Here is a 54,841-nt window from a genome sequence, read left to right on the forward strand (position 1 = left end):
GGACACTCAGCTTTTTTGTTGCAGATTTTACTTCAATTTATGAACCAAAGCCAAGATGGCTATAAAAGGAAATATCTAGGAAGTTCCTATACTTCTCCCTTCTGCTCAATCCACTCCTGGCTTTAGCTAAAAAAAACACAGCAAAATCTACAACAAAAAAAGCTGCGTCTCCGCAACGTGGGGCCTAAGCCTTAAATGGGTTTTGCCTTTTTAAAATAACATATATATTGCAGTTATTACTGTAAGGCTAAGGCCCCACGTTGCGGAAATGCAGCTATTTTGTTGCAGTTTTGTGAGCCAAACTCAGTAGTGGATTGAGCAGAAGGTAGAAGTATAAGAACTTGCTATATATTTCCTATTCCTTTTGTAGCCATTGTAGCATACAAAATCTGCAACAAAAATGCTGCAGTTCCGCACTGTGGGGCTTCAGTCTAAATTGTTATTACTAGAAGAATTTACAATCTGTTTAGTTGATATATATGGTAGGTGGTCAGCATTAGCTGCTGGAAAGGGCAAGGGGGTACATATACTATAGTGTGATTTTTATTGCATCTATATAATCTGCATGATAAGTAATGTATATGTTCATTTGTACAGTCGGATGTTTTAAAAAAGTGCTGGTTGTCAGAACAACAATATTATATTTGATTGTTTTAAAATAAGTTCTCATTTACACTAGTGTATTACAGCAATATACAACCTCAGACTTGTAATACACCACCCTTAAAAGTCTGTGGGGCTTACTGTGTATCTCCACATTTATTTATATGTATTTTAGTTTTTGTATTTATGTGAGATATATACAGAAAGATCCACCACACAAAAATTTGGATATTACCTAGTGTCAGACTAGCAGTTTACAGGTCCTGTAATCTGACACTAGAGTGGGACCATGTATCTCAGAGGTGTGTTTCTGGTGGGACACTTATTGTAGTGCACCTCAGATAGCAAGAAGAAGGGAGGTCCTGCTCTCCATATTGATGCATGTCCCTTATGATTACAGGTACAGTGATTAATTGCTGCAGCCATGTTGTTGTTATATTCTCATATTGTATTGTTCAGTATATGTTGATACAGTCACTGATGTTAGGAATGACTGAGAACTTGATGCTAATGTATAACTACTAGATAGTATGTAAGGACACTTATTATAGTGCACCTCAGATAGCAAGAAGAAGGGAGGTCCTACTCTCCATATTGATGCATGTCCCTTATGATTACAGATAAGGTGAATAAAGAATATAAACCCCCCCAACCACACCAGTGTTAGTTCATTAGGTGTGCAACAAAAATGGCGACGAGGATGGGATGTAGTGACAATTCATAGAAGATACAGAGCAGAATTCACTCAATAAGAGATAGAAAAGAACCAATTGTACAGTGCAGCCATCTCAGTGATATCCTGTGAGTGTCCCCTCAGTGAGATCCTGCCCAGCAGACTGACAATGGATGTGGAGAGCTGTATTAATGACATTAGTGAGTCCTTGCTGCATCTAACATTTGATGAACTGGGTGCTGTTAGCAAATATCTTAAAGTGCCAGGGGAGCAAATCTCCAAAGCCAGAACCTGCAGGCACCTGCTGAATGCCATCAATAAACTGCTTGATGAAGTGGGAGAAACAGAGGATGAAGATGTTACCTGTCTGTTCCTCCAAAAGTGCAAACAGTTCATTACAGATCTGCATTCAGAGGCAGAGGTCGGGGCACAGGCAAAAGAGACTAAGACCCAGACTCAATTGGAAGATTTAAAGGCACAGTACCTTACTTTGCAGAAAGCATTCCAGGAATCTAGCAAACTGTTAGAAAAAGCCCTTGTTTCTGAGACATCAAGTCAAACAAAGCAAGAGGTGTCAGAGAGAGAGACGTACTGCAGGACTTCTCCACAGAACATGTGGCCAGAAATGACAATACGGAAAGACTTTAAAATTAGTGGTCAAATTGGTGAAAGAGGTCAAAAAGACAAACTGTCTTACACAAATCTCATGCACCAGATAGACATGGGACTGCAAAAGGGCTACAGTGAATTAGAAGTGATTGAGGCAGTAGTTAAAGCAATAAGCCCCGGCCTGAGTATAAGAAATATGTTAGAGATGAAAAGTGATCTAACACTGCCACAGCTGAAGACTATCCTAAAAGGACACTACAAGGAGGAGAGCAACTCAGACTTATACCACCGGCTGGTAAATATCTCGCAAGACAGCAAAGAATCTCCTCAAAATTTCCTCTTCAGGGCTATAGAACTAAAGGACAGACTTCTCTTTGCCTCTAGAGAAGTGGGAGCAGAGGAAAAATTTGAAACGGATTTGATTCAAAGGAAATTCCTGAGATCAGTAGGAACAGGACTGCTCAGTGAACACATTAAATTCCAATTGAAACCTTATTTGGATGATCCCACTGTCACTGATGACGTATTAATAAAGAAAATGAATGAAGCTGCCAGTTGGGAACAAGAGAGGGAACAGAAATTAAAGAAGTACTCTTCCAGCAAAATCAGCAAACTTGGCGAAATGCAGGCTGGTACCACACAACAAGGATTACTTACAAAAGTAGAGTCATCTACAACTCAAACCGCCCCACCTACGCTAAAATCAAAGAAAGTTCCACCTTCAGGAGATACAGAAGTGACAAACTGGGAGGAGGCTGTGAAAGAACTGAGGAATGAGATGTCAGAATTGAAAAAGTTACTTAAGACTTCTCAAGAACCAAGATTGGTTTCATCCCAAGTAACTTCCAGAAATAAGCAGAATCCAATTTGTGAGGCCTGCAAGACATCAAATCAAGGTCATACATGTCGCCACTGCTACAAATGTGGTAAAGAAGGACATTATGCTAGGGGATGTTGTGCACCCAGATCTGCACAGTTAAAAGACAGGAGGTTGCTGATGAGGGACAATCAGTAACCTGTGCCAAGCCCCAGTCCCAACCAAAGAAAGTACCATCTTCAGGTATGGAAGCCAAAGAAAATCTGCTACATACTTATTTCCAAAATGTATGTGATCGTATCCAACAACTGGAGCTTCAACAGAACAATATACAGCAAGTCACTTCTAGGAAGTGCACGACAACTAACTTACAGATGAGTGAAAGTGTGTCGAGAGGCCAAAGAAAACTCATCAATTTAATAGGAAAAAGGTGTATGGTCCTATGTAAACTAAATGGGGTTCCTCTTCAGGCATTATGGGACACTGGAGCTCAAGCAAGTATCATCAATGAAAGTTGGCGGCAGCAGTACCTTCCTCAAACAGAAGTAAGGGCAGTGGAAGAATTACTAGGCTCTGAACCATTATGCGGGAGAGCGGTAAACAAGACCGAAATTCCTTTCATTGGTTGGATAGAAGTAACCTTCCAGCTGTCCTCTGGTAATGACAACATAGAACTTCTGGTGCCTTTTCTAGTATCCAGTGACAATAATGTAGCTGAAGAGCCAATCATTGGATATAATGTGATTGAGGAAGTCATCCTGAGAAAAATCCCTTCATCATCTTTGGTGAGTACACTGGCTGCATCATTTTCACTGCCGACAAGAAGAGCAGAGATGGTGGTAAAAGCCGTCCAAGTGAGCCAAGCAGAAACATTTGTGAAGGAGGTAAGAACTGGAGTACGTCGTACCATTATTCCTGCAGGTACTATAATGGGTGTCAAGTGTGGTGTCCATGTGGGACCTCATAAGAAGAACCAGGAAAAGCTCTTTGTGCCAAGTAACACTGCACAGTTACCAGAGGGAATATATACAGATGAGACAGTTGTGATTGTACCTTATGACAACTATGCTCGGGTAACCATTCCAGTAATGAACCCCACTAAACATGATATTGTACTGGATCCAAAAACCGTGTTGGGTCACTTGGAAACAGTCAAAGCGGTATACCCAGCTTGCATAAAACCTGTTCAAGTTTCTTCTCTGACTGCAAACATACAAACAGTGGAAAATGTTGACAAAGCAGAGGGTGAAGTGTCTTCAGTTAAAGAGGAATGGGATCCTCCGGTTCCTACGGATCATCTTGATGCAGACGAACAGTGCATAGTAAGGCAGATGTTAAGAGAAGAATGTCATGCCTTCTCCAGAGATGAGTCTGATGTTGGATGTATTCCATCACTCCAATTAAAGATTAATCTAAAAGACACCACCCCCGTTAAAAAGACATATACTTCGGTGCCAAAACCGCTTCATAACGAAGTGAAGGAGTACCTACAAGACCTGATAAATAGAGGATGGATTAGAAAGTCAAAATCATCCTACTCTTCTCCTATAGTATGTGTAAGAAAACGAGATGGTAGCCTGAGACTCTGCTGTGATTATAGAGAACTAAACCAGAAGTCAGTTCCTGACCGTCATCCTATACCGAGAATCCAAGATATGCTGAATAGTTTGTCAGGAAGTTCATGGTTTTCTGTGCTTGATCAAGGGAAAGCCTATCACCAAGGATTTATGGAAGAATCCAGTAGGCCTTTGACAGCCTTTATAACACCTTGGGGATTATATGAATGGATCCGTATTCCTTTTGGGCTCAGCTCAGCTCCAGCGGAATTTCAGAGAAGCATGGAAGAATGCTTGGAAGGACTGAGAGACAGTATCTGTCAACCATATCTTGATGACAACCTGGTTCACAGTAAGTCTTTCACTGAACATGTGGAACATGTACGGACTGTGCTTCAGCGCTACCAACAGCATGGAATCAAGCTAACACCGAAGAAATGTGAGCTGTTCAAAAGACAAGTCCGGTTCCTAGGTAAGAGTGTCTCTGCTGATGGCTATACTATGGATCCAGCAGAAATTGCTCCAGTAATGGCTTTGAAAAACAAACCTCCATCTACAGTGGGGAGAGCTTAGAAAAATACTAGGTTTTCTGTCTTACTACCGGACATATATTCAAAATTTCTCCCGGATTGCCGCTCCACTGTATGATCTACTGTCGGTAGGGCCTTGTTCACCATCACCCACACAAAAGAAAGCAAAGAGAGATAGATCCAAACAGAAGGGAAAAAGTCAACTTCCTGCACATCAGCCCATCAATTGGACTGCCCATCATCAAGAAATCCTGGAGAGACTGATTGATTTGTTAGTTAAGCCACCAGTGATGGGATATCCAGACTTCAACATCCCATTCATACTGCACTGTGATGCGTCTCAGGAAGGACTTGGTGCTGTCCTATATCAAAGGCAAAATGGCAAGTTGAGAGTTATTGGTTATGGCTCAAGAACTCTTACTGCAGCAGAGAAAAACTACCATTTGCACTCGGGGAAACTTGAGTTTTTGGCAATGAAATGGGCAATATGTGACCGTTTTAGAGACTACTTGTACTATAGTCCATCATTTGTTGTATATACAGACAACAATCCACTTACCTATGTTCTCACTACAGCGAAATTAAATGCAACTGGCCATAGATGGGTGTCAGAACTTGCAGACTTCAATTTTAGCATTAAATACCGCCCAGGGAAAGCAAATGCAGACGCTGATGGATTGTCAAGAATGCCACTAGATCCTGACCAGTATATGAAGGAATGTTCCCAAGAAATCAGCATGGAAGCTATTGGTAGCACTGTCCAAGCAGTTCAGATACAAGAGGAGGAACATATGCCATGGTGGTGCCCTGTAACTGTAGAAAGTACAGCTGGAGAAGCTGAACAAAGCCTCAGAGCAAGCGTTAACCAGCTCCCAAAAGAAACTATCAGAAAAGCACAAGAAGAAGACAAGATCATTGGGAGACTGCTACACTACAAACATCAAAACAGATTTCCGGCTAAGAAGGAGAGACAAACAGAACCACCAGCTGTAACTGCCTTATTCAGAGAATGGTCTAAGTTATACCTCAATTCAGATGGTATTCTTTATAGGAAGACTAGCCATAACTTACAATTAGTCCTGCCAAAAGTCTACCATAGGACAGTATTCAAAGAACTCCATGAGCAAATGGGACACTTAGGAGTAGAAAGAACTGTCAATCTTGTTAGAGAACGCTTTTTCTGGCCATATATGCAGAAGGATATTGAGCATTATGTCACCAGAGAATGCAAGTGTCTAAAAGACAAACGTCCCAATAAACCAACCAGAGCACCATTGAACAACATTGTCTCCACCTATCCTTTTGAAATGGTATCGATTGATTTTCTGCATCTGGAAAAATGCAAAGGAGGATATGAGTACATCCTTGTTGTAATGGATCATTTTACAAGGTTTGCACAGGCATATGCTACCACAAACAAGTCTGGTAAGACTGCAGCAGACAAGATATTTAATGATTTTGCTCTAAAGTTTGGCTTTCCAACAAAATTACACCATGATCTGGGAAGAGAATTTGAAAATCAGTTATTTGCAAGACTTGGGAAATACTGCAGAATTCAGAATTCTCATACAACTCCATATCACCCAGAGGGTAATGGACAGGTTGAACGTTTTAATCGTACGTTGTTGTCAATGTTGAGAACTCTTACAGAGGAAGAAAAGCAAGACTGGAAGAATTCTTTGTCAAAAGTTGTCCACGCTTACAATTGTACTAGAAGTGAAGCAACAGGGTATTCACCTTTCTACCTATTGTATGGTCGATCACCAAGACTTCCAATTGACATAATGTTTGACACTCCAGTATCAGAGAAATACAAAACTTACGCGGATTATGTTACAGTCTGGAAAAAGAGAATGGCAGAAGCTTATAAAATAGCTTCAGAAACAGCAAAGAAGTCAGCATGTAAAAGCAAGGAATACTATGATCAAAAAAGTCATGGTGCTGAACTTACTCCAGGAAGTCGAGTTCTAGTGAAGAACTTACATGAGAAAGGAGGACCAGGAAAACTTCGCTCCTATTGGGAAGATAAGATTTATGTTGTCGTGAGAAGAAAACACGAAAACAGTCCAGTGTATGAGGTAAAACCAGAGTCAGGTGGCAACAGATCAAGGATTTTGCACCGTAATCTGTTATTATCTTGTGACTATCTTCCAGATGTACAGCAGACTGCTGAATTGTTAGGCCAAGAGAGATCCTCCAAAGCAAAGCGACCAAAACCAACATCACATGTAGGATATGAAACTGATAGTGTTGATGAAGAAGATGAAATGTGTTCATTAAGTTCACCTACAACAGATAACTATACAGCACAAGGCAGTAAACTTAATCCTGACGCAGCAGAATTTGAACCACAAAATTCATCAGAGATCTTGGCATCACCTGAAGGTCTACTGTCAGAGTCAGAAAAGTCATCAGAGGAATCTGCAACAACTCCAGAGGAAGAAGTATGGATGGAGAAATCTGAATCAACAGACCCAGAAACAGATGAAGAAACAGAAACTTCAGGACAACAGACTTTGAAAAGATCTTCTGTTGCGAGAGAAAGGCGAAGGCCGGTTACACTTACTTATGATACCATGGGAGAACCAAGTAGGGTACCAAGAAGTTTTCATGCTAAACAGGTAGTGAAAACCATTGGCCAAGAGAAACAACCTGAATGGTACCTACCACCAGCATATTTTCTGGAGAACTGTGAGCAGATATAAAGACTATTTACCTTCAAAGCAATTGCACTGTTACGTTTACAATTAGTTTGTTTATTTGGAAATGTTTCTAGTTGTTTAGCGATAGAAACTGTGAGGTTACATGGTCATGTGGTCGTATTTAATGCAAAAATTAGACCTGACCAATCTCCACCTCATAAAATGAGGTTCAGATATTGTAGTAGCATTGTTATGCATGGTGGTCCAATACTACTTAGAACCAGTGCTAACATTGGCTCTTCTAGGTCTCTTAGCTAGCAACGGACCTAGAAGTAACTTGTGACATTTTATAGGAACATATGTCACAATGAGGCATTGACCTCTATTGGAGATATCACCACCAATTGATTGTTCTCAATTACTAAAGTACCTTAAGACAATCCACATAATTGCGGAAATGCGGAATGTCGAGGACGACATTAATTTAGTGGGGAAGAATGTGAGATATATACAGAAAGATCCACCACACAAAAATTTGGATATTACCTAGTGTCAGACTAGCAGTTTACAGGTCCTGTAATCTGACACTAGAGTGGGACCATGTATCTCAGAGGTGTGTTTCTGGTGGGACACTTATTGTAGTGCACCTCAGATAGCAAGAAGAAGGGAGGTCCTACTCTCCATATTGATGCATGTCCCTTATGATTACAGGTACAGTGATTAATTGCTGCAGCCATGTTGTTGTTATATTCTCATATTGTATTGTTCAGTATATGTTGATACAGTCACTGATGTTAGGAATGACTGAGAACTTGATGCTAATGTATAACTACTAGATAGTATGTAAGGACACTTATTGTAGTGCACCTCAGATAGCAAGAAGAAGGGAGGTCCTACTCTCCATATTGATGCATGTCCCTTATGATTACAGATAAGGTGAATAAAGAATATAAACCCCCCCAACCACACCAGTGTTAGTTCATTAGGTGTGCAACATTTATTTTGTTGGATTAAGTATGAATCCCAGAGAAAAAAAAACATACAATTTTACCTGTTAGTCTACTTAGAGAAGCACTGCTTGTAGTGGAGAGGACTATGTAATGTAGCGCCCTATAGAGGCAGCACACAGTAGTGCAGGGATTGTCTACAACTTTATAGTACAAGGTTGCAGGGCCTTGCCTTCAGGTAGGCTCTGTACACACAATCCTTCTGCCAAGCATTGTTTTCCCTATTCAGCCTTATATGAGACTAGCTTCTGTCCGCGACTTCGTCTGCTAGTTGTTGTTGGCGCTCTGCTCCATCTGTGTATATGGGCAGTATACCTAGGTGTGCCTAGCTGAGCCTTGTGAGGAGCCGCATCGGGAACTACGACTGAACGTATGGCAGTCCAGAGGTAGTGCCGCTCATAGTGCAGGAGATACCGCAACAACAGCAGCTATTTCAGCTGGAAAGGGCCACGACCCAGAGTTTCTGATACAATGCTACTTTATTCACTGACATCTATATTAACTTCACTCAAGGTGGGGAAGTATGTTGTCAGATACCCTGAATAAAATGTAAGTCTGATCACTGGGAACCCACTTAAGCCTGTTTTATGGTATTTTCTAGTTACCATAATGAAGTCTGTAGGTATAATTGACATGCTGTGATTTCCAAAACCACGCCGGTTTTTGAAATTGTGGTACGTCCGCACCACGGTTTTTATCGCAAAGTGGGAATGGGATTCGCTAGAATCCCTTTCACTTTGCCATTACTGTAAAACGCCGTGAATTTCCTGCGGCATTTCCGTCACATGGGGTCCCGGTCTAAAAGTCAAAGACCACACCTTAAGCTTCTAGCGTTACACCTGTTCACAGTATGTGTGTGGTATTGCAGCTCAGCCCCTTCCAATCAATGAAAGTGACCTGCTGTCCCACATCCCTTCCTATAGACAGGTGTGGTGCCATTTCTGAAAGAAAGCAGCCAGGTTATTGTAATCCAGGAAAACCCTTATAATAAATTGTCTATTCATCCTTTGATCTATTAAGTTCTGTAAAGAATTATAGAAAGACTCAGGAACACTATTTTTTTTTTTTTTTGACTGACTTCTTTATTAACGTCAGTCAAGTTTTTGTGGGAGGAAACCGGAGTACCCGGAGAAAACCCACGCAAGCACGGGGAGAACATACAAACTCACTGCAGGTATTGCCCTTGGATGGATTCTCACCCACCCAGGACTCCAGCTCTGCAAGCAAGCAGTAAGCACTGAGCCACCGTGCTTGCCCATGTCGCAGATCAAATCCTCATATGGTGGCCTTCATGTCTTGCAGGAGAGTTTTCACCTCTAGTGGCAGCCATGATGGTGGAGCTAGTCTAAGGGATGAAGAGAAGAGGATTAACATTATCACAGAGGCAGTGTGTTATTCATAGCAGAAGTGAGCCATGCAAATCTTGCAAGACACAGGCTGCTCTGCAGATATTACAAAGATGCTGGATTTCACATTTGTGACTATAGAACCAATGAGAATCCAAGGCAGGGCTCTATTGTAATTCTGCAGGAGAATTGAGAGGACAATGGAGATATTCTGTACTCACCTTCAGACTCCGTTTCTGCCTCCTTGCGGTCCCTCTCAATAAAGTGGGCGTTGACCAAAAAGAAGGCTCCTCCAATAGCTTCCATGAATGCACATGTCAGGAGGGCGTATTTCAGGCTGCGGTACCTTGATAGAGTTGTTTCTGCCGCTGCTCCATGGATTAGGTCAGATATCTGAGGATGAGAGGTGATACATATTTGATTAATAATACATGTATAGTTAGTAAAGAGCAAAAATACAAAAAAGCATAAAGGATTTTTCCAACAGTAACTGCTATGTGCTTGTTAGGAACTCTGGTGGCCAGACAAACATGTGGTAGCAGAAGAGCTGCACCGTATATAGAGGAGGAGCTTCCATCCTACAGACTATGAGCAGCCCCAGTATTACACAATGGCTGGAGCTGGAGACGTGCGGCATCCACCTGGAGCAGATAATCTAATATATAGCACCAGAAGGTTTTGTCTTTGGTGTTCTACTGTCAGACTTGCAAGTTACAACTAGTTTGTTTCAACAATAATTTCTATGTGTGTATATTCTGTGTGGGTGTTGTATGTGGGCTGTACAGGTGCTGTGTGTATACTGTTGTTTCAATGCTGTACATGTACTATATATGTACTTTGTGAGTGCTCACTGTATACATGGAGGGAGGTAGAAAAATTCAGCTTTAGGATAAGGCGCACATTACAGAAACACAAAGCCAGGAGTGGATTGAGCAAAAGTACAAAGTACAATTACTTTCTATATTTTTGCAATTCCTTTCATTGCCAGTCTTGGCTTTGGCAAAAAAAAAGCGGCAAAATCTGCAACAAAAAAAGCTGCATTTCTCTAACCTGGGCCTCATACTTACACAGGGAACCAGTGAGGTAATAGTGATGTGTATATACAACATTCAGGAAATAATATGTAACAACTACTTACAAATCCAATGAGGTAGGGGCTCCCGACATCGCCCAGCAGGTGGGCCACAGTAACTTGCACAGCCCCTGCTGTAGCTCTTCTTGTAGGAGGAACCACTGACTGAAATAAAAGAATATTGTGAGTAGGCCGAAGGGAATCATTGAAACCAAAACAAGAGCCATTGTACAAAGTGACCACATAGTATAATGACAAAATATTAAAAACATAAAAATTAAACCTCCCAATCTACCGGGAAGGAGCATCTGATGGGTAACGGAGGGAAGACAGAAGAACGGCTAAAATATCATTTCATGGCTTGTTAGAACTCACCAGGAGGATTTCTGCTACAAGGGCCCAGTTGAATGTGAGGAATGTCTCTCCAATGAATATGAAGACCTGCAGAAGTGAAACATTTGGGGAATTAATATAGGCCACAATACAAGTGCTGGAACGTGTAAGTACAAAACTACACCTGTCCACAGCCAGTATACTGTACAAAGGAATAAATAGATCCAGAATCCAATAAGTGGATGACAACAATCTATAGCTCAGGTACTTACATAAGTGGCCACAAGACTAATGTCTGCCAGAACCAGGGCCAAGAACAGGAAAGGGGCGGAGCATAGCAGGCCACACGCACAGACCAACGGGTCTGCACGGGGATTGGTTTTTCTATATTTTTTGCTGATCTCCACCCCTGCTAGAACTCCAAGGATGCCGGAGATGACTGTAAGCACGCCAAATATCAGACTGCAAAGAAGAGTGTTTATAGAGGTTAGTAAAGAAAATTCAAGAAATTGCAAGACAACCTTGTTTAATAAGGCGCAGTATGATGAAAGCTTCATCTAATGTATCTTCAAGGAAGACACTAAACAGAAGTCATTCCACAGCGCCGGAAGAAGAAATGCATACCTGTCATTATAGGTGCACGTTCCAGTCTGACAAGGCTCCTTCTCTAGTAAGAGGCTTCGTGCACGTGTCAGAAAAGAAGGAGCCCAGAGACCTATGGCGCCGGCTACAAACGCTACAGTCGCACATCCGAGAGTGGAAAACAAGAAACTACGACTGTAGAGAGGGAAAAAAAGAAGGATTTAATAATCATAAAAAACACACGGAGGATCGCTGCCGACATCCACTACACAGAAAACACCTACTTTTTGAATAGTTTCTTCACATCCGAAATCCAGTTATTGGAGCTGACGGATTTGTTTTTGTTCTTCCCGTCTGCGGCTCCTCTTGGCGGTTCTTTCACAAAGATAAGTAGTAGCAGGACAGCAATGACGCCCAGACCAGGGGTAACCTGCGTGGTGGAGGAAGAAGACATTGTATGTTACATAGATAGATAGATAGATAGATAGATAGATAGATAGATAGATAGATAGATACGGGATATATATAGTGGGATCATCACAAAGTGGAAGCAACCAGGGACAAGTTTAGGAAATAGATTACGGCCTTTTACTTACCCGGAAGGCCCAGTGCCAGTCACCACCTGCTGCACTGACTACTTTGGAGCCGATAATATATCCGAGGCCACTGTAAGAGAAATGAAGTGGTTATAATTTCTAGATCATCTGGTCATAAGTTCTCCACAAAGTCTGTATATTTACACAGGATACTCACCAGCCTACAGGTATAGTCAGGTAGAAAATTGAAAACATGCGACTACGCTGGTCTGCCACAAAGAGGTCAGCAATAACAGAGGGGGCAACGGTGGAGAAACTTGCCTCTCCGACCCCTACCAATGCTCTCATTGCCAGGAGGAGCAGGAAATACTGTAAAAAAATGAAAATGGGACAGAAAAAAAATTTGTAAGTTTTTGTGAAATTTTTTATTTTTTTGCCTGCATGGCAAGTGTACCTGGTCATAGAGAGATATAGTAGCTGAGATTTATATCTTTACCTGATTGGGAACGAATGAGATGCTCAGGGTCATAATGGACCAGAATAAGGTTCCTGCGCACATTATGTATTTCCTATTCCAGCGGTCGCCCATATAGCCAAAGACCGGACCAAACAGCATATAGCTGGCGATGAATACTAAAGGGGAGAGAAGGAGAAGAAGTATCAGGACAATGTGTCAGCGGAACAAGTTATTGCTTAAGGACATTGTTAGTACATTAACTCCTGTATTTAATCCCTCCTGTCCAGATAACAAGAAAGATTTTCAGGCAGCCATTTTCTGAACTACACCAATAGGGATCCATATTCACATTCTTGTTCTTCTGTGATGTCATAAGAATTCCGTGAATAGATTGACCGACAACTCTGGAATATTGGTTTAGTCCTGACAATGGCGGTTTCCAGGGGATTTACAGAATATAATTCTATGGTAAAATATACCTGTATGTAACAAGCCGGATACACTGTCGCTCATATTGAAGGCTTTTTGAAGGTCCGGTAGCACCCCTGTCACATGGAAAGAGAGAGGACAATCATTATACACTATGACTGATCTGTGCTAATAGGTGGGCACAGTAACAGGCACAAAGATCATTACATTTGGTAAGAATCCCAGGCCAGGGGTGACCTATTCTAGACACCACATTGCTATGGGCCTGATAAATCTCACCACCAGAAGTAATACCGTTTATCCCCTCCCCCACTTACCTGAGGCGCTGAAGCGTTCAATGTAATGTATAAGGCTTACGAAGGACATAATCACTACGGTGATGACGGAGCGCATGTAGGAGACTCCAGTCAGCGCATGAGTGTCCTGCGGTTCAGAGCAATAGCCTTTTTCTTCATCCATTTCATGTGAATGAGTGCCTATTTGTTTTTCCTCATCCACATTCTCCATCAGTAATGGAGTTGTGGGTTCGCCATCATGGAGAGACGCCATATTTACAGGCCTGAGTCTATAAATACTAGAGAGACACAACATGGAAAAAGATTAGACGACATTTCATTCCTATTAATCTAGTTTATTTCACATAATGCAGATTCTGATAGTCCAGAGCAGAACCATGACATAACCTGGGCTATCAGAAAATCAGAAGGCGTTGCTTTATGTTACAGTTTTTGATGGAGCTGTCTTCCCAAAGGATTCCTGAAGCTACCAGGTCCTATGAATTTCACTACCTTATGATATATTTGTACCTGTGCTATTATTCACATCATGGCCCTGAGCTGCAGGAGATGACCACACAGCAGTGCTCAGAAATCTGTGGCCATTTAGTCACTATTGGACTACTGGTTCCAGTATCCCCACCCCAGCTAGATACCCTAAAACTTTTAGTTGTTCAGCATTTGGATCCCCCCAATCCCATCACTGTCTTCTGATCACTGTGACGTATCAATAGTATAGGTTGAAACTTACCGTGTTCTCCAGTAAAGGGCGTTTGAATTCTCGCACGTGTAGCTTTCTAGCAGAGTTTTGCAACACAACTAGCATTCACGATACACAAGAGAATAGAGAATGTGGTCAGGTCCTTCTCCTGTTTTACAGGCAGGAGCTGATTGTGACATCATCAGCCGGGTTCTAAGCCGTTGTGATGTCATCAATTTTTTTTTTTTTTATCAATTCTTTATTTATAACAGAGCAATTACAAAATAGAGTGACAATTCTTAATAGGCTAATTCTATGGAACCATTGCATATTGATGCGATGGCTCCACTTGTGTAACCTGTCTCTTCATTAGAAGTGGCCTTAAGAAAAAAAAAAAAGAGTTAAAATTAAAATGATACATTGGCACCTGTTCATAAATATATACATTAGTAATAGTGAACCCCTTGGCGCTGTGCACACATAGATGTGTGATCCTGTAATCTAGAGTTTACATCTCTGTGATCACAGGGCACATCTGTTGAGATTGATAATCGACACCTATATAACCATTTCACCCTTGTGAAGCCATAACAGAGTTGAAGCGGATGGGTTTAACCTCCTCCCGACCGTCCACTGTATGTAAATGTCGCCGCTTGCTGGGTTATTTGCAGCACCAATATTTATAAACAGACCCTACTAAGTTGGGGATTGGGGCTGTGTGAACACAGTGCTAATAGCTGCTGGTGTCCACAGAGACATGATCAGGACCTGATAGATTTAGGTTCCGATCATGTAGCCATCATATCAGGGAAAGTTTGTTATTGCATATCAGCAACCACTCACCCGCGGGCAGCATTTGGAGTGGGTGTTAACTGTATCTGACAGCTAACACCCGACTCCATAACCTCTGGTCGGAACTAAGTTCCAATCAGGGGTTTTAACCCCTTGGATGCCACGGCCAGTGACCCCAGGCTGCGAGTAGCCCCGAGATATGCCTGGTTGACCCTGCAGACAATCAGCCTATGCAGACTTTTACCATAGACTGTAATACACCTGAATTGCAGTCTATAGTAGTGAAACAGCGATGCTCTGATCGCTGACTCAGGTGTCCTTAAGGGAAAAATTTTAAAAAAATATTTTAAAAAAGTACAAAAAAATTTAATAAAGTCTGTGAAATAAATAAATAAATAAAGCCCCCAAATTCCCTTTATCAAATGAGTTATATAAAACAAAAACCTAAAAATTAATACAAAAACAATACATATTTGTTATGTCTGCTATGTCTGCACATAGATTTACAAGTGCCAATAAAAACAAGTCAACTCATACATTTTACATAAAAACATCAAGCATTACAGTATAAAATGGGTACATGGTGGCTTATATATTGGAGTTCCCTGACATACCACTTCTTTATTAGGGGGCAGTTCCTTTTTTTGTCAAGTAGGTAATATAAATACATTTCACTAAAACCTAAGCGTAAAACATCAGCAGTGGGTAAAACATCTTTCTTAACCGGTTAAGGACCAGGCCCAAAAGTATGTTAAAGACCAGGCCTTTTTTTTCAAAACTGACATGTGTCACTTTAAATGGCAATAACTTTGAGACGGTGTAACTTACACAAATGATTTTGAGATTGTTTTTTTCGTAACACATTATACTTCATGTTAGTGGTAAATATTAATCAATATTTTTGTATTTATTTATAAAAAAACTAGGAAATTTGATGGAAATTTTGAAAAAATTGCAATTTTCAAAATGTGAAATTCTCTGCTTTTCAGGCAGATAGTCATACCATCCAAATACATGAATAAATATTATCTCCCATATCTCTGCTTTATATCGGCATCATCTTTTGATTGTCTTTTAATTTATTTTGGACGTTACAAGGCTTACAAGTGTAACAGCGATTTTCTAGATTTGCAAGAAAATTCTCCAAACCAATTTTTTAGGGACCGCTTCAGTTCTGTAAGGAATTATAAAGGCCTATATAATAGAAACCCCCATAAATCACCCCATTTTCAAAACTACACCCCTCAAATTATTCAAAACAGCATTTGGGATGTTTGTTAACCCTTTAAGTTTTTCATAAGAATAAACATAATATGGAAGTGAAATTTAGACATTTCATTTTTTTTCATTAATACATTCATTTAGACCTAAAATTAACACATTCACAAAGGGTTAAAGGAGAAAATGCATCTCACATTTTGTTATGCAATTTCTCCCGTACACAGAAATACCCCACATGTGGGCGTAAACTGATTTTTGGGTACACAGCAGTGCATGGAAGGGAAGGAGCGACACTGGGTGTGTGAACAGCAGATTTTGCTGGAATAATTTTCAGGCACCATGCCTCATTTGCAGAGACCCTAGAGTACCAAAACAATGGAAACCCTCCAAAAGTGACCCCATTTTAGAATCTACACCCCTCACAGAATTCATCAAGGGGTATAGTCAGCATTTTGACCCTACAGTTATTCCACAGATTTTACTAACATTGGGATGTGTAAATGAAAAATTACTAAAATGTCACTTTATCCCCAAAGTTTTAATTTTCACAAGGGGATAAAGGAGTAAAAGCCCCCCACAGTTTGTTAAAAAATTTCTCCTGAACACGGCAATACCCCATGTGTGGCCATATTCTGCTGTATGGGTACATGGCGGGGCTCAGAATGGAAGGAGCGCTATTTGGCTTTTGGATGGCAGATTTTGCTGGAATAATTTTAGGTGCCATGTCGCATTAGCAGAGCCCCTAGAGAACCAATACAGTGGAAACCCCCTAAAAGTGACCCCATTTTGGAAACTACACCCCCCAAAGAACATATGAAAGGGTATAGTGAGCATTTTGACCCTACAGCTGTTTCACAGATTTTATTAACATTGGGGCATGAAAATGAAAAATTACTTTTTTTCCAATAAACTGTCAATTTAGCCCCAAATTTTTCATTTTCACAAGAGGATAAAGGGGAAAAAGCTCCATAAAGTTCGTTAAACAATTTCTCCTGAACACAGAAATGCCCCATATGTGGCCATAATCTGCTGTATGGGAACATGGTGGGGCTCAGAATGGAAAGCGCTATTTTAATTTTGAAGGACAGATTTTGCTGGAATATTTTTCAAGTCCCATGTCACATTTGCAGAGCCCCTAAAGTATCAATACAGTGGAAACCCCCTATAAGTGACCCCATTTTGGAAACTACACCACTCATAGAATTTATCTAGGGGTAGAGTGAGCATTTTGGCCTCACAGCTGTTTCACAGATTTTATTAACATTGGGGCGTAAAAATGAAAAATTACTTTTTTTTCACAATGTATCGTCCATTTAGCGCCATATTTTTAATTTTGCAAGTAGTTAAAAAATTAAAAGCCCCCCACAGTTTGTTACAAAATTTCTCCTGAACACGGCAATACCCCATATGTGGCCATAATCTGCTGTATGGGTACATGGTGAGGCTCAGAATGGAAAGAGAGGTATTTGGATTTTGGAGGGCAGATGTGGCTGGAATAGTTTTCAGGGGCCATGTCACATTTGCTGAGCCCCTAAAGTACCAATACAATGGAAACCCCTCAAAAGTGACCCCATTTTATAAACTACACCTGTCATGGAATGATTCAAGGGGTATTATCATTTTGTGCCTAAAATGCTTCCAAAAAATGAATGTCCAAAATGAAAATTGAAATTTTGAAAGAAATATGCCATTTCGGTGCCCAATACGTTGCACCCACTTTGTGTTGTCAGAGACCTGCACTCCTAAAACTATTAAGGGGCCATCCCGAGGGGCAAAAAATGATATATGTGGGTGTAAACTGCTGCTTGGGCACACAGCAGGGCTCAGAAGGGAAGGAGCACTGCGCTTTTTAGCTTTTGGGGTACAGATTTAGAGGGACTTTCTGGGGGCCATGTTCCTTTTGGAGAGACCTGGAGGTAACTGTAAACCCCATTTTGTAGGGGCAAGTTTAGGGTCTCTGCAAAAGTGTCATGGCATCCAAAAACCAAACCATCTGTGCTCCATAAACCCAATAACCCTTCTGTGTCCGTCTGTGCCCTAATATCAGTTTATAACCACTTATGACATTACGTACGTTATCCCGGGTACACCAGTGTCATACATGTGCCCTAATATCAGTTTATACCCACATATGACATTACGTCCGTTATCCCGGGTACACCAGTGTCATACATGTGGCATAAACTGTAGTTTGGGCACACAGCAGGGCGCAGAAGGGAAGGAGCGCTATTTTGGTTTCTGGAGCACAGTTTGGTTTTTGGACGTCACTTTTGCAAAGCCCCTGAATTGTCAATAAAGTGGAATCCGCAGACATGTCACCCTATTTTGGACACTAGCCCACTGATGGGATTTATCAAGTGGCGTAGCGAGAATTTTTAACCCTTGAGTGTTGCATTTATTTAGTTTCCAGAAATGAAATCGCAACTGATAATGAGAAGTTAAAAATGAAAAATTTCCAGAGATTCGCCATTTCAGTGCCCGATATGTTGTGCCCAACTTATGTCATCAGAGACACTCCAAAAACTGGTAAGCGGGTATCCCGGGCACAACAGCTTTCAGAGCGTTCATCTCTGATACAAGTCAGGCACAATATATTACGCACAGAAATGATGTATTCCTGGAAAAATGGTCATTTTCACCTCTCACAATCAGCTTCGTATTCATTTATGGATAATAAGTTATAGCAAAACTTGGGGGCTAAAAATGCTCTCTGTACCCCTGGATAAATCCTTCAGGGGTGTAGTTTCCAAAATAGGGTCTCATATCAGGGGATTCCACTTTACTGGCGTTTCAGCTGTGCAAAAGTGTCATGGCATCCAAAAACCAAACCGTCTGCGCTCCAAAAACCCAATAACCCTTCTTCCCTTCTGTGTCTGGCTGTGCCCCAATATCAGTTTATACCCACATATGACATTACGTCCGTTATCCCGGGTACACCAGTGTCATACATGTGGCATAAACTGCAGTTTGGGCGCACAGCAGGGCGCAGAAGGGAAGGAGCGCGATGAGGCTTTTGGAGTACAGATTCAGATGTTTGGTATCTGGACGCCATGTCATGTTTGTAGAGCCTGTAAGGTACCAGAAAAGTGGATTCCCCAAAGGAGTGACCCCATTTTGAAAACTGCACCCCTCAAAGAATTTATCAGGGGGTGTAGTGAGTATTAGTATCCGGACGTGACTGCACGGCGGATGGCGAAGAGGGAATATATAAGCGGTGCGGAGAACATTGCAGACACCAAATTCCCTACTATGTCCCAGTAGCTCCTATGATTGGGGGAGTCACTCTGGGGGTCACTTTGGGGGTCACTTCTGGTGTCTGTTCCCTCATAAGCTGTAAATCTGGGGTGTCCACTGATATTCGCTCACACTGCTTATACATTCCCTTCCTGACGCCGCCAGTTGTGTTCTAATAATTTGGCGATTTTGGTTTTTTTTGTCTTCACATTACTAGATGCTATATTTTCTTTATTCTTTTGGTGACGTGGCCATATAAGGGCTTGTTGTTTGCGGGATGTGATGTATTTTGTAATGACACCATTTTTGGGTGCCTACAACATACTGAATACATTTTATTAACTCTTTCTTGCTGGATTTAAAAAAAAAATAAAAAATCAATCCTGGCATTGAGTTGTACCCTTTAAATTTTGCGCCATGCAGCGTACAGTATAAGTAACATGTAGCCTTTATTCTGCGGGTCGGTACGGTTACGGCGATACCTCATTTATAGTATTTTTTTATGCGATACTAATTCTGCAGAACAAAAACACATTTGGGGACATAAATCAGTGATTTTTGCATCGCCATCTTCTGAGAGGCGTAACATTTTTATTTTTCGGTTGACAGTGTTGGTTGAGGGCTTATTTTTTGCGGGACAACCTGCGCTTTTTATTGGTACTGTTGTGGGGTGCATATGATTTTTTGATCACTTTTTATAGCATATTTTGTAAGGTGATATGGTGAAAAATCATTACTTCTGGCGGGTTTTTTCCGTTTTTTTTTTCAGCTGTACACCATATACATTAAATATAATTTCAGTTTTATTGTACAGGTTGTTACGGACGCGGCGATACCAAATTTGCATTGTTTTTATTAATTTTTAGTACTTTTTTTATATAATTCATTTTGTATAGAGAAAAAGGGATTTTTGGGCTTTATAACTTTATTACTTTTTTCATACACTTTATTTTTTTTTAACTTTTTTTTTTTTTAACTTTTTCATGTGTCCATTTAGGACACTTCAATCAGTTGATGCTTTGATGAAAGCATCAACTGAATCTGCACAATAGCAGACAGGACACGAGCAGGACACGAGCCTGCTCGTGTCCTGCAAGCTGCAGAGGAAGTGAGCTGCATCGCTCACTTCCTCCATCGGTCGGCAGCATCAACCAGGTATGTGGGGCTCCGGTAGTCTGGGGTCACTGGCCAGACCCCAGACTACCTTCTACTGACATCGGCACCCCCCGATCTCGCCGCGGGGGGTGCCGATCAGCTTCAATCTTCGGCGGATCCCTTTCGATCGCGCCGTGATGTTTCACGGCACGATCGAAAGGGTTAAAACGTTCAGTCGGAACTGAGTCCGACTGAACGTTGTTGAGGGGGTGGTTAGGTGTCAGTAACACCTAACCCCTGCCCTCCCCCCGCCCCACCCCCTGCCTAGTGAGTCTCTGAAGACCGGCCGTAAATTTACTATCGGCTGGTCTTAGAGACCAGGACTGCTGGCCGTAAATTTACGGCCAGCGGTCCTTAACCGGTTAAAAAGCAAGACGTTCCTGGCCTTCCAAAGTGCAGTTTTTACGCAGTTCATAGTCTTCCATGCCATGGCCTTCTGGGATTGCGATGTGCAGTTGAAAAGTCCAAATAAAACCACTTCAAATGACAAGTCCGTTATATCCGCCATCTTCGTTAGTAGAGGGAGTATTTTTCTCCATAGTCCTTTAGCAAAGTCACAGTCCCACAATATGTGCAGTACAGTTTTGTCAGCCTGGCAGCCCTCCCTCGGGCAGATGGCGGTTGTTGCATACCCTCTTCTATGTTGGAAGGCCCGGCATGGAAGGCATTCATGTACACAGCTCCAGGCCAGGTCCATCTGCTGGTTAGAAAGAGGGAAACAGTTAGTCATTTTCCATATCTGCTTGGTTTGCGTTTCATTAAAATTCCCAACAGGTAGCATGGTTTCCCTCTGTCTAAGGGCCCCTTCACACGGAGTAAACGCGCCGCGCATTGTGGCGCGTTTACGGCGCGTGTACGCCGCGTTTTTTTACGGTGCGCGATTATGCTGCGTTAACGCCGCGTAAACGCGGCGTTATCGCGGCATAATCGCGCACCGTAAAAAAACGCGGCGTACACGCGCCGTAAACGCGCCACAATGCGCGGCGCGTTTACTCCGTGTGAAGGGGCCCTAAGGCTTGTTATTAGCCTAGCACTCTGTTTTAGCTCGTCGGCGCTCCTAGTGTTCAGGCTAAAAAGACTCACTATCTTTTCTAAGATCATATAGTGTGGTGGGAGGTTAAAAGCCTAAGGCGAGATAAGAACAGTTCTGAACCACCCCAGCTTCCTCATAAAATCACCAGTATTATAGCGTATAAAATATGACCAGAAGTGATTCTTAAAAAGCCCATTAAAAACATAACAAAAGTATTTGATTAAAAGGAATCTGCTTATGTCAGGGAAATCTTTCCCCCCTTTGTCCTTAGATCTTACCACTAGAGATGAGCGAACGCCGTTTGATCGAATACAGATTCGATCGAATATCAGGCCGTTCGGAATATTCGATTACAATCGAATACTAGGCCGCAAACGCAGTAAAAATTCGTATCCCCTCCCACCTTCCCTGGCGTGTTTTTTGCAACAATAACAGGGGAGGTTGGACAGGAACTACGACAACGTAGGCAATGAAAAAAAATTGGAAAAAGGAATTGGCGGCCGGAAACAGATAACCTCCAATTTAGACTAATGGTAGATTTACCATTCGACTAATTTGGGACTGTGAAGTATATGACTGAGACAGGGACAGATCTACAGGCAGGGTAAGCTAGGGATTACCTTTATTTAGGGGGGAATGTTACTCACCCAGCTCTTTGGGGCTCCATCTCGTCGGGATCCCTGTCAGCTTGCGATATGCACGAGCTGACTTTTTCCCATAGGAATGCATTGACCAGAGTTGATTGGCCGAATGCCAATATCATCTGTGTTCTCTTCCGGTCATACTTCTTATGACATTACATGGTGGACAGGCCATAAGACTGTGCCATATTCTTTTTATTAATGGTTTTATTTTATGTTTTTCAATGATTTTGTGTTGCTATATATTCCTGTGTTACAAAACCAGAGAAAGCGGTTTGTGGTATGGTGTTTCGTCCAAGGCGAGCGGCACTTTCCTGATGCATCACATCAGACTAGGCTTCTACTTCTGTCCTCTTCTTCTTCTCTTGGCAGAATCCTTATTGTACATTAATGAGGTTATCGATCTAAATACAGGAATGCAGATCACACTGATCATCTGTAATGTCCTCATAGTGTTGCCAAAAGGTGTTTCTCCATACCTATATGGGCACAGATATAGGGTGATCTACAAATCTCTCAGGTTGTTCTGCAAATTCAAGCACCACAGTCACGTAGCACCAGCTGACAGATACACTTGAGGGTTAATGGAAGATAAGTGACACAATACGGTGAAAAAAATAAGGCCAAGTTGTACGGATAGTCTCACAAGATAGGAGAGCCTACCAATACATATAGATAAGTTCAGAATCAGCATTGCAACAGTGGACACTTTCTCCATCATGAAACAGCCCACCTTATCCATTTATTGTAAAGCTACATTAGTAGGATCGAGACATCACTCTTCTTCCTATCTCATCTGAACAGGGGATAAGTATCTACAGCCCTATGAAAAAGTTTGGGCACCCCTATTAATCTTAATCATTTTTAGTTCTAAATATTTTGGTGTTTGCAACAGCCATTTCAGTTTGATATATCTAATAACTGATGGACACAGTAATATTTCAGGATTGAAATAAGGTTTATTGTACTAACAGAAAATGTGCAATATGCATTAAACCAAAATTTGACCGGTACAAAAGTATGGGCACCTCAACAGAAAAGTGACATTAATATTTAGTAGATCCTCCTTTTGCAAAGATAACAGCCTCTAGTCGCCTCCTGTAGTTTTTAATCAGTTCCTGGATCCTGGATGAAGGTATTTTGGGACCATCGTCTTTACAAAATAATTCAAGTTCAGTTAAGTTTGATGGTTGCCGAGCATGGACAGCCCGCTTCAAATCATCCCACAGATGTTCAATGATATTAAGGTCTGGGGACTGGGATGGCCATTCCAGAACATTGTAATTGTTCCTCTTCATGAATGCCTGAGTCGATTTGGAGCGGTATTTTGGATAATTGTCATGCTGAAATATCCATCCCCGGCGTAACTTCAACTTCGTCACTGATTCTTGAACATTATTCTCAAGAATCTGCTGATACTGAGTGGAATCCATGCGACCCTAAACTTTAACAAGATTCCCAGTGCCGGCATTGGCCACACAGCCCCAAAGCATGATGGAACCTCCACCAAATTTTACAGTGGGTAGCAAGTGTTTTCTTGGAATGCTGTTTTTTTTGGATGCCATGCATAACGCCTTTTTATATGACCAAACAACTCAATCTTTGTTTCATCAGTCCTGTTATGTCAGTCCAGGTAGCTGCAACGGGGCTAAGGAATAGCAGTAGGGAATCTCGCCCTATCCCGGTCCCTGCCTCACGGGTGTGGGTCGGCTGTACTCAGGCTAAGCCTGACCCCGACGGCTCCTCTCTCACTGATACCGTAGGCCTAGAGGGAAGTGGGAGAAGGAATGCCCTATAAGATCTCTAGGGACTGGAGACTAAAGGGGGTCACCCCTAACGAACAAGTGAAGCTGCTACTGACAGGGACTGACAAGGGTGTGCGCTGACTAACAACACAAGCAGCACACAGGAAAAATGTGGGAAAGGATTCCCCCAACCAATATGGGAAGGAACCTTACACTAGGAAACAAACACAGGGAAACTGAGTAGAAATCAAAGGATAAGGCAATTCACTCACACAGTCAATTATACACAGAGGGAGGATTGGTGAACACAGAAGGGAAAAAACACAAACCAACTCGTTCACCCAAACCTCCCAAAAACCAACCACGGAACTTCCTCTATCCAAGATAACCACCTACTCCTCCTGCTAAGGCCTAGCTCTGTAAAAGCGACACTCAGCACAGAACCATGGGAGGCATGGGTTTAAATACAGAGTAGAGACCACTCCTCCCAGGTGCAAATGGGAGGACAGACTAATCAACCAGGAAATAAAGCTGCCTACCAGCAGTGCGCGCGTGCAAGTCAGAAGGTGTGCACCAATACCCACGACAGGACAACCCCGCAGCGCCAGGATGCCACCCCAGACACTGCGCAGCCAAAAACTCCCCAGGTAAAAAAAATAGAAAGTAATGAACCTAAATACTCCTAACAAGTCCATAAGACCTTCTTCCAAAATGAAGCTGGCTTGTCCAAATGTGCTTTTGCATACCTCAGGCGACTCTGTTTGTGGTGTGCTTGCAGAAACGGCTTCTTTCTCATCATTCTCCCATACAGCTTCTCCTTGTGCAAAGTGCGCTGTATTGTTGACCGATGCACAGTGACAACATCTGCAGCAAGATGATGCTGCAGCTCTTTGGAGGTGGTCTGTGGATTGTCCTTGACTGTTCTCACAATTCTTCTTTGCCTTTCTGATATTTTTCTTGACCTTCCACTTCTGGGCTTAACAAGAACTGTCCCTGTGGTCTTCCATTTCCTTACTATGTTCATCATAGTGGAAACTGACAGGTTAAATCTCTGAGACAACTTTTTGTATCCTTCCCTTGAACAACTATGTTGAACAATCTTTGTTTTCAGATCATTTGAGAGTTGTTTTGAGTAGCCCATGATGCCACTCTTCAGAGGAGATTCAAATAGGAGAACAACTTGCAATTGGCCACCTTAAATACCTTTTCTCATGATTGGATACACCTGGCTATGAAGTTCAAAGCTCACTGAGGTTACAAAACCAATTTTGTGCTTCAGTAAGTCAGTGAAAAGTAGTTAGGAGTATTCAAATCAATAAAATGATAAGGGTACCAAAATTTTTGCATTGGTCAAATTTTGGTTTAATGCATATTGCACATTTTCTGTTAGTACAATAAACCTCATTTCCATCCTGAAATATTACTGTGTCCATCAGGTATTAGATATATCAAACTGAAATGGCTGCTGCAAACACCAAAATATTTAGAACTAAAAATTATTAAGATTAATAGGGGTGCCCAAACTTTTTCATAGGACTGTATATCTTTAAGTATATCTATATAAATATATACTATTAATGCACATTTTCCCATACATGTATTTGATATTGTTGTATATTGTCCAATGTAAGCATATATTTGTGTACATTACCCAATATAAATCTGATACCATTGGTAAATTTCCTGACATTTTCTGTACATTACTCACTGCAAGTCTGATATCTTCTGACATAGTCGACATTACCTTTACATTATCTATAGTATGTCTGATATTCAGCTCTTGTATTTGGACACACAGTGCATATAAAGAGTCTTATACGTATCCTATTCGATGAATACATAAACTTCTTGCTGTATATTTTTTGGTATAAGTCATTTTTGCTGCACTGCATGTATAGTGGCTACTTGTGGTCCCTGAGGAACCCTGCTTTTTTTTCAGGGGACACGCGTCATAGTGGGGAGGACAAGGATAGCACTTTGGAGTATATCATGGAGGAATTTATATATACCTTCATAGGCAAATGAAAACTATATTTTAACACTGTAGATTGTATGACTTCTTTTCTTACTGTGTTTGTGTTGTGAGAAATCATTCCATTTTGGCCTTTGCATGTTGGTAGTGAATAGGCCAGTATCTACGAAGTAGAGGTTACGTGAGGTGCAGCTACATTACGTATACTATACCTATAGCGTTAGTACAGTATATTCACATGAGAGATTATATCCTACTCCTTACATGACTTATGGGATAGTCCATGGTTTAATTCACAGTATATGTTGAATACATTTGACACATGTGAAACCTGGGTTCTATAGGACTCTCAGTTTATTGCTCCTTATATAAGGTTTAATGGTACATATATACAAAGAAACTGTAGTAAGATAAAGAAGCTCTATAATAAGGAGAAAAATTGGTACTTATAGGAAAAACAGATTTGTATATGGTAGGATCGCTTTTTGTTGGTGCATGATTTGCTAAATGAAAATGTATATATTGCAAAAATATTGTCATAAAAATAAAGTATACATGACGACATGCTGAACAGATTGCAATGATAGACTTTTTAATTCCGTGATTTAAAGGGAACCTGTCAGTATATTCATTCTCTCATAACCATAAAATACCAACAGGCTCTCATATATTCTGTCTTGGCTATTATTCCTAGATTATGCTAATAGATTTTTTGAAGACCATGTATTGATGTACAGGGAGCTACCTTCCAAAAGGTGGCAATAGAGCAAGCTCCTCTTTTCCACCAAGGAGGTTTTATTTGCATTTGTTTTATTTAGCCATTTAGGCTAAAGCCCCATGTTGCAGAAACACAGATCATTGTTGTTGCGGTTTTTTAAGCCAAAGCCAGAAGTGGATTGAGCAGAAGGGAGAAGTATAAGAACTTCCTATTAGAGATGAGCGAACACTATTCGAAACAGCCGTTTCGAATAGCACGCTCCCATAGAAGTGAATGGACATAGCCAGCACGTGGGGGGGTTAAGCGGCTGGCCACCGGCAAAGTCAGCGTGCCGGCCGCTTCCATTCATTTCTATGGGAGCGTGCTATTCGGAACGGCTGTTCCGAATAGTGTTCGCTCATCTCTACTTCCTATATATTTCCCATTCCTTTTGTAGCCATTCTTGGCAATAAGCAAGCTCAGACACGCAGCCCAGCAGAGGACACATCAGATTCATGACAAGCTAAGCTTGCCTGACATGTATATATGTATAGGGAGAGGGCTGTCAATCAGGTGTCTTGTGTAAAACTATGTGTTCTCTACAATTCTGCAGAATAATAGATATTTCCTTGTAATGTCAGAGACTATATTTCATGCTGCGCAAGTTCCCGTAAGGCTAAGACCCCACGTTACGGACACTCAGCTTTTTTGTTGCAGATTTTACTTCAATTTATGAACCAAAGCCAAGATGGCTATAAAAGGAAATATCTAGGAAGTTCCTATACTTCTCCCTTCTGCTCAATCCACTCCTGGCTTTAGCTAAAAAAAACACAGCAAAATCTACAACAAAAAAAGCTGCGTCTCCGCAACGTGGGGCCTAAGCCTTAAATGGGTTTTGCCTTTTTAAAATAACATATATATTGCAGTTATTACTGTAAGGCTAAGGCCCCACGTTGCGGAAATGCAGCTATTTTGTTGCAGTTTTGTGAGCCAAACTCAGTAGTGGATTGAGCAGAAGGTAGAAGTATAAGAACTTGCTATATATTTCCTATTCCTTTTGTAGCCATTGTAGCATACAAAATCTGCAACAAAAATGCTGCAGTTCCGCACTGTGGGGCTTCAGTCTAAATTGTTATTACTAGAAGAATTTACAATCTGTTTAGTTGATATATATGGTAGGTGGTCAGCATTAGCTGCTGGAAAGGGCAAGGGGGTACATATACTATAGTGTGATTTTTATTGCATCTATATAATCTGCATGATAAGTAATGTATATGTTCATTTGTACAGTCGGATGTTTTAAAAAAGTGCTGGTTGTCAGAACAACAATATTATATTTGATTGTTTTAAAATAAGTTCTCATTTACACTAGTGTATTACAGCAATATACAACCTCAGACTTGTAATACACCACCCTTAAAAGTCTGTGGGGCTTACTGTGTATCTCCACATTTATTTATATGTATTTTAGTTTTTGTATTTATTTTGTTGGATTAAGTATGAATCCCAGAGAAAAAAAAACATACAATTTTACCTGTTAGTCTACTTAGAGAAGCACTGCTTGTAGTGGAGAGGACTATGTAATGTAGCGCCCTATAGAGGCAGCACACAGTAGTGCAGGGATTGTCTACAACTTTATAGTACAAGGTTGCAGGGCCTTGCCTTCAGGTAGGCTCTGTACACACAATCCTTCTGCCAAGCATTGTTTTCCCTATTCAGCCTTATATGAGACTAGCTTCTGTCCGCGACTTCGTCTGCTAGTTGTTGTTGGCGCTCTGCTCCATCTGTGTATATGGGCAGTATACCTAGGTGTGCCTAGCTGAGCCTTGTGAGGAGCCGCATCGGGAACTACGACTGAACGTATGGCAGTCCAGAGGTAGTGCCGCTCATAGTGCAGGAGATACCGCAACAACAGCAGCTATTTCAGCTGGAAAGGGCCACGACCCAGAGTTTCTGATACAATGCTACTTTATTCACTGACATCTATATTAACTTCACTCAAGGTGGGGAAGTATGTTGTCAGATACCCTGAATAAAATGTAAGTCTGATCACTGGGAACCCACTTAAGCCTGTTTTATGGTATTTTCTAGTTACCATAATGAAGTCTGTAGGTATAATTGACATGCTGTGATTTCCAAAACCACGCCGGTTTTTGAAATTGTGGTACGTCCGCACCACGGTTTTTATCGCAAAGTGGGAATGGGATTCGCTAGAATCCCTTTCACTTTGCCATTACTGTAAAACGCCGTGAATTTCCTGCGGCATTTCCGTCACATGGGGTCCCGTTCTAAAAGTCAAAGACCACACCTTAAGCTTCTAGCGTTACTCCTGTTCACAGTATGTGTGTGGTATTGCAGCTCAGCCCCATCCAATCAATGAAAGTGACCTGCTGTCCCACATCCCTTCCTATAGACAGGTGTGGTGCCATTTCTGAAAGAAAGCAGCCAGGTTATTGTAATCCAGGAAAACCCTTATAATAAATTGTCTATTCATCCTTTGATCTATTAAGTTCTGTAAAGAATTATAGAAAGACTCAGGAACACTATTTTTTTTTTTTTTGACTGACTTCTTTATTAACGTCAGTCAAGTTTTTGTGGGAGGAAACCGGAGTACCCGGAGAAAACCCACGCAAGCACGGGGAGAACATACAAACTCACTGCAGGTATTGCCCTTGGATGGATTCTCACCCACCCAGGACTCCAGCTCTGCAAGCAAGCAGTAAGCACTGAGCCACCGTGCTTGCCCATGTCGCAGATCAAATCCTCATATGGTGGCCTTCATGTCTTGCAGGAGAGTTTTCACCTCTAGTGGCAGCCATGATGGTGGAGCTAGTCTAAGGGATGAAGAGAAGAGGATTAACATTATCACAGAGGCAGTGTGTTATTCATAGCAGAAGTGAGCCATGCAAATCTTGCAAGACACAGACTGCTCTGCAGATATTACAAAGATGCTGGATTTCACATTTGTGACTATAGAACCAATGAGAATCCAAGGCAGGGCTCTATAGTAATTCTGCAGGAGAATTGAGAGGACAATGGAGATATTCTGTACTCACCTTCAGACTCCGTTTCTGCCTCCTTGCGGTCCCTCTCAATAAAGTGGGCGTTGACCAAAAAGAAGGCTCCTCCAATAGCTTCCATGAATGCACATGTCAGGAGGGCGTATTTCAGGCTGCGGTACCTTGATAGAGTTGTTTCCGCCGCTGCTCCATGGATTAGGTCAGATATCTGAGGATGAGAGGTGATACATATTTGATTAATAATACATGTATAGTTAGTAAAGAGCAAAAATACAAAAAAGCATAAAGGATTTTTCCAACAGTAACTGCTATGTGCTTGTTAGGAACTCTGGTGGCCAGACAAATATGTGGTAGCAGAAGCGCTGCACCGTATATAGAGGAGGAGCTTCCATCCTACAGACTATGAGCAGCCCCAGTATTACACAATGGCTGGAGCTGGAGACGTGCGGCATCCACCTGGAGCAGATAATCTAATATATAGCACCAGAAGGTTTTGTCTTTGGTGTTCTACTGTCAGACTTGCAAGTTACAACTAGTTTGTTTCAACAATAATTTCTATGTGTGTATATTCTGTGTGGGTGTTGTATGTGGGCTGTACAGGTGCTGTGTGTATACTGTTGTTTCAATGCTGTACATGTACTATATATGTACTTTGTGAGTGCTCACTGTATACATGGAGGGAGGTAGAAAAATTCAGCTTTAGGATAAGGCGCACATTACAGAAACACAAAGCCAGGAGTGGATTGAGCAAAAGTACAAAGTACAATTACTTTCTATATTTTTGCAATTCCTTTCATTGCCAGTCTTGGCTTTGGCAAAAAAAAAGCGGCAAAATCTGCAACAAAAAAAGCTGCATTTCTGCAACCTGGGCCTCATACTTACACAGGGAACCAGTGAGGTAATAGTGATGTGTATATACAACATTCAGGAAATAATATGTAACAACTACTTACAAATCCAATGAGGTAGGGGCTCCCGACATCGCCCAGCAGGTGGGCCACAGTAACTTGCACAGCCCCTGCTGTAGCTCTTCTTGTAGGAGGAACCACTGACTGAAATAAAAGAATATTGTGAGTAGGCCGAAGGGAATCATTGAAACCAAAACAAGAGCCATTGTACAAAGTGACCACATAGTATAATGACAAAATATTAAAAACATAAAAATTAAACCTCCCAATCTACCGGGAAGGAGCATCTGATGGGTAACGGAGGGAAGACAGAAGAACGGCTAAAATATCATTTCATGGCTTGTTAGAACTCACCAGGAGGATTTCTGCCACAAGGGCCCAGTTGAATGTGAGGAATGTCTCTCCAATGAATATGAAGACCTGCAGAAGTGAAACATTTGGGGAATTAATATAGGCCACAATACAAGTGCTGGAACGTGTAAGTACAAAACTACACCTGTCCACAGCCAGTATACTGTACAAAGGAATAAATAGATCCAGAATCCAATAAGTGGATGACAACAATCTATAGCTCAGGTACTTACATAAGTGGCCACAAGACTAATGTCTGCCAGAACCAGGGCCAAGAACAGGAAAGGGGCGGAGCATAGCAGGCCACACGCACAGACCAACGGGTCTGCACGGGGATTGGTTTTTCTATATTTTTTGCTGATCTCCACCCCTGCTAGAACTCCAAGGATGCCGGAGATGACTGTAAGCACGCCAAATATCAGACTGCAAAGAGAAGTGTTTATAGAGGTTAGTAAAGAAGGTTCAAGAAATTGCAAGACAACCTTGTTTAATAAGGCGCAGTATGATGAAAGCTTCATCTAATGTATCTTCAAGGAAGACACTAAACAGAAGTCATTCCACAGCGCCGGAAGAAGAAATGCATACCTGTCATTATAGGTGCACGTTCCAGTCTGACAAGGCTCCTTCTCTAGTAAGAGGCTTCGTGCACGTGTCAGAAAAGAAGGAGCCCAGAGACCTATGGCGCCGGCTACAAACGCTACAGTCGCACATCCGAGAGTGGAAAACAAGAAACTACGACTGTAGAGAGGGAAAAAAAGAAGGATTTAATAATCATAAAAAACACACGGAGGATCGCTGCCGACATCCACTACACAGAAAACACCTACTTTTTGAATAGTTTCTTCACATCCGAAATCCAGTTATTGGAGCTGACGGATTTGTTTTTGTTCTTCCCGTCTGCGGCTCCTCTTGGCGGTTCTTTCACAAAGATAAGTAGTAGCAGGACAGCAATGACGCCCAGACCAGGGGTAACCTGCGTGGTGGAGGAAGAAGACATTGTATGTTACATAGATAGATAGATAGATAGATAGATAGATAGATAGATAGATAGATAGATAGATACGGGATATATATAGTGGGATCATCACAAAGTGGAAGCAACCAGGGACAAGTTTAGGAAATAGATTATAGTCTTTTACTTACCCGGAAGGCCCAGTGCCAGTCACCACCTGCTGCACTGACTACTTTGGAGCCGATAATATATCCGAGGCCACTGTAAGAGAAATGAAGTCGTTATAATTTCTAGATCATCTGGTCATAAGTTCTCCACAAAGTCTGTATATTTACACAGGATACTCACCAGCCTACAGGTATAGTCAGGTAGAAAATTGAAAACATGCGACTACGCTGGTCTGCCACAAAGAGGTCAGCAATAACAGAGGGGGCAACGGTGGAGAAACTTGCCTCTCCGACCCCTACCAATGCTCTCATTGCCAGGAGGAGCAGGAAATACTGTAAAAAAATGAAAATGGGACAGAAAAAAAATTTGTAAGTTTTTGTGAAATTTTTTATTTTTTTGCCTGCATGGCAAGTGTACCTGGTCATAGAGAGATATAGTAGCTGAGATTTATATCTTTACCTGATTGGGAACGAATGAGATGCTCAGGGTCATAATGGACCAGAATAAGGTTCCTGCGCACATTATGTATTTCCTATTCCAGCGGTCGCCCATATAGCCAAAGACCGGACCAAACAGCATATAGCTGGCGATGAATACTAAAGGGGAGAGAAGGAGAAGAAGTATCAGGACAATGTGTCAGCGGAACAAGTTATTGCTTAAGGACATTGTTAGTACATTAACTCCTGTATTTAATCCCTCCTGTCCAGATAACAAGAAAGATTTTCAGGCAGCCATTTTCTGAACTACACCAATAGGGATCCATATTCACATTCTTATTCTTCTGTGATGTCATAAGAATTCCGTGAATAGATTGACCGACAACTCTGGAATATTGGTTTAGTCCTGACAATGGCGGTTTCCAGGGGATTTACAGAATATAATTCTATGGTAAAATATACCTGTATGTAACAAGCCGGATACACTGTCGCTCATATTGAAGGCTTTTTGAAGGTCCGGTAGCACCCCTGTCACATGGAAAGAGAGAGGACAATCATTATACACTATGACTGATCTGTGCTAATAGGTGGGCACAGTAACAGGCACAAAGATCATTACATTTGGTAAGAATCCCAGGCCAGGGGTGACCTATTCTAGACACCACATTGCTATGGGCCTGATAAATCTCACCACCAGAAGTAATACCGTTTATCCCCTCCCCCACTTACCTGAGGCGCTGAAGCGTTCAATGTAATGTATAAGGCTTACGAAGGACATAATCACTACGGTGATGACGGAGCGCATGTAGGAGACTCCAGTCAGCGCATGAGTGTCCTGCGGTTCAGAGCAATAGCCTTTTTCTTCATCCATTTCATGTGAATGAGTGCCTATTTGTTTTTCCTCATCCACATTCTCCATCAGTAATGGAGTTGTGGGTTCGCCATCATGGAGAGACGCCATATTTACAGGCCTGAGTCTATAAATACTAGAGAGACACAACATGGAAAAAGATTAGACGACATTTCATTCCTATTAATCTAGTTTATTTCACATAATGCAGATTCTGATAGTCCAGAGCAGAACCACGACATAACCTGGGCTATCAGAAAATCAGAAGGCGTTGCTTTATGTTACAGTTTTTGATGGAGCTGTCTTCCCAAAGGATTCCTGAAGCTACCAGGTCCTATGAATTTCACTACCTTATGATATATTTGTACCTGTGCTATTATTCACATCATGGCCCTGAGCTGCAGGAGATGACCACACAGCAGCGCTCAGAAATCTGTGGCCATTCAGTCAGTATTGGACTACTGGTTCCAGTATCCCCACCCCAGCTAGATACCCTAAAACTTTTAGTTGTTCAGCATTTGGATCCCCCCAATCCCATCACTGTCTTCTGATCACTGTGACGTATCAATAGTATAGGTTGAAACTTACCGTGTTCTCCAGTAAAGGGCGTTTGAATTCTCGCGCGTGTAGCTTTCTAGCAGAGTTTTGCAACACAACTAGCATTCACGATACACAAGAGAAAAGAGAATGTGGTCAGGTCCTTCTCCTGTTTTACAGGCAGGAGCTGATTGTGACATCATCAGCCGGGTTCTAAGCCGTTGTGATGTCATCAATTTTTTTTTTTTTTATCAATTCTTTATTTATAACAGAGCAATTACAAAATAGAGTGACAATTCTTAATAGGCTAATTCTATGGAACCATTGCATATTGATGCCCTGGCTCCACTTGTGTAACCTGTCTCTTCATTAGAAGTGGCCTTAAGAAAAAAAAAAAAAGAGTTAAAATTAAAATGATACATTGGCACCTGTTCATAAATATATACATTAGTAATAGTGAACCCCTTGGCGCTGTGCACACATAGATGTGTGATCCTGTAATCTAGAGTTTACATCTCTGTGATCACAGGGCACATCTGTTGAGATTGATAATCGACACCTATATAACCATTTCACCCTTGTGAAGCCATAACAGAGTTGAAGCGGATGGGTTTAACCTCCTCCCGACCGTCCACTGTATGTAAATGTCGCCGCTTGCTGGGTTATTTGCAGCACCAATATTTATAAACAGACCCTACTAAGTTGGGGATTGGGGCTGTGTGAACACAGTGCTAATAGCTGCTGGTGTCCACAGAGACATGATCAGGACCTGATAGATTTAGGTTCCAATCATGTAGCCATCATATCAGGGAAAGTTTGTTATTGCATATCAGCAACCACTCACCCGCGGGCAGCATTTGGAGTGGGTGTTAACTGTATCTGACAGCTAACACCCGACTCCATAACCTCTGGTCGGAACTAAGTTCCAATCAGGGGTTTTAACCCCTTGGATGCCACGGCCAGTGACCCCAGGCTGCGAGTAGCCCCGAGATATGCCTGGTTGACCCTGCAGACAATCAGCCTATGCAGACTTTTACCATAGACTGTAATACACCTGAATTGCAGTCTATAGTAGTGAAACAGCGATGCTCTGATCGCTGACTCAGGTGTCCTTAAGGGAAAAATTTTAAAAAAATATTTTAAAAAAGTACAAAAAAATTTAATAAAGTCTGTGAAATAAATAAATAAATAAAGCCCCCAAATTCCCTTTATCAAATGAGTTATATAAAACAAAAACCTAAAAATTAATACAAAAACAATACATATTTGTTATGTCTGCTATGTCTGCACATAGATTTACAAGTGCCAATAAAAACAAGTCAACTCATACATTTTACATAAAAACATCAAGCATTACAGTATAAAATGGGTACATGGTGGCTTATATATTGGAGTTCCCTGACATACCACTTCTTTATTAGGGGGCAGTTCCTTTTTTTGTCAAGTAGGTAATATAAATACATTTCACTAAAACCTAAGCGTAAAACATCAGCAGTGGGTAAAACATCTTTCTTAAAAAGCAAGACGTTCCTGGCCTTCCAAAGTGCAGTTTTTACGCAGTTCATAGTCTTCCATGCCATGGCCTTCTGGGATTGCGATGTGCAGTTGAAAAGTCCAAATAAAACCACTTCAAATGACAAGTCCGTTATATCCGCCATCTTCGTTAGTAGAGGGAGTATTTTTCTCCATAGTCCTTTAGCAAAGTCACAGTCCCACAATATGTGCAGTACAGTTTCGTCAGCCTGGCAGCCCTCCCTCGGGCAGATGGCGGTTGTTGCATACCCTCTTCTATGTTGGAAGGCCCGGCATGGAAGGCATTCATGTACACAGCTCCAGGCCAGGTCCATCTGCTGGTTAGAAAGAGGGAAACAGTTAGTCATTTTCCATATCTGCTTGGTTTGCGTTTCATTAAAATTCCCAACAGGTAGCATGGTTTCCCTCTGTCTAAGGGCCCCTTCACACGGAGTAAACGCGCCGCGCATTGTGGCGCGTTTACGGCGCGTGTACGCCGCGTTTTTTTACGGTGCGCGATTACGCTGCGTTAACGTCAGATTCGATCGAATATCAGGCCATTCGGAATATTCGATTACAATCGAATACTAGGCCGCAAACGCAGTAAAAATTCGTATCCCCTCCCACCTTCCCTGGCGTGTTTTTTGCAACAATAACAGGGGAGGTTGGACAGGAACTACGACAACGTAGGCAATGAAAAAAAATTGGAAAAAGGAATTGGCGGCCGGAAACAGATAACCTCCAATTTAGACTAATGGTAGATTTACCATTCGACTAATTTGGGACTGTGAAGTATATGACTGAGACAGGGACAGATCTACAGGCAGGGTAAGCTAGGGATTACCTTTATTTAGGGGGGAATGTTACTCACCCAGCTCTTTGGGGCTCCATCTCGTCGGGATCCCTGTCAGCTTGCGATATGCACGAGCTGACTTTTTCCCATAGGAATGCATTGACCAGAGTTGATTGGCCGAATGCCAATATCATCTGTGTTCTCTTCCGGTCATACTTCTTATGACATTACATGGTGGACAGGCCATAAGACTGTGCCATATTCTTTTTATTAATGGTTTTATTTTATGTTTTTCAATGATTTTGTGTTGCTATATATTCCTGTGTTACAAAACCAGAGAAAGCGGTTTGTGGTATGGTGTTTCGTCCAAGGCGAGCAGCACTTTCCTGATGCATCACATCAGACTAGGCTTCTACTTCTGTCCTCTTCTTCTTCTCTTGGCAGAATCCTTATTGTACATTAATGAGGTTATCGATCTAAATACAGGAATGCAGATCACACTGATCATCTGTAATGTCCTCATAGTGTTGCCAAAAGGTGTTTCTCCATACCTATATGGGCACAGATATAGGGTGATCTACAAATCTCTCAGGTTGTTCTGCAAATTCAAGCACCACAGTCACGTAGCACCAGCTGACAGATACACTTGAGGGTTAATGGAAGATAAGTGACACAATACGGTGAAAAAAATAAGGCCAAGTTGTACGGATAGTCTCACAAGATAGGAGAGCCTACCAATACATATAGATAAGTTCAGAATCAGCATTGCAACAGTGGACACTTTCTCCATCATGAAACAGCCCACCTTATCCATTTATTGTAAAGCTACATTAGTAGGATCGAGACATCACTCTTCTTCCTATCTCATCTGAACAGGGGATAAGTATCTACAGTCCTATGAAAAAGTTTGGGCACCCCTATTAATCTTAATCATTTTTAGTTCTAAATATTTTGGTGTTTGCAACAGCCATTTCAGTTTGATATATCTAATAACTGATGGACACAGTAATATTTCAGGATTGAAATAAGGTTTATTGTACTAACAGAAAATGTGCAATATGCATTAAACCAAAATTTGACCGGTACAAAAGTATGGGCACCTCAACAGAAAAGACATTAATATTTAGTAGATCCTCCTTTTGCAAAGATAACAGCCTCTAGTCGCCTCCTGTAGTTTTTAATCAGTTCCTGGATCCTGGATGAAGGTATTTTGGGACCATCATCTTTACAAAATAATTCAAGTTCAGTTAAGTTTGATGGTTGCCGAGCATGGACAGCCCGCTTCAAATCATCCCACAGATGTTCAATGATATTCAGGTCTGGGGACTGGGATGGCCATTCCAGAACATTGTAATTGTTCCTCTTCATGAATGCCTGAGTCGATTTGGAGCGGTATTTTGGATAATTGTCATGCTGAAATATCCATCCCCGGCGTAACTTCAACTTCGTCACTGATTCTTGAACATTATTCTCAAGAATCTGCTGATACTGAGTGGAATCCATGCGACCCTCAACTTTAACAAGATTCCCAGTGCTGGCATTGGCCACACAGCCCCAAAGCATGATGGAACCTCCACCAAATTTTACAGTGGGTAGCAAGTGTTTTCTTGGAATGCTGTTTTTTTTGGATGCCATGCATAACGCCTTTTTATATGACCAAACAACTCAATCTTTGTTTCATCAGTCCTGTTATGTCAGTCCAGGTAGCTGCAACGGGGCTAAGGAATAGCAGAAGGGAATCTTGCCCTGCACTACTCCCACTAGCTATCCCGGTCCCTGCCTCACGGGTGTGGGTCGGCTGTACTCAGGCTAAGCCTGACCCCGACGGCTCCTCTCTCACTGATACCGTAGGCCTAGAGGGAAGTGGGAGAAGGAATGCCCTATAAGATCTCTAGGGACTGGAGACTAAAGGGGGTCACCCCTAACAAACAAGTGAAGCTGCTACTGACAGGGACTGACAAGGGTGTGCGCTGACTAACAACACAAGCAGCACACAGGAAAAATGTGGGAAAGGATTCCCCCAAACCAATATGGGAAGGAACCTTACACTAGGAAACAAACACAGGGAAACTGAGTAGAAATCAAAGGATAAGGCAATTCACTCACACAGTCAATTATACACAGAGGGAGGATTGGTGAACACAGAAGGGAAAACACACAAACCAACTCGTTCACCCAAACCTCCCAAAAACCAACCACGGAACTTCCTCTATCCAAGATAACCACCTACTCCTCCTGCTAAGGCCTAGCTCTGTAAAAGCGACACTCAGCACAGAACCATGGGAGGCATGGGTTTAAATACAGAGTAGAGACCACTCCTCCCAGGTGCAAATGGGAGGACAGACTAATCAACCAGGAAATAAAGCTGCCTACCAGCAGTGCGCGCGTGCAAGTCAGAAGGTGTGCACCAATACCCACGACAGGACAACCCCGCAGCGCCAGGATGCCACCCCAGACACTGCGCAGCCAAAAACTCCCCAGGTAAAAAAAATAGAAAGTAATGAACCTAAATACTCCTAACAAGTCCATAAGACCTTCTTCCAAAATGAAGCTGGCTTGTCCAAATGTGCTTTTGCATACCTCAGGCGACTCTGTTTGTGGTGTGCTTGCAGAAACGGCTTCTTTCTCATCATTCTCCCATACAGCTTCTCCTTGTGCAAAGTGCGCTGTATTGTTGACCGATGCACAGTGACAACATCTGCAGCAAGATGATGCTGCAGCTCTTTGGAGGTGGTCTGTGGATTGTCCTTGACTGTTCTCACAATTCTTCTTTGCCTTTCTGATATTTTTCTTGACCTTCCACTTCTGGGCTTAACAAGAACTGTCCCTGTGGTCTTCCATTTCCTTACTATGTTCATCATAGTGAAAACTGACAGGTTAAATCTCTGAGACAACTTTTTGTATCCTTCCCTTGAACAATCTTTGTTTTCAGATCATTTGAGAGTTGTTTTGAGTAGCCCATGATGCCACTCTTCAGAGGACATTCAAATAGGAGAACAACTTGCAATTGGCCACCTTAAATACCTTTTCTCATGATTGGATACACCTGGCTATGAAGTTCAAAGCTCACTGAGGTTACAAAACCAATTTTGTGCTTCAGTAAGTCAGTGAAAAGTAGTTAGGAGTATTCAAATCAATAAAATGATAAGGGTACCAAAATTTTTGCATTGGTCAAATTTTGGTTTAATGCATATTGCACATTTTCTGTTAGTACAATAAACCTCATTTCCATCCTGAAATATTACTGTGTCCATCAGGTATTAGATATATCAAACTGAAATGGCTGCTGCAAACACCAAAATATTTAGAACTAAAAATTATTAAGATTAATAGGGGTGCCCAAACTTTTTCATAGGACTGTATATCTTTAAGTATATCTATATAAATATATACTATTAATGCACATTTTCCCATACATGTATTTGATATTGTTGTATATTGTCCAATGTAAGCATATATTTGTGTACATTACCCAATATAAATCTGATACCATTGGTAAATTTCCTGACATTTTCTGTACATTACTCACTGCAAGTCTGATATCTTCTGACATAGTCGACATTACCTTTACATTATCTATAGTATGTCTGATATTCAGCTCTTGTATTTGGACACACAGTGCATATAAAGAGTCTTATACGTATCCTATTCGATGAATACATAAACTTCTTGCTGTATATTTTTTGGTATAAGTCATTTTTGCTGCACTGCATGTATAGTGGCTACTTGTGGTCCCTGAGGAACCCTGCTTTTTTTTCAGGGGACACGCGTCATAGTGGGGAGGACAAGGATAGCACTTTGGAGTATATCATGGAGGAATTTATATATACCTTCATAGGCAAATGAAAACTATATTTTAACACTGTAGATTGTATGACTTCTTTTGTTACTGTGTTTGTGTTGTGAGAAATCATTCCATTTTGGCCTTTGCATGTTGGTAGTGAATAGGCCAGTATCTACGAAGTAGAGGTTACGTGAGGTGCAGCTACATTACGTATACTATACCTATAGCGTTAGTACAGTATATTCACATGAGAGATTATATCCTACTCCTTACATGACTTATGGGATAGTCCATGGTTTAATTCACAGTATATGTTGAATACATTTGACACATGTGAAACCTGGGTTCTATAGGACTCTCAGTTTATTGCTCCTTATATAAGGTTTAATGGTACATATATACAAAGAAACTGTAGTAAGATAAAGAAGCTCTATAATAAGGAGAAAAATTGGTACTTATAGGAAAAACAGATTTGTATATGGTAGGATCGCTTTTTGTTGGTGCATGATTTGCTAAATGAAAATGTATATATTGCAAAAATATTGTCATAAAAATAAAGTATACATGACGACATGCTGAACAGATTGCAATGATAGACTTTTTAATTCCGTGATTTAAAGGGAACCTGTCAGTATATTCATTCTCTCATAACCATAAAATACCAACAGGCTCTCATATATTCTGTCTTGGCTATTATTCCTAGATTATGCTAATAGATTTTTTGAAGACCATGTATTGATGTACAGGGAGCTACCTTCCAAAAGGTGGCAATAGAGCAAGCTCCTCTTTTCCACCAAGGAGGTTTTATTTGCATTTGTTTTATTTAGCCATTTAGGCTAAAGCCCCACGTTGCAGAAACACAGATCATTGTTGTTGCGGTTTTTTAAGCCAAAGCCAGAAGTGGATTGAGCAGAAGGGAGAAGTATAAGAACTTCCTATTAGAGATGAGCGAACACTATTCGAAACAGCCGTTTCGAATAGCACGCTCCCATAGAAGTGAATGGACGTAGCCAGCACGTGGGGGGGTTAAGCGGCTGGCCACCGGCAAAGTCAGCGTGCCAGCCGCTTCCATTCATTTCTATGGGAGCGTGCTATTCGGAACGGCTGTTCCGAATAGTGTTCGCTCATCTCTACTTCCTATATATTTCCCATTCCTTTTGTAGCCATTCTTGGCAATAAGCAAGCTCAGACACGCAGCCCAGCAGAGGACACATCAGATTCATGACAAGCTAAGCTTGCCTGACATGTATATATGTATAGGGAGAGGGCTGTCAATCAGGTGTCTTGTGTAAAACTATGTGTTCTCTACAATTCTGCAGAATAATAGATATTTCCTTGTAATGTCAGAGACTATATTTCATGCTGCGCAAGTTCCCGTAAGGCTAAGACCCCACGTTACGGACACTCAGCTTTTTTGTTGCAGATTTTACTTCAATTTATGAACCAAAGCCAAGATGGCTATAAAAGGAAATATCTAGGAAGTTCCTATACTTCTCCCTTCTGCTCAATCCACTCCTGGCTTTAGCTAAAAAAAACACAGCAAAATCTACAACAAAAAAAGCTGCGTCTCCGCAACGTGGGGCCTAAGCCTTAAATGGGTTTTGCCTTTTTAAAATAACATATATATTGCAGTTATTACTGTAAGGCTAAGGCCCCACGTTGCGGAAATGCAGCTATTTTGTTGCAGTTTTGTGAGCCAAACTCAGTAGTGGATTGAGCAGAAGGTAGAAGTATAAGAACTTGCTATATATTTCCTATTCCTTTTGTAGCCATTGTAGCATACAAAATCTGCAACAAAAATGCTGCAGTTCCGCACTGTGGGGCTTCAGTCTAAATTGTTATTACTAGAAGAATTTACAATCTGTTTAGTTGATATATATGGTAGGTGGTCAGCATTAGCTGCTGGAAAGGGCAAGGGGGTACATATACTATAGTGTGATTTTTATTGCATCTATATAATCTGCATGATAAGTAATGTATATGTTCATTTGTACAGTCGGATGTTTTAAAAAAGTGCTGGTTGTCAGAACAACAATATTATATTTGATTGTTTTAAAATAAGTTCTCATTTACACTAGTGTATTACAGCAATATACAACCTCAGACTTGTAATACACCACCCTTAAAAGTCTGTGGGGCTTACTGTGTATCTCCACATTTATTTATATGTATTTTAGTTTTTGTATTTATGTGAGATATATACAGAAAGATCCACCACACAAAAATTTGGATATTACCTAGTGTCAGACTAGCAGTTTACAGGTCCTGTAATCTGACACTAGAGTGGGACCATGTATCTCAGAGGTGTGTTTCTGGTGGGACACTTATTGTAGTGCACCTCAGATAGCAAGAAGAAGGGAGGTCCTGCTCTCCATATTGATGCATGTCCCTTATGATTACAGGTACAGTGATTAATTGCTGCAGCCATGTTGTTGTTATATTCTCATATTGTATTGTTCAGTATATGTTGATACAGTCACTGATGTTAGGAATGACTGAGAACTTGATGCTAATGTATAACTACTAGATAGTATGTAAGGACACTTATTATAGTGCACCTCAGATAGCAAGAAGAAGGGAGGTCCTACTCTCTGTGATGTTGTTATAAGTAAGTACTGTATGTTCTGTTCTGCTTACTTATTCTGCTTTGTCTGCCTAGCAACAGTGAGGTAGTAATGGAGGAGGAGCTGAGCTTAGGGGGAGGAATTGTTATACAGGGAGCCATGATGGAGCATGGAATAAAGTGTTCTGATCTACAAGAGTAACCATCTCATAGTGGACTTATTCCAGAAGACCTGCATCCTCACTACAACACTACAATTGGCGACGAGGATTAAGAATCATCAGCTAAAGGTATTTCACTGCTACAGAAAACTGTGTACAAGACTGCAATCCTAGCACCAGCCATGGCCTGCTTACCCTCCTTTGCTGTATTTGATGTGCACCAGCCCCAAGCAAACTTAGCAGCATGCTGGAATAAATGGCTGAAACGCTTTGAGATATTCCTGCAAGCAATGAACATTACTGATAATGCAAGAAAGAAAGCCATGTTATTGCACTATGCAGGGGAGCAAGTCTATGATATCTTCACAACTCTGCCCAATACAGGGGACGACAGTGACTATGAGCTAAGCAAAGCAGCACTAACTAAGCATTTCTCTCCATACATAAATGCAGCTTTTGAAATTTTCAAGTTTAGACAGTCAAAACAGTCAGCAACAGAAACCATTGATGAATATCATGTCCGCTTAAGACAACTTGCAGCTTACTGTGAATTTGCAGATATAGACAAGGAAATTCTGATGCAAATCATACAAGGTTGTGTGTCCTCTAAGTTAAGGAGACAAGCACTCAGAGATCCCACCATGACTTTAGCAAAGCTACTGGACGTTGCACGTATTCATGATGCAGCAGAGAATCAAGCTAAACTTATAGAGAACACAGACTGTATACCAGAGCAGCCATCTTCTGTAGCAAAGCTCACTCAGAAGCCACATGTGCCTCACACACAGGCTGCAACCTGCTACAACTGTGGAGGTCCTTATCCTCATCAGAAACCATGCCCAGCAAAGGGAGTAACTTGTCATAACTGTGGGAAACAAAATCACTTTGCAAAAGTCTGCAGATCAAAATCACAATCTTCTCTCTCTGCTAAACAAGTGATGCCACAGAAAGTCCAGGCAGTGCAGTCAGTGTCCCCTGCTGATGAGCCCAGCAGCACCTACTTATTCTCAGTGACTGAGGGGTCTCGCAATGTGCATGCAATGTCTAATCCCAAACAAGTCATCTTAATACATGGCAATCCGGTGGAGACACTGGTAGACACAGGGGCGTCTGTCAATGTTATTAGTCATGCCACTTATAGCCAGCTAAAGAACAAACCTGCTTTGCAATGTACTAACCTGAAGATATATCCTTATGGTTCAGCTACTGCATTACCCCTATGTGGCAAATTTCAGGCATTACTAACGGCTGAAGGGAAATCCATCACGGACACTTTCTATGTAGTGGAGTGTTCTGCAGACACTCTTCTCAGCTGCAATAGTGCGGTATCTCTGGGCCTAGTGAAACTGGCAAACAGCGTAACACACTCTTCTGTCCAAACTATTATGCAAAAATATCCTCAACTCTTTCAAGGCATAGGAAAGCTGAAAGACTTTCAAGTGAAATTACACATTGACCAGTCAGTCCAGCCGTCAGTTCAACCTCACAGGCGCATCCCATTCCATGTCCGCAAGCTAGTAGAGAAAGAGCTACAAGACCTTGAGACAGATGATGTTATTGAACGTGTCGAGGGCCCAACTCCCTGGGTCTCACCAATTGTTGTTGCGCCTAAACTTAAGCAGCCTGGTAAAATCAGGTTATGTGTGGATATGCGACATGCCAATCGAGCCATTCAAAGAGAAAGGCACATTACGCCTACCATTGATGATATTCTCACAGATCTAAATGGTGCAAAAGTATTCTCAAAAATTGATCTAAAATCTGGTTATCATCAGCTTGAATTGCATCCAGACTCCAGATATATCACAACTTTTAGCACTCATGTCGGTCTAAGAAGGTTCAAGAGGCTGAATTTTGGCATTTCATCGGCTGCAGAAATCTTTCAGAATGTTATCAGGCAGGTTCTTTCAGGAATACCTGGAGTCCTCAATGTTAGTGATGACATCCTTATCTTTGGCACAACCCAAGAGGAACATGACAATCACCTAGAACAAGTCTTTCAGAGACTGCAAACCTGCAATTTAACTGTTAATCCATCAAAATGCGAGTTCAACAAGACGTCATTGAATTTTTTTGGCTACATTTTTTCTGAAAATGGTGTTTCTGCAGACCCTGAGAAAGTAGCAGCCATAACCTCTGCTAGCCAGCCACAAAATGTCTCAGATGTTCGAAGTTTTCTTGGTCTGGTCACATACTGTGGACGATTCATACCTGATCTGGCTACTGTTTCTGAACCCCTACGACAACTCACTAAAAAGGATACTCCTTGGTCATGGACAGTTGAACATCAATCAGCATTTGACACACTAAAGTCCAGTCTTTCTAGTGACACGGTCATGGCCTATTTTGACCCACTAAAGTCTACTGAGCTCATTGTGGATGCCAGTCCTGTAGGCCTTGGTGCAATTTTAACTCAGGTGTCCAAAACTGGCAGTATCTCCACAGTCTCCTATGCGAGCAAGGCTTTAACAGAAACGGAACAGCGCTATTCTCAAACTGAGAGGGAAGCTCTCGCAGTTGTATGGGGATGCCTTCATTTTCATCTTTACCTCTTTGGTTGTCCATTCACAGTGGTCAGTGATCATAAACCACTCATTCCAATCTTCAATAAACATTCATCAAAGCCACCCCCACGACTTGAACGCTGGCTACTCCGCCTGCAGAACTATCGCTTTCACTTGAGATATGAGGCAGGAGCTGGGAACCCTGCAGACTATTTTTCAAGACACCCTTCACCACAGTCTACCAAAGATGACTTGCCTGCCACTGTCTTAGCTGAGGAGCATGTAAATTTCATTGTTACACACTCTGTGCCAAGAGCAATGACCCTCGAAGAAATTAAACATGCGGTGGATTCTGATCCCCAACTTCAGTTGGTAATTGACACTGTTCGGTCTAAGAACTGGAACTCTTTTCTAGCTGAGACTCGTCTTCAACCGCAGGGCCAAACAGCATATTTACAGGCCTTCTTTAATGCAAGACACTCTCTTTCTGTATCTGACTCAAACATACTACTACGTGACAACCGCCTGGTCATTCCTCAGAAACTTCAGAGTAGAGTGATCGATCTGGCCCATGAGGCCCATCAAGGTATAGTTAAAACAAAGCAATTACTTAGGGAGAAAGTATGGTTTCCTGGACTAGATAAACAAGTGGAAGCACTTATTGCCACATGTATACCTTGCCAAGCAACTACGGTGGACCATAGCCGAGCACCAGTACAAATGACACCTCTGCCAGACAATCCATGGACTGCTGTGAGTGTTGATTTCTGCACTTTGCCAGATCATTCCTATTTACTGGTTGTCATAGATGATTTTTCTAGGTTTCCAGTCATTGAACCCGTTTCCACCACCTCTGCAAGAGCTGTCATACCAAAACTGGACAAAATCTTCTCTGCATATGGCATACCTGAAACAGTGAAGACTGACAATGGGCCACCTTTCAATAGTGCAGATTTTCAGTCTTTTGCAACTTATCTTGGTTTTAACCACAGGAAAATAACTCCTTACTGGCCTCAAGCCAATGGTGAAGTGGAGCGCTTCATGCAATCAATCAACAAAACTCTTCGGATTGCTACCATGGAACACAAGGATTTGCAGCAAGAATTGTACAGATTCCTTAGACAGTACAGAGCCACCCCACACTCTACTACAGGAACTCCGCCAGCGACTGCACTTTTCGGCAGGCCTTTGCGCATTAAGCTTCCAAACATCCCAGTAGTTCATGTCCAGACTCCATTGGTCCTCAATGATTCCCTTGCCAAAGGCAGGATGAAAAGATATGCAGATAAGAGAAGTTGTTGCTTCAAACAGCTGGATGTGGGAGACTGGGTCCTTGTTAAAAGGCTGAGACCCAGTGACAAGTTATCATCCCCTTATCATCCAGAACCCTTTCAAGTCACACACGTCAAAGGTACCATGGTTACTGCTCAACGCCAGGGTCATCAAGTGACACGAAATGTCTCCCATTTTAAAAAGCTTCGTGACTACAACCCAGGAGCAAGTGCAGAGGAGACAGATGATGAGGACATTTCACCAGGTACAACTGGTTCAGCAACACCAACAAGAGATACTGAAAATTCACAGACTGTTTCTGATAACGAGATGTCTCAACGCTACCCGACAAGGATGAGTCGAAGGCCACCAACGCACCTCAGGGACTATGTTCTGCAGTAAAATTTTCTTTTCAGTTCGGACCTTTTATTTATTGTTCATTTATAATGTTTGCATTTTATTTTATTTTTTTTTATAAGAAGGGGAGAGATGTGATGTTGTTATAAGTAAGTACTGTATGTTCTGTTCTGCTTACTTATTCTGCTTTGTCTGCCTAGCAACAGTGAGGTAGTAATGGAGGAGGAGCTGAGCTTAGGGGGAGGAATTGTTATACAGGGAGCCATGATGGAGCATGGAATAAAGTGTTCTGATCTACAAGAGTAACCATCTCATAGTGGACTTATTCCAGAAGACCTGCATCCTCACTACAACACTACACTCTCCATATTGATGCATGTCCCTTATGATTACAGATAAGGTGAATAAAGAATATAAACCCCCCCAACCACACCAGTGTTAGTTCATTAGGTGTGCAACAAAAATGGCGACGAGGATGGGATGTAGTGACAATTCATAGAAGATACAGAGCAGAATTCACTCAATAAGAGATAGAAAAGAACCAATTGTACAGTGCAGCCATCTCAGTGATATCCTGTGAGTGTCCCCTCAGTGAGATCCTGCCCAGCAGACTGACAATGGATGTGGAGAGCTGTATTAATGACATTAGTGAGTCCTTGCTGCATCTAACATTTGATGAACTGGGTGCTGTTAGCAAATATCTTAAAGTGCCAGGGGAGCAAATCTCCAAAGCCAGAACCTGCAGGCACCTGCTGAATGCCATCAATAAACTGCTTGATGAAGTGGGAGAAACAGAGGATGAAGATGTTACCTGTCTGTTCCTCCAAAAGTGCAAACAGTTCATTACAGATCTGCATTCAGAGGCAGAGGTCGGGGCACAGGCAAAAGAGACTAAGACCCAGACTCAATTGGAAGATTTAAAGGCACAGTACCTTACTTTGCAGAAAGCATTCCAGGAATCTAGCAAACTGTTAGAAAAAGCCCTTGTTTCTGAGACATCAAGTCAAACAAAGCAAGAGGTGTCAGAGAGAGAGACGTACTGCAGGACTTCTCCACAGAACATGTGGCCAGAAATGACAATACGGAAAGACTTTAAAATTAGTGGTCAAATTGGTGAAAGAGGTCAAAAAGACAAACTGTCTTACACAAATCTCATGCACCAGATAGACATGGGACTGCAAAAGGGCTACAGTGAATTAGAAGTGATTGAGGCAGTAGTTAAAGCAATAAGCCCCGGCCTGAGTATAAGAAATATGTTAGAGATGAAAAGTGATCTAACACTGCCACAGCTGAAGACTATCCTAAAAGGACACTACAAGGAGGAGAGCAACTCAGACTTATACCACCGGCTGGTAAATATCTCGCAAGACAGCAAAGAATCTCCTCAAAATTTCCTCTTCAGGGCTATAGAACTAAAGGACAGACTTCTCTTTGCCTCTAGAGAAGTGGGAGCAGAGGAAAAATTTGAAACGGATTTGATTCAAAGGAAATTCCTGAGATCAGTAGGAACAGGACTGCTCAGTGAACACATTAAATTCCAATTGAAACCTTATTTGGATGATCCCACTGTCACTGATGACGTATTAATAAAGAAAATGAATGAAGCTGCCAGTTGGGAACAAGAGAGGGAACAGAAATTAAAGAAGTACTCTTCCAGCAAAATCAGCAAACTTGGCGAAATGCAGGCTGGTACCACACAACAAGGATTACTTACAAAAGTAGAGTCATCTACAACTCAAACCGCCCCACCTACGCTAAAATCAAAGAAAGTTCCACCTTCAGGAGATACAGAAGTGACAAACTGGGAGGAGGCTGTGAAAGAACTGAGGAATGAGATGTCAGAATTGAAAAAGTTACTTAAGACTTCTCAAGAACCAAGATTGGTTTCATCCCAAGTAACTTCCAGAAATAAGCAGAATCCAATTTGTGAGGCCTGCAAGACATCAAATCAAGGTCATACATGTCGCCACTGCTACAAATGTGGTAAAGAAGGACATTATGCTAGGGGATGTTGTGCACCCAGATCTGCACAGTTAAAAGACAGGAGGTTGCTGATGAGGGACAATCAGTAACCTGTGCCAAGCCCCAGTCCCAACCAAAGAAAGTACCATCTTCAGGTATGGAAGCCAAAGAAAATCTGCTACATACTTATTTCCAAAATGTATGTGATCGTATCCAACAACTGGAGCTTCAACAGAACAATATACAGCAAGTCACTTCTAGGAAGTGCACGACAACTAACTTACAGATGAGTGAAAGTGTGTCGAGAGGCCAAAGAAAACTCATCAATTTAATAGGAAAAAGGTGTATGGTCCTATGTAAACTAAATGGGGTTCCTCTTCAGGCATTATGGGACACTGGAGCTCAAGCAAGTATCATCAATGAAAGTTGGCGGCAGCAGTACCTTCCTCAAACAGAAGTAAGGGCAGTGGAAGAATTACTAGGCTCTGAACCATTATGCGGGAGAGCGGTAAACAAGACCGAAATTCCTTTCATTGGTTGGATAGAAGTAACCTTCCAGCTGTCCTCTGGTAATGACAACATAGAACTTCTGGTGCCTTTTCTAGTATCCAGTGACAATAATGTAGCTGAAGAGCCAATCATTGGATATAATGTGATTGAGGAAGTCATCCTGAGAAAAATCCCTTCATCATCTTTGGTGAGTACACTGGCTGCATCATTTTCACTGCCGACAAGAAGAGCAGAGATGGTGGTAAAAGCCGTCCAAGTGAGCCAAGCAGAAACATTTGTGAAGGAGGTAAGAACTGGAGTACGTCGTACCATTATTCCTGCAGGTACTATAATGGGTGTCAAGTGTGGTGTCCATGTGGGACCTCATAAGAAGAACCAGGAAAAGCTCTTTGTGCCAAGTAACACTGCACAGTTACCAGAGGGAATATATACAGATGAGACAGTTGTGATTGTACCTTATGACAACTATGCTCGGGTAACCATTCCAGTAATGAACCCCACTAAACATGATATTGTACTGGATCCAAAAACCGTGTTGGGTCACTTGGAAACAGTCAAAGCGGTATACCCAGCTTGCATAAAACCTGTTCAAGTTTCTTCTCTGACTGCAAACATACAAACAGTGGAAAATGTTGACAAAGCAGAGGGTGAAGTGTCTTCAGTTAAAGAGGAATGGGATCCTCCGGTTCCTACGGATCATCTTGATGCAGACGAACAGTGCATAGTAAGGCAGATGTTAAGAGAAGAATGTCATGCCTTCTCCAGAGATGAGTCTGATGTTGGATGTATTCCATCACTCCAATTAAAGATTAATCTAAAAGACACCACCCCCGTTAAAAAGACATATACTTCGGTGCCAAAACCGCTTCATAACGAAGTGAAGGAGTACCTACAAGACCTGATAAATAGAGGATGGATTAGAAAGTCAAAATCATCCTACTCTTCTCCTATAGTATGTGTAAGAAAACGAGATGGTAGCCTGAGACTCTGCTGTGATTATAGAGAACTAAACCAGAAGTCAGTTCCTGACCGTCATCCTATACCGAGAATCCAAGATATGCTGAATAGTTTGTCAGGAAGTTCATGGTTTTCTGTGCTTGATCAAGGGAAAGCCTATCACCAAGGATTTATGGAAGAATCCAGTAGGCCTTTGACAGCCTTTATAACACCTTGGGGATTATATGAATGGATCCGTATTCCTTTTGGGCTCAGCTCAGCTCCAGCGGAATTTCAGAGAAGCATGGAAGAATGCTTGGAAGGACTGAGAGACAGTATCTGTCAACCATATCTTGATGACAACCTGGTTCACAGTAAGTCTTTCACTGAACATGTGGAACATGTACGGACTGTGCTTCAGCGCTACCAACAGCATGGAATCAAGCTAACACCGAAGAAATGTGAGCTGTTCAAAAGACAAGTCCGGTTCCTAGGTAAGAGTGTCTCTGCTGATGGCTATACTATGGATCCAGCAGAAATTGCTCCAGTAATGGCTTTGAAAAACAAACCTCCATCTACAGTGGGAGAGCTTAGAAAAATACTAGGTTTTCTGTCTTACTACCGGACATATATTCAAAATTTCTCCCGGATTGCCGCTCCACTGTATGATCTACTGTCGGTAGGGCCTTGTTCACCATCACCCACACAAAAGAAAGCAAAGAGAGATAGATCCAAACAGAAGGGAAAAAGTCAACTTCCTGCACATCAGCCCATCAATTGGACTGCCCATCATCAAGAAATCCTGGAGAGACTGATTGATTTGTTAGTTAAGCCACCAGTGATGGGATATCCAGACTTCAACATCCCATTCATACTGCACTGTGATGCGTCTCAGGAAGGACTTGGTGCTGTCCTATATCAAAGGCAAAATGGCAAGTTGAGAGTTATTGGTTATGGCTCAAGAACTCTTACTGCAGCAGAGAAAAACTACCATTTGCACTCGGGGAAACTTGAGTTTTTGGCAATGAAATGGGCAATATGTGACCGTTTTAGAGACTACTTGTACTATAGTCCATCATTTGTTGTATATACAGACAACAATCCACTTACCTATGTTCTCACTACAGCGAAATTAAATGCAACTGGCCATAGATGGGTGTCAGAACTTGCAGACTTCAATTTTAGCATTAAATACCGCCCAGGGAAAGCAAATGCAGACGCTGATGGATTGTCAAGAATGCCACTAGATCCTGACCAGTATATGAAGGAATGTTCCCAAGAAATCAGCATGGAAGCTATTGGTAGCACTGTCCAAGCAGTTCAGATACAAGAGGAGGAACATATGCCATGGTGGTGCCCTGTAACTGTAGAAAGTACAGCTGGAGAAGCTGAACAAAGCCTCAGAGCAAGCGTTAACCAGCTCCCAAAAGAAACTATCAGAAAAGCACAAGAAGAAGACAAGATCATTGGGAGACTGCTACACTACAAACATCAAAACAGATTTCCGGCTAAGAAGGAGAGACAAACAGAACCACCAGCTGTAACTGCCTTATTCAGAGAATGGTCTAAGTTATACCTCAATTCAGATGGTATTCTTTATAGGAAGACTAGCCATAACTTACAATTAGTCCTGCCAAAAGTCTACCATAGGACAGTATTCAAAGAACTCCATGAGCAAATGGGACACTTAGGAGTAGAAAGAACTGTCAATCTTGTTAGAGAACGCTTTTTCTGGCCATATATGCAGAAGGATATTGAGCATTATGTCACCAGAGAATGCAAGTGTCTAAAAGACAAACGTCCCAATAAACCAACCAGAGCACCATTGAACAACATTGTCTCCACCTATCCTTTTGAAATGGTATCGATTGATTTTCTGCATCTGGAAAAATGCAAAGGAGGATATGAGTACATCCTTGTTGTAATGGATCATTTTACAAGGTTTGCACAGGCATATGCTACCACAAACAAGTCTGGTAAGACTGCAGCAGACAAGATATTTAATGATTTTGCTCTAAAGTTTGGCTTTCCAACAAAATTACACCATGATCTGGGAAGAGAATTTGAAAATCAGTTATTTGCAAGACTTGGGAAATACTGCAGAATTCAGAATTCTCATACAACTCCATATCACCCAGAGGGTAATGGACAGGTTGAACGTTTTAATCGTACGTTGTTGTCAATGTTGAGAACTCTTACAGAGGAAGAAAAGCAAGACTGGAAGAATTCTTTGTCAAAAGTTGTCCACGCTTACAATTGTACTAGAAGTGAAGCAACAGGGTATTCACCTTTCTACCTATTGTATGGTCGATCACCAAGACTTCCAATTGACATAATGTTTGACACTCCAGTATCAGAGAAATACAAAACTTACGCGGATTATGTTACAGTCTGGAAAAAGAGAATGGCAGAAGCTTATAAAATAGCTTCAGAAACAGCAAAGAAGTCAGCATGTAAAAGCAAGGAATACTATGATCAAAAAAGTCATGGTGCTGAACTTACTCCAGGAAGTCGAGTTCTAGTGAAGAACTTACATGAGAAAGGAGGACCAGGAAAACTTCGCTCCTATTGGGAAGATAAGATTTATGTTGTCGTGAGAAGAAAACACGAAAACAGTCCAGTGTATGAGGTAAAACCAGAGTCAGGTGGCAACAGATCAAGGATTTTGCACCGTAATCTGTTATTATCTTGTGACTATCTTCCAGATGTACAGCAGACTGCTGAATTGTTAGGCCAAGAGAGATCCTCCAAAGCAAAGCGACCAAAACCAACATCACATGTAGGATATGAAACTGATAGTGTTGATGAAGAAGATGAAATGTGTTCATTAAGTTCACCTACAACAGATAACTATACAACACAAGGCAGTAAACTTAATCCTGACGCAGCAGAATTTGAACCACAAAATTCATCAGAGATCTTGGCATCACCTGAAGGTCTACTGTCAGAGTCAGAAAAGTCATCAGAGGAATCTGCAACAACTCCAGAGGAAGAAGTATGGATGGAGAAATCTGAATCAACAGACCCAGAAACAGATGAAGAAACAGAAACTTCAGGACAACAGACTTTGAAAAGATCTTCTGTTGCGAGAGAAAGGCGAAGGCCGGTTACACTTACTTATGATACCATGGGAGAACCAAGTAGGGTACCAAGAAGTTTTCATGCTAAACAGGTAGTGAAAACCATTGGCCAAGAGAAACAACCTGAATGGTACCTACCACCAGCATATTTTCTGGAGAACTGTGAGCAGATATAAAGACTATTTACCTTCAAAGCAATTGCACTGTTACGTTTACAATTAGTTTGTTTATTTGGAAATGTTTCTAGTTGTTTAGCGATAGAAACTGTGAGGTTACATGGTCATGTGGTCGTATTTAATGCAAAAATTAGACCTGACCAATCTCCACCTCATAAAATGAGGTTCAGATATTGTAGTAGCATTGTTATGCATGGTGGTCCAATACTACTTAGAACCAGTGCTAACATTGGCTCTTCTAGGTCTCTTAGCTAGCAACGGACCTAGAAGTAACTTGTGACATTTTATAGGAACATATGTCACAATGAGGCATTGACCTCTATTGGAGATATCACCACCAATTGATTGTTCTCAATTACTAAAGTACCTTAAGACAATCCACATAATTGCGGAAATGCGGAATGTCGAGGACGACATTAATTTAGTGGGGAAGAATGTGAGATATATACAGAAAGATCCACCACACAAAAATTTGGATATTACCTAGTGTCAGACTAGCAGTTTACAGGTCCTGTAATCTGACACTAGAGTGGGACCATGTATCTCAGAGGTGTGTTTCTGGTGGGACACTTATTGTAGTGCACCTCAGATAGCAAGAAGAAGGGAGGTCCTACTCTCCATATTGATGCATGTCCCTTATGATTACAGGTACAGTGATTAATTGCTGCAGCCATGTTGTTGTTATATTCTCATATTGTATTGTTCAGTATATGTTGATACAGTCACTGATGTTAGGAATGACTGAGAACTTGATGCTAATGTATAACTACTAGATAGTATGTAAGGACACTTATTGTAGTGCACCTCAGATAGCAAGAAGAAGGGAGGTCCTACTCTCCATATTGATGCATGTCCCTTATGATTACAGATAAGGTGAATAAAGAATATAAACCCCCCCAACCACACCAGTGTTAGTTCATTAGGTGTGCAACATTTATTTTGTTGGATTAAGTATGAATCCCAGAGAAAAAAAAACATACAATTTTACCTGTTAGTCTACTTAGAGAAGCACTGCTTGTAGTGGAGAGGACTATGTAATGTAGCGCCCTATAGAGGCAGCACACAGTAGTGCAGGGATTGTCTACAACTTTATAGTACAAGGTTGCAGGGCCTTGCCTTCAGGTAGGCTCTGTACACACAATCCTTCTGCCAAGCATTGTTTTCCCTATTCAGCCTTATATGAGACTAGCTTCTGTCCGCGACTTCGTCTGCTAGTTGTTGTTGGCGCTCTGCTCCATCTGTGTATATGGGCAGTATACCTAGGTGTGCCTAGCTGAGCCTTGTGAGGAGCCGCATCGGGAACTACGACTGAACGTATGGCAGTCCAGAGGTAGTGCCGCTCATAGTGCAG

General features: G+C 41.6%; 2 protein-coding genes across 2 annotated transcripts; both read right to left on the reverse strand.

Moving 5' to 3' along the window:
* Window positions 1-9,829: 9,829 nt before the first annotated feature.
* LOC142198543 (protein spinster homolog 1-like) lies at window positions 9,830-21,077 on the reverse strand. The gene is made up of 13 exons (XM_075269576.1): window positions 20,929-21,077; window positions 13,510-13,766; window positions 13,243-13,308; window positions 12,803-12,939; window positions 12,524-12,675; window positions 12,367-12,436; window positions 12,055-12,200; window positions 11,813-11,965; window positions 11,461-11,650; window positions 11,231-11,296; window positions 10,922-11,020; window positions 10,005-10,176; window positions 9,830-9,918 (listed from the first exon to the last, which is right to left on the reverse strand). The coding sequence occupies exons 1-13, from the start codon at window positions 21,075-21,077 to the stop codon at window positions 9,830-9,832; spliced, it is 1,746 nt and encodes a 581-aa protein (XP_075125677.1).
* An 8,461-nt stretch (window positions 21,078-29,538) lies between these two features.
* Window positions 29,539-35,538, reverse strand: LOC142198545 (protein spinster homolog 1-like). Its single transcript, XM_075269577.1, has 13 exons — window positions 35,288-35,538; window positions 33,223-33,479; window positions 32,956-33,021; window positions 32,516-32,652; window positions 32,237-32,388; window positions 32,080-32,149; window positions 31,764-31,909; window positions 31,522-31,674; window positions 31,170-31,359; window positions 30,940-31,005; window positions 30,631-30,729; window positions 29,714-29,885; window positions 29,539-29,627 (listed from the first exon to the last, which is right to left on the reverse strand). Exons 1-13 carry the CDS (start codon window positions 35,536-35,538, stop codon window positions 29,539-29,541), a joined length of 1,848 nt encoding a protein of 615 aa, XP_075125678.1.
* Between the last annotated feature and the right edge of the window lie 19,303 nt (window positions 35,539-54,841).

This window comes from Leptodactylus fuscus, chromosome 3 (genome assembly GCF_031893055.1).
Source record: "Leptodactylus fuscus isolate aLepFus1 chromosome 3, aLepFus1.hap2, whole genome shotgun sequence".
Taxonomy (NCBI): domain Eukaryota; kingdom Metazoa; phylum Chordata; class Amphibia; order Anura; family Leptodactylidae; genus Leptodactylus; species Leptodactylus fuscus.

Bases quoted from the DNA above. Each gene is read 5' to 3' on its own strand.
- LOC142198543 (XM_075269576.1), bottom strand. From the start codon at position 21,077: ATGGCGGATATAACGGACTTGTCATTTGAAGTGGTTTTATTTGGACTT. The intron at 12,676-12,802 runs GTAAAGATATAA...ATTTTTTTACAG, and splicing joins TCTCATTCGTTCCCAATCAG to TATTTCCTGCTCCTCCTGGC. The intron at 12,201-12,366 runs GTAAGTAAAAGG...TCCACCACGCAG, and splicing joins ACTGGCACTGGGCCTTCCGG to GTTACCCCTGGTCTGGGCGT.
- LOC142198545 (XM_075269577.1), bottom strand. From the start codon at position 35,538: ATGGCGGATATAACGGACTTGTCATTTGAAGTGGTTTTATTTGGACTT. The intron at 31,910-32,079 runs GTAAGTAAAAGA...TCCACCACGCAG, and splicing joins ACTGGCACTGGGCCTTCCGG to GTTACCCCTGGTCTGGGCGT. The intron at 31,675-31,763 runs GTAGGTGTTTTC...CCCTCTCTACAG, and splicing joins GTGAAGAAACTATTCAAAAA to TCGTAGTTTCTTGTTTTCCA.